General features: G+C 36.6%; 2 long non-coding RNA genes across 3 annotated transcripts; one reads left to right on the top strand and one right to left on the bottom strand.

Moving 5' to 3' along the window:
- Nucleotides 1–20241: 20241 nt before the first annotated feature.
- On the bottom strand, nucleotides 20242–50476 carry LOC103163391. 2 transcript variants are annotated; one of them, XR_003484496.2, is made up of 4 exons: nucleotides 50423–50476; nucleotides 34390–34509; nucleotides 32675–32826; nucleotides 20242–20383 (listed from the first exon to the last, which is right to left on the bottom strand). It is a non-coding gene; the product is annotated as an uncharacterized LOC103163391 (long non-coding RNA). The 2 variants fall into 2 exon arrangements; XR_004769711.1 differs by lacking the exon at nucleotides 50423–50476 and adding an exon at nucleotides 35627–35744.
- An 8816-nt stretch (nucleotides 50477–59292) lies between these two features.
- On the top strand, nucleotides 59293–64117 carry LOC107980130. The gene is made up of 2 exons (XR_003484494.2): nucleotides 59293–61596; nucleotides 62662–64117. It is a non-coding gene; the product is annotated as an uncharacterized LOC107980130 (long non-coding RNA).
- The last annotated feature ends 7972 nt before the right edge of the window (nucleotides 64118–72089 follow it).

Here is a 72089-nt window from a genome sequence, read left to right on the forward strand (position 1 = left end):
AGGTTATCTTCCAAAGCTTAGAGAGCTCCAGCCCAGAGAACTGATGTCTTTTCACTCAATATTCATAACCTTTGAAGGAGGCTTTTATTTTGATGTGATGGAGGAACGTAGGTAGATGGTAGCAATACTGATCTGTGGAGTAGGAAATTTGGATGCTAGTCTGAATGCTGCTAATGAGTTGTGAGCTTGGTGGAAACATTGGTACCTCTTTTGCTTTCACCTTCTTAATCTTTGAAATGATGTCTGTAACGATAAATCTGCCAGCTGCCCAAGCTCTGCGACCACGTGGGTGCCCAAAACAACACTCAGAGACTTATATTAGGTAAAATGCTGCTGGCCAAAAGCTAGGATTTCTTTTCTTTTTTTTTTTTATTTTTATTTGAATTAGAAACAAGGTTGTTTTACATGTCAATCCCAGTTCCCTCTCCCTCCCCTCCTCCCCTACCACCTCCCAACTAAAACTCTACCTATCACATATCCTTTCTGCTCCCCACAGAGGGTGAAGCCTTCCATAGGGGGTCTTCAGAGTCTGTCATGTCCTTTGGGATAGGGCATAGGCCCATCCCCATGTGTCTTGGCTCAGGGAGAATCCCTCTAAGTGGAATGGACTCCCAAACCATACCTATGCTAGGGATAAGTACTGATCTACTGCAGGAGGCCCCATGGATTTCGAAGACTTGGATTTCTTATCTACTAGCCCAGTCTTAATTATTAACCATAACTACTAATCTATATATTTTATAAGAACTTACTTTATTGGTGATGCTGGCTGTATGCTCCCTCTCTTGCCAGTGATCAAATGGCGACTACAGAGAAGAGAGGAGGATGCAGAGATCGATGCTCTGCTTGTCCCTGTTTATATTCTGAGTCTGCCTGCTATGCCACTTCCTGGCTAAATCACAAGACTTCTCTTTACTACATTTCCCAGAATCCTCCTCAACTCCTAGCCCTGCCTAACTTGCTTCCCTATTGGCCAACAGTACTTTATTCAACAACCAATAAGATAAACATATACACAGAAGGACCTCCACCATCAGATGTCCTTGGGATAAATCACTTAATAAGCTCCTCTGACTCCAAAATCCAAGATCTATAAAGAAAAATAATGGGTGAGCTGGCTTTACTCTATATCTTATTTTGCTCATTTGTAAATTGATGTTCAAAGTTCTTTTGCTGACTTTCCTATGTGCATTTTAATAACTATGAGAAGTGAGATAAGGCAAATTTGAGTTATGCTGAACATAAATATGTAGTCAATATTCTCATCGACTAGGAAAACTTCATTCTAGACAAAATGTTCACAGACCTAGATTAACAGGCTATATTAATAGAATTTTTACTACTACTGTTACAACCATGATTTGAAACTATAACATTAGAGCGGGTTTGTAATATTATTTGGCATAATGTAATCAAGCCCATACAAATAAGTATCTAACTCTGGCCAGCCTCTTTTCTCTGTACAATACTGGTCTTTAAAGCATCGGTTGTAGTACTTTCCTCTGTATATTACAGTACTAACTTAGAGCATACATCTGAGCAAATATTAAACAAATGCTACATTAAGCATAAACCACATGAAGTTATATCCTTACATGTTTTATGTAATCTTCCTTTTGTGAAGCCAGCCATGTTTTATAATTGAAAATAACAGAACATAAAGCCATAGTTCAACCTAAAAAGCAGACTTAAAATATCTTAAAGGTCTACTTGCATGAGGTTTCTTTTGCTATGTTTCACCATAATTTCATCCATGTATAAATCTTAATAAAGTTGGAGATTTCTCCAAAACAAGTACAGAAACCTATTTTGAACATACACACTAACTATCATTCTACTAAACACTTATAAAACCATGTTATTTTTAATGCCATGGTACTAGCTTTTCAGAAAATATCACACAACCAATAAAACAATTCTAAAGTTTTAAACCTTAACATCATCCCAGTTAGTTACTATTGAAATTTTAAGCTTTCACCTTCTATTCATGCCTTATCAATCCTCAACTATCCCTACTCCAGACACGTGGCTATGAAAGACAGTAATGTATTTCCAAGCAGAAATTTGTTATCAACATCAAGATTTAAACAAAAAAAGACTGAACCTCCAACTATGTGCAACTGATACTAGCAAAAATCATACTAACATACTTTTGAATGTATATAAATCTTTCTAGATAACCAGGCTTAGGGGAATACAAGTCAAATCAGGGGTTTAAAATTTGAGTTTAAAAATGACCTAGTTCTTTTCTTTAAAAAAAAAAAAGATTTATTTATTATGTATACAGTGTTCTGTCTGCATGTATGCCTTCATGCCAGAAGAGGGCACCACATCTCATTACAGAAGGTTGTGAGCCACCATATGGTTGCTGGGAATTGAACTCAGAACCTGTGGAAGAACAGTCAATGCTCTTAATCTCTGAGCCAGCTCTCCAGCCTTAGTTCTTTTCTCCTAATGGGAATGTAGGTTCAACACAATAAACTCTGCTTTTTCATGCCTGTAATTATAACCAAATGTATCAGAAAGTCATAGCCTCAGTTTCAAGTAAATGTATCCAGCTTAACTATGTGGAAGAATTTCTGAAATCAACTCCCTTCTGTAAAAAGCCAAATTTCAAATATTCTTTGTCTGCAATTGCAAAGCTTGCAATTAAAGTGGGAAAAAGAACTCATAAATTCTTGTTTTCTGGGTTTTCCAAGACATATTGAACACTATTATGTTATGTCAACATAGAAAATTATATTCATCATGTTAACTGATTAAAGCCTGTTAATATGAAACTACAGCCATCAGTTTTACCTTTGTGTCACAGAATTTTAACATGTATGAGAAACTTGGTCAAGTAATCAGTAAAACTACATCCATGCACCAGTATATTTAATAGAACAGAAATGATATCCTCTTACTGTGATGAGTCTAGAAATAATTTAAATAACTGGGCTGTATTCATGACAAACAAAACTACTTATACAGCAGGGGGTATTACTTCTGCAGTTTTTATATACACAAGTCATGGTCTGCATTCAATTTCCAATTCAAAAAGAAAAGTTGCAGATTTAGTATGCAAGGTTTTGTATGAGCACACAATTCTACATGAAAAATAATAAGTCTGTAGAGAACTTCTGCCTCTTAATAGTGAAAAAAATTCAGATTGTAGGCTGAACTCTAAGCAAACAAAAACAAAATAAATAATTATCCAATAAATTATTACCAAATTGTTCACAATGGCTGCACTGTCCCACTAAGGCAGCAGGGATATAAAAGTGACACAGGAAAAAAATGCCACAAGAAATATATTAAAATAGCCCCTTTGCTTGGTATGAAAACCTACATCCTCAGTTGACTCTCCTTTCCAGCCTTTTTATCTATATGATAAAATGGCAATTGTCCAAGTCACTAGACATGATTAACTGTCTAGTGATGTTGCTGCCAAACTTAAGAAAAACCTTCCACGATTAAAAAACAGCAATGCGTAAAGAAACTTATTTTCAAAATGTTCTGTTAAATCTTAACATATTAAATCAGAGGTTTTAAACTTAACAAATAGTTTTCAAATACTTTTGTACTCATTTAGTCTCCTTAACTCACCTTGGAAAGCATATCTTCTATGATGTATAGATGTATAAAGAAATTTATGAAACATTAAAAATAGTTTGGCGTTGCCATGAAATTTTACATGGAAACAAATTCATTTAACTCATTTTTAAAGTCAAGATTTTATATGTATATATAGTAATTTTAAATATTCAGACAATATCTGACATTAGTTTTAAACAACTATTCAGCAGAAATATGTATCTGCTAAGATGTTCTGTCTTTCAATACAAATGAAGTAGGTAATCAACTCTCTGGAAATTAATGCTGTTTTTATTTTAAACACACAAAAGAACTTTGAACTTTAGTGCTTTTTTTTTCTTCGAGATAGGGTGTCTCTGTAGCTTTGGAGGCTGTCCTGAAACTAGCTCTTGTAGACCAGATGGTCTTGAACTCACAGAGATCCACCTGCCTCTGCCTCTTGAGTGCTTGGATTAAAGATGTGTGCCACCACCGCTTGGCTTGAGCTTTAGTGCTTAAGACACACTTGTTAGTAACAATAAAGGTGTCAAACTGAATTTATTTTAGCGTAAATAAAAGATGAAACACAACTGTTTCTTATAGTCATAAAGAAATCTATATTTTTGCTTGTTCTTTATTTAAACTTGCAGCAAATCTCACCCAATGAAATTTTTTATCTTCAACTTTACTTGCCTCTGTTTTTATCATAGCTTTAAAACTACTGGACAATGAAACCCCGGGCATCCTAGTGAATTACATTAATCCTGCAAAGCCTAGTAAATATACAGTGGGCTCTCTGCTCACCTTCTCAACTTGGAACAGAAGTAGTGTTGTTACTATCTTAAATGTCTCTTCCTTTAAGCTGAAGGAGGAATCTATTTGTGTTTCAGACAGTTACCAAATTACCAAAACTAGCACAGCAACTCTTAATGAGCAAAACCATTAATGATCTTCCAACTGGAGCCCCTGTTCAAATACCTCACCTTGTTAGCACAGAATGAGGTGTTCAATCAAGAGACTGGGAATTGGAAGTACCAGGGCACAGTTTTGAGTGGTGATTACAAGGGCGAGAGGGCGAGTGCCAATGTAACAGTCTTCTACCCTGCAGGAAGCTGAGAAACCTTCAAGTCTACATTTGTAAATCAGGCCTGATGATTACAGCAGTCACCAGCAAAGAACATATGAAACAATCATTTGCACCATTCTTCCACTGTTTTAATTTGTTCTTAAAATGAACAAGACGATCCCCAGAGTCATTGGCATTTTGTCTATAGAAATTTAGTGCCTACTCTAGGAATTCTTTGGCATTGAAAGGCAAGCAAAAACCTCAGTGGATAATTTAAACATTATTTCCTTTTCCCAAGTGACTTGATTTTTCAGATTTGCTGACTTAAAATATATGAGCTATTCTGTGGGGATTGATTTGAGGTATTTAAAATTGTGGAGTTTTGAAACATAAAACATTTGTTGGTTTTTAATATTTTGTGTTATTGTTTTTCATTTAAAGTACTGTGACTTAGGCACTGAAGTTATGTTCACTTTTAAGAAACAAGTTATTTTAATCTGCTATTTGGCCACTGGAAATTTACAAATAATTTACTGAAATAGTTTAGCTTTAGGTTATCCTATTTAAGTTCCTTCAAAGAACAACAGTGGCATAGTATTAAACAGGTTTAAGAGAATATATTTAAGTAAAAAAATTATTTTCAAAATATACATAATTTATTTTTTAGTTAATTTTTATTTAAATTTAAAACAATCTTATTTTTGCATACCAATCCCAGTTCCCTCTCCCTTCTGTACTCCCATGTCCCCCACCAATCCCCCTTCCCACCCCTTATCTACTCCTCAGTGAGGGTGTGGCCTCCCATGGAGGATCATCAATGTCTGTCACAAATTTGTGGCATGACCTAGGCTCTTCTCCATATATCTAGGCTGAGAGAGTATCCCTCCACAGGGAATGGGCTCCCAAAGCCCATTCATGCACTAGGGATAAATACTGGTTCCACTGCCATGGACTGCCCAAGCCCTACAGCTGACATCCACATTCAGGGGTCATGGTTTGGTCTTATGCTGGTTGTCAGACTGGGGTCTGTAAGCTCCCACTTGCTCAGGTCAGCTGTTTCAATGGGTTTCAAGTAATTTATCTTAAAGGAAAGAGTTGCACCAGAAATAGAACACTAAGCCTTTCAATGCTGGTATTCTGTGTTGATTTTATTATTATTAAGCATATATTTTTAACTTTGAATTATTTGAATTAATTGAACTAATGAGCAATAAAGTATTTCTAGTTAGAAAAACAATACACAAATAGCTATTAAATTTTTCTTCTATGTTATAAAGATCTACCATAATTTGTAGATGTGCCTATGTATTTTTGTCTTGATTGTTTAAGGGTAATGTGCAAATCTGTTAAGGAGTGGTATGCAAATTAATAGCTGGCAGTAGTGTCAACGTATAAGATGACTGATTATATTTTATGTCTATATAATTTCATAAACTGTTTTATTTAATCTGAGAAGGGATTTTCAAAAAAAACGATAAATACCAGCTAATTTTATTTCAAGCAAATGCATTAAAAAAAACAGTATTTATAAGTCTATATTTTCTTCATTAGATGCTGAAACTAGAAAGCAGCTTATTTTTTTAAGACTTCGATCTGTTCCTGAAGTTGAAAATGTTGTAGGGTACTGTTTATCTAGGCCAGAAAAGATATATAATTGTAATTACTTGAAACTGACTTCTGAAAACCCACTTGGAAAATATGACTGCATTTACCTTGGAACAGATTTCCACATTTGCTGGAGAGCTTTGGATTTTTTCCTGACTGTTTCTCTTGTGATTTTATTTTCTGGATGGCGTGATATTGGGTTTCATGTACTCAGTTAACAGTTTAAATTACAGCAAACTCATATGAGAAACGCCCTGCAATGCTGTATATTACAATGGCATCCCTTATCCCAAACCTACAGTGATCACTGTCAGATGCTCCTTCTTGCAAACTGAAAACCTTGCTTCATCAGAAGCCATCCAAGTGTAGAGGGCGCTGCTGTTCATGGATTCTTCGAGTGTTCCAAAAGCAAACACAGTCACTTATTAATTTAGTTTTGTTTTTCAAAACCTGACTGTAAATTCTAACAACACTCTGAATGTGTAAAGTCTGGATTTAAACTGAAGGTAACCGAAAAATACTTATGCAGGACAATGTTAAATTTGTACATGCCTTTGTGCAAGCAAGCATTTTTTAATTATCCTTGATTTCTAATTATCTATAAATTATTTTAGACAGTCCAATAACTAGATTTTAATTTTCTGTCACTATAGTGATGCAAAAGGATAGCCCAGTGCAGCAGGATGCAGGCTGAAAGAATCATTATTTTCACAGAGACGAGAAAAAGGATGAAGTAAATGTAAAGGCAATTTCTTCTGGGTAGAAATTTTGTATTTTTAGTCCAATGTTACAATGTCTTGGGTGTTTGAAATTTTACAAAGAAAAGATTGAGGAAAATGTTACAACCAGTGGTTGCCTAGGTTAGCTATTTTTTTCAAAGCTAGCATACATTTTTTAAAGTTTTTTCGCTAAACATCCTAGTTTCTGCATGGTTTTTAATTAACTCCTAAAATATAGAAGTTTTCTCTTATCATGTAATAAGTATACCATTTTTCATTAATGGCTTGAAACTAAGCAGGAGAAAATAAGTCTAATGGTATATATATTCTACCCTAACAAAATGTTATAAAATAGTGTCTTTGATTTTCAAACATTTACACATGTATCAAAAACATATGAATTTACTTTTAGTTTTTCTGTGATTACTATATATCATTTTCATGCAACTAAAACTGAAGCAAATCATAGCCAATCTTATAAATAAAAATTTTGATAAGATATTGGTATAAAATCAAACTAGAAAATCGCGTGTTAGGTGCAGTGTTGCATCCAAACTGAATTTATGTGAAACAAAACTAACCAACACCTTGTTAGTGCTGGACAAAACTGTGTGACTTCTCCAGATTTAAAGTGCATCTGCTTAGAAGACAGATCGCAAACTAAAATGTGATTGTTTTTTAATGTAGGTTTCATTGTTGGCTCTTAACACTTAATTTCATACTCACAAGCCATTTAAAATTCCCTTTTTTTGTTACATGCACATTTGGTCCAACTAAATATAGACATGCTGGTATAGTAAAGGCTAGCGTTAACAAGACAGTATCCTTTACAGTTAAAGACACACAATCAGCCAGATTGTTTACATTTTTTCCATTCTTAAACACCATCAAAATAGCAGCAGCACTATATTCCCTCCCTGGTCTGCTGGTGCCAAAAGAGGCGACAAATGTGAGTGACTGGGGTCTGTAAATATGTATTCTATGCAGAGCCGTGAAACTAAGTATAAGAAAAACATAAACATCGCTTCAGGAAAAGTTTTTAATGTAGCTCAGGCATAACTTTTCAACTCTTCCAGTTATTTTAACATCAAAATATGCGTGGCAGAAAGTACAGGCGGAAAAGCAGCTGACGAAAACGGCTCCTAATTTGTCCTTTTGACTAGGACATCCAAAAAACTGCCTGTTCAGGCTGCATCTAATCTAGCACAAGTAGGCATTGTCTGAGTTTTATCCTATCCACCCACATTTAAGAAGTTCTCCACCTTAAAACAAGGAAAATGAGTCGAGGAGGAAAACTGGTTAACAGTTGCCTTTTATGATTGGCAAGTTCTTTGGAACCGAGATACCCCACAGACTGACCAACTAGGACGCGGGATGAAGCTTGGCCCTGTCTTTATGTCAGTTCACTGCCATCAAAACAAAGGCTCATATTACATGAAAATCTTGTGCAAATGAGCCATCATAGAGTGAATGACAATCTCCTAAGACCATGCAGCAGGACGCTTCTTTGATCTGAAATACTGTTAATCTTTCTCACACATAGCACATTTGGGAAATCCTCCATGAGAACCGCCCTATAGCCACTAAGCAAAAGTTGCATGTTGGCAGTTTCTTCATTTGAGTCTTTTTTTACTTTGTCTTTTGTGGATTTTCTTTTTTTGGGTTTCTTTTTTTTTTTTTTTTTTTTGGTTTTGGTTTTGGTTTTTGTGGGACTTTTTTGTTGTTGTTATGACGTTCACAGAAAATTTACAACTCACCTTTCTTAACTCAAAATCTTTGCTTAAAAAATACTTCCTCTAGTACAAATTTTACATAGATATTGCTAAAATTATGTATTAAAAGGCTTCCAAGGGTTATGAAAATCAGAGAATGTTTTAAATGTCTTATTTATATAGGTTTTGTCATTAATCATAATGGACCCAGACAAACAACAGCTACATATTATAATGCACCAAAACCTGTAAGAAAGAAGAAAGGCAGGAGCTGGGCAGGGTGGAGGGGTCAATAAGAGATGGGGAGGAGGGAGAAAGGAAGGGAGAAGGACCCGGAGAGAGAGAGATTTACAAAAGAATGATTTGGGTCTCCATTTCAAAGGTGGTTTAACACACCAAAATATCTCACAAAAAAATTACAGGTCAAATTTTGGATACCAGAAGGCCTTTTCTTTTGCTTTCTAATGTTAAAATAAACTGTTTGGTTGGAGAGCCAAATATGTAAGGCACATGTGCTCTCATGCAAGCTGAGTAAATCATGCCAACTCAAAGATAGTAGGAAATATGCCTCCTTAGTTGCACTCTGCTTTTGAAGTGTTGCCTAAAAATCAGGCCCAGTCTTCAAAGAGAAGGGGATTACAGTCTTTATCCAGCAATTAATATGGCTGGAACTCAGAGCATCAGCATCTAACCACAACCCTGGCTGGACAGAAATAGAACAGGAATTCATTCTCTTTCAAGACTTGAAGTAAATCATAAAAATGAATAAATAAGCCACAATATCTTGCTAATACTTGACAGGAAAGAAAGGGGTAGACCTAACCTTCCACATCTAATAACAAGCCTGTTTTTGACATCCAGACAAACACTTCCAAAAAGTCCCAGAATTTTATCATATCCCCGGAACTTTAACAAGGTTTCTACATCTGCATTATTTTACTCTCCCACCAGCTTTTTAAAAAGCAATGCTACTACTAGTGAGAAATCTCTTCCTTTCACCTTCTAGAATAGAATAGATGATAATTTGGATGTTCCTCTTCATGTCAGAGTTCAAGGGTTCAAAAATGGACAGAATGTAAAAGCAATCAAAACTCTGCAGGATTTTCAGGAAGAGCTAAGCACATTAAATCTAATGCAGACCAGTCATCACATAGGATGGAGGTGGGCTTCGGTTTTCTTTCTCAATTTCATCATAAGAATCTTCTGACAGGGAGTGCTAGGGGTGCAATCGGTTGGCGTCACAGTCCATACGCAGAATCTTCTGGCCAAAACCTGGAATAATGATTCTGTCCTGCTGCTGGTTGATTACAGAACTGAAGTCTGTAAAACAACATTGATCTCTACTCAGTACTTTGCTATGTTAGACCTTGAATCTTTTTTGTTTTAATTTTAATTTTGTGTTTTATTGAGATTGTTCTCAGATTTCCCAGGTTGGCCTCAGCCTTGCTACAGCCAAGGCGAACATTGAACTTCTGAGCCTTCTGACCCCTCTGCCTCAGTGCCCCCCCCCAAGGTAGATAAGGTAGAGCTTGAATATTAAAGAATAAAATATCAAGGAACCAGATTTCAGAGCAAGGGCCTAGTTGCAATTAATATAGCTATATGCAAGTGTGTTTGGGTCTGAGGACAAACGTGTGTGCACATTAGAAATGGGAACACTTTCACTACTAGAACTGATCTAAGAATGAGTAGGGCATCTTCACTCCCAGTCTGCCCTCTCAACTCACATGCAGTGGCTCTGCTTTTTTTATTTTCTTCCACTCTTTTTTCTGTCTTGAAGGAAAGTACCATGTGTAAAGTATTTACAGAAAAATATTAGGGCACCCTGACAGCCTAAGCGATGGATTTCATTAATAAACAATGTTTATTACTCAGTGCAGTTTTATGTGGAAGATGCTTGAGGAGCAATCACTGTAAACTCTAAACATTTTTAAAAATTAATATGTAATAGCCTCTTTGCTATCAGATATATAGTTACTCCCGAGATCTTACACATAAATATAGAAGTGAGATCACAAAGATATATCGTTTTCTATATTTTTGTTGCCTGCATTTTCTTTTGTACTGCCTTACCTTGGGTACTCATTGTAAAGATACTGACAAATGTCTTAGCTCTACAGAAAGTCGGGAGGAAGAACAAAGAACAGCTGACAGATTAACTGTCTCAAAGGAGGCAAAGTCATATTGATGATGAGGATGTTGGAAATAGGGGTGGAGTTTATTCAAACTTAAGAAGAATCCATCATCCCCTTTCATTTTTGCCATCGTTCTGTTGAAGCATCATGATTCCCAGATCCTAGTTCAAAAGCCAGGGAGCCTGCCAAGGCTATTTTGCCACTTAACAGCAGATTCCTTGGTGTTAGAGGCATTTGTGCAAGGGGAAATAAAGGATTCAAAAGGAAAGGAAACAAAATTTTTCAACCATCAAAAAAAAGAATAAGAAGGAACACTTCCTTTTTAATATTGCATCTGATATTTTTTTAAATAAAAATTCTCTGATAGTACACTATCATTACCCACCAAGCATGGGGTTTGGCTCTGTCTACTGAGGCATGTCTACCATAGTCTACCCTCCTATGTATTTAGTTGTCAGCAGGCGTATTTGTTAGGTACAAATTATTCAAACCCAGTTTCAAAAGACCCATAACCTATTTAGAGTTTAATGTTACTAGATCCACCCACAACTACTAGCCTATTCCCAACCCACTTATATAAATACATAGATTTGTACTTACAGGGTCATTGAAGGGCACTAATGAATATGTTATTTATACAAAAGTACAGGTTCATTAAATAGAACCTATTTAAATGCATTTTTTCCAAAATGTGTTGTCAGGTAAAGCTTTCCTTGGTTTTCTCTTTTAATAGGAAATCAGCATTTTCTATAGCACTATTACTAAGAATACTATTTTTAAAGCTATACAGGAAAAATGCATGGTTACTGAATTTTGTAAACCTAAAATATCTGTAATGCTCTCAACACTTACTGACCAATGTGCTGTTTTTATCTAGCAAATTTATTTATCAGTCTTTTCATTGGGCATTTTTAAATTTATTTTTAATTAATAATACACTTACATAGCATTACCAAACAAAATAAAGAGTAAAGATATAAATAAGCAAAACTGTTCCTATTTTTGCTCTCTGTTTAGAGTCCCAAGCTCTGCAAGTGAGCTAACCTTTTTCATGTTGATGCATTCTTTCATTGTGTTTTATGCATCAACAAGAGGCACAATCAGCAGCTACAGTCTATTATTGTTTTCATCTGAAATGTTCTATGACAATAGTTCTCAACCTTCCTAATGCTGCAACTCTTTAACATCATTTCTCAGGTTGTGGTGACACCCAACCATAAAATTATTTTGTTGTTACTTCTTAACTGTAATCTTTGCTACTGATATGAATCATAATGTAAATATATGATATACAGAACACCTGAAAAGCAACCTTCGAAGGGGTTGTGACCCACAGACTGAGAACCACTGTTCTATGAGGACCGTGTTGCTAAAGGCTTGACTTTGGGGTCAGGAAGATAGAAAGCAAACCAGATTGAGTTTTAGCTTTAGTATCTCCAAAAGGAGGTATGAGAAAGAAGTTGAATTGTCTCCTTACCCTACTTGTAGCTGTCTATAAGAAAGTCACATGACAAAACCAGACAATGTGTACTTTTAACTGTAAGACAGGCAAAATACATCTCTTTCTGGTTGACCGAGGAATGGGGTAGGAGAAGACCCAGTCAGATCTGACTGTCTTCAGAAAGTCTTTTATTATTTCAATTCCAGCATAGAAAAAATGGGTTCTAAAAAAACCTCTATTTTGTTAAAAATTAAAAATAATTGGATTTGTAGGTTTAAGATCCTGAACCAGTATTAGCCTGGTAACATATGTTATTATGTTATTTATTTACCTGCTTGTTTAGCTACATACTTATTTTTAAGGTTCATAGGAACATAAAATATTTCTTAATTGTTCCTGGGACTGGAGACCACTGGTTGAACTTCCATAGGACCCTGGTTCCATTCCAAGAACCCACAGAGCAGCTCACACCTGTCTGTAACCCTAGTTCCAGGAGATCTGATGCCTTCTGGATTTTGCAGGCACTGTATGCACACGATGCACAGACATACATGAAGGCAGAACACCCACAGACATGAAATTAAATAAATAAATAAATAAATAAATAAATAAATAAATAAATAAAATTTTTAAAATTCTTATGTGAAAAAGTTCTTATGTATACTGTATTTAAATCATTTCCCCTCCAGCATCTTCTATACTCCTCCGCTCATATTCATGGCTTTTAATTATTAATATTAGATGCATATATGTATGTATATGAATAAATATATAAATATAATCTTCTGAGTCCATTTAATGTGAGCCACCTAGTATGTTTAGGGATCCAAACTCTGGCTCGTAGGAGAGCAGTAATTGCCCATAGTTGCTGAGTCATGCATGTCTCCTGCTCCTTGACAGAGACTTTTTAATGGCCACGTGATAGTTACAATTAAGCTGGGCTGTCATATATGTGAGACATGCCTATATACCTGGCATTAAGTCTAATTTGGATCACTTTCAAAAACAGTGTATAAGTGCTTTCAAACTATAAATTAATCTAAAGGATCTTAAAGTAAAATTTTATTAAATATTTAATCTATGCAAGGATTCTCTTTTATACACTATGAGGCCTAGATTATCAACAGGTAAAATAAATTTTTTCCTTGAAAACTATATGATTTTTAAAGGGTGCCTTTCAGGTGAAAAGCTTTGCCATTTGGGCAATCCTGATAATTAAGGTTTACTGTACATTTACTTTATTGTATTAAATAAGTCTATTATAATATATACTAGATGTACTTGAATGTCAGGCAAAGAGTGTATTTGTAGCTACTATAATGTCCAAATTTGTAAGATGCACAGAATTTCCTCTTTTTTGTCGAGATTTTAATTTTGTTTCAGAAGTAAATTAATATATAAAGGATTTTTGTGTACTTATCCTAATTGTTGCAGGCTTCTTTGTATGCTACAGGCTTCTTTTATATACTACAAATATATAGCCTTTTAAAATGGATTCTCTTTTGTGATACAGACCTCAAATTCAACCAGAAAGTCATTGACTATCTCTCTAACAGTAATACCACTACTGCACAAGTGGTCATATTGTTCTAGCAGGTAGAGGTCACAGCCAGGTGTGGCCATTGGTACACAACAGCCTACATGACAGCTTCCAGGTCCATTTATAAACATTTTCTTTTGATCAATGTAATTACATATAAATCTTTTCCTATGTGACTCATCAGTGGCCAATAGCCTGGCCTATATGGTGCTGAACCACAAAAGTTCTTGCCTCAAGCTAGGTGTAAAACAAGCACTAAGTACACCTGAGGCTGTCCCCTGACATGAAATTTGCTGGTAAATAATTAACTCAGAAAAGATTATGTTGAGTGAGGTAACCCAGACCCAGAAATACAAATGCTGCATGTTCTCATTCATGTCGGTTCCTAGATCCAAATCCTCAAATGTGACTATACAACATAGACTTACTGCAGAACCCAGGTGTGTAAAGAGAAGGGAAATGCTAGAGTGGATTAACAGCTTATAAGTGATATAAAGGGAGAAACTTATGTGATGAAAATGGGGAGGTCCTTTAGCTGAGGAAGGAGGAGGGGGATCAACGGGGAAGGGAGGGAGAAAGCAGTAAGAAATCTAGTGTTTTTATTTGCCTAAAATTACACAGAGTACATGTAAGTGTGTGTGCAAATGAAAAATGCAGTGAATTATATTAAATAGGCTCTAAATTTTCTGTGAATTACACATTTAATTTTGACAGGCTGATAATTTTTTAAAACTGAAGAATAAAAATCTTGAGTGTTAATGTGCACCAGTAATACAGCTCACATCCCCGAAATTGGTCTATCCCTTCCCCTGAAATTACTGTGAAGCCCTGGAATTTAAAAGAACAGCAGTCAACACATGTTTTTGTATATCAAAATTGTAATTAGTACAATAAAAACTATGCAGTGTGAATAACTTGCATTTAAATAGTGATTAAATTGCTAAAATATTATTTGTTAGATGTTAGATACTCAGAAAATTCTTAAGATGATTTCTGCTATGCATATTTAGATTGTAAATTTCAAAGTTTTTCAAATTTTTTTAAAAAAAATTAAAATATTGATATATATATACATATATATGTATATATATTGATATATATATATATATATGGGCTAATACTCGGTTTCTGCATTCTCCCCAAAATTTCTTCTGTTGTTCTGCCATTCATGCACATGTCTTTATTTTCTGCTCCTCTTATTTCTGGGGATGGTTATTTAAATTTAAGCGGATTAAAATTAAGTTGTTTATTTAAGTTTTTCTGTTTGTTTGTTTATTCGTTCATTCATTCACTTTACTGCCAGAATGGGGACCTCAGGCATGCTAGTCAAGAGGGTTACCACTGAACTAAACTCAGCCAAATTTTAAAATTTTATTACTTCAATCCTGCTAGCCACATTTCAAATGCTCTGCAGTCGTATGTGCTAGTGGTTATCAAACTGAACTGCTCATCCATGAAGCATTTTTCTCATTACATGAAGCTATTGGCACTGTTGTCTAGAGAAGAGAAACATAATAAAATACTCTAACTATGTTACTCTGGGTATGTCATATGATCTTGTCAAATATTTTTCTGCCATGTTTCAGTTTCTGCATCTTCTAAAGTAATAGTATCAACTAAATAAGTTATTGGCTGTTGAGAGCATGTTTATATAAATTGACTTAAATGAATATAAATATGGGTAAGTAAAATAGGTCTAGGAATAGACACATAAGAATAAGATTAAATTTATTTTCTCCTTTTCATAATGAATATTGCACTCCTATGTTAACTAATATTTTTTTTTAATTTTACCTTGGCCAATTCTAATAGACCCTATTTGCCCCGAGTCCTCTTCAGTATTGACTCATATGTGTGCTCCCATCTCACCAGCAACCTACTTTATACTTTACAACAAGATATATTTGTAGCTAATACTTCTAAATGCAACAACTACGCCTTCAAATTTCAGGCTCCCAGCAAAGGTTTTGGGCTGAAAATGAATAACCCACTAAATTGTCAAGTCGTATTAAATTTGGTTATAAACATTGATAAATCGTGTGTGTGTGTGTGTGTGTGTGTGTGTGTGTGTGTGTGTGTCTGTGTGTGTGTGTCTGTGTGTCTGTGTGTCTGTGTGTGCACGTGTGCACTCACACATACACGCATGGGCATGTGCTTGTGTGTATAAGAGAATCCTCACATGCTTCAAGTTTTGTTCAAATTTATAGCCAGAAATATGTTTTATCATTACTGTCTGTTCTGAAATTTAGAAACATAAGTTTCACTGTTGCCTAAATGTTCAGATCATCTGAGCTCTTTAAACTCTCCTAATTTAATGGCCTTTCTTAAATAAACTACTTCAAGTCATAAGTTATCATTTCCTTTTGCTACAAACCAAAAAATTTATATTTTTAAAAAGTCACTGGGGAGATAAAAGAGAGGAATGAGGGATGATTATGACATTAACAAGGAATGAATAGAAAGATATTTTTAAAGCCATTGAGAAAGGGGCTCTGACTACAAAGTAAGGCTCTGGGTAAGAGTTCCAGCCTCAGAAAGAGAAATAAAATATCTGGGTGACATGATGCAGTACACTTGTAATCCTAACATTCAGGCACAGGGTAATTGTAAATTTGAAGCCGGCCTGGGCTACATAGTGAGATACTGTATCAAAATAACTAAATTTCTTTGCTTTTGCTTTTGGTCTGTTATCCAAAAACAAAACAATCAACAAGAAGAAACAAAGAATATAATCATGATATTTGTGGTGGAGTTGATGACACCAGAACATTCTACGCTGAGTGAGGTCATCCATACACAGAAAGACAAATGCCAAATATTTTCTCTTTTGGCCATTCTAATTCTGAATCTTTAGATGTAAGTTCATAACCAGGAATAACCACAGAAAACCAGTAAAATCAAAAGGGACCATGGTAGGGGGTGGAGGAGAAAATATTCTAGGGAGGGGGATTGTAGGACTCAGGTACTCACGAAGGGAAAAAATATGGGAGTACTAGGTATGGAGATGGGGAGACAGGGAAATATGGAAGGGGAAGGGAAAGAGGAAGGATATAGAATGTCAAAGATGACTGAAAATGCCATAGGAAAGCTTATTATCTAATGTTTATTTAAAACATATGTAATAAATATATAAGTACAATATATATAAAGTGTATATATATATATGTATATATATATTAAATTATTTCTACTTAGAGTGATAATGCTCACTGAAGAATCATAGACCATCTAACAAAAACCCCAGAGCCAAGCACGGAAAACCTCCCCTCAAGTTCTTAAACAAGGAAGTTCAAGAGACTCCCTAAAACAATGTAGACTACTTCCATGGCTGTTGATTGCTTCCTAAAACTTCATGTAAGACCAGACTTCTAAGGACACCACATACTTCAAACACAAGACTTGGAGGAATCAAGCTGCAATTGATCTGGTTCTTCCTCCCTGAGGAATGGCTTTCATATTATCAGAAGGTACAGTGAAAGCTGCCAAAGGAGATGGGAAATCAAGTCCTACACAGATGTGAATTCGATGAACCACAGCAATGACTAGACCAGCAATATACCCATAATGGTGCAATAGTGGCACTTTTGTCTTGGGAGACCAACATCTGTCAAATTGGACTTAAAGCCCTCTCAATAGGAAGGAATTTATGCCTGGTAGTGTAGACCTATCCAAATATTCAGAGGTGGAGAGATAAAAAATGCAGGAGGAGAATCTAAAGCATTTTCCTAAATATTGTTTCTAACTATATTGTAAATACTTTTCATTACAACCACGGGTAACTGTAGCCCTCACTTGCCATCAAAGATTATTTTGTCAACAGTTGAAGACTATTGCAGACATCTATAATTGGTTGAAATCCAGAGAATAAGTGACTGTGAGGTGCATAACCACAGCTAATACATATGCAGCACAACCCCTACACCTATGTCTGAGAGAACGTCTGAGAGAATACCACAGAAGAAGGAGCATAAAGACTGTAAGAGCCAAAATACAGGGTATCTGAAGTGAGATATGGTCTTCTATATATGACAGGGATGCTGTATCTGTGAACTCTCCTGCCTAAGGACTTAGCTTTCATAGTACCAGAAGGCACCAGGCAGTCTTCCAGAGAAGGAAAGCAATCAGCAGACCCACCTGTTTATGCCTTTTATGAACCACAATGACAAACTTACTCTTTAATTCGACTTAGAATCAGCTCAACGAGAAAGAAATTATGGCTGGTTCTACAATCATAGCCAACTACCTATGCATCTTGGAAGAGAACCTACACCATGTGGCTAAAACAATATAACCCCCAGCTACATCCTAAGTATTCACAGTTAGGTGTAGTCTTCACTCCTCATCAAGAAAATTTCTCTTTGCAACAGTCAGAAAACCACTACCAATCAAAATGTAGAGTTGTAGACTATAATGTAGACTCCAATCCCAATGTATACATCCACAAAACAACTCCCTCACATAAGGCTCAGGTCATATTTCAGAAGAGGAGGTCAAAAGGTTCTAAGAACCAAAGAACCAGAGAGTTGCTGAGAGATTACATCTCCTACAAATGTCAGAAGCTGCATTTATAAAGTTACACCTGTGTAGTTACCTAAACATGAGCTGAACAAGGGACAACAACAGATATACTAAAGTGAATGGTGGTGGAGGCCCAGGAGACCTGAACCCTACACAAAGAACTACAGGGAACTAAGGAATGCTGAAAGCAGGAAAAATAGACTTTCTCATTGAAAGAACACACCGGTTATCCCTGATAACTATACATACTGAGCAGGACATATACATATACATATACATATACATATACATATATGTAAACAACCAATTTTTAAAAGAATCCATGAATTTGAAAGAGCAAGGAAGCGTATATTTGAAAGAAGGAAAGGTAAGTGGGAAATGTTGCAATTATATTATAATCTCAAAAGGGGCAGGTATACTTTTTAAATGATAAAAAAAATAGCATGCTGTACTTGTTTTAGTGGGTTTGTATTATTTTAAAGAAGTATATAAGAGTCATGAAATTTTCCTCACCTGCAATACTGAAGTGCATAAATCTCACAGTCTGAAGATGATTACTGGGAACCTTCAGCACACAACGCCATTAGAAGCAGGAAAACTAAGCTGTGCCTGCTTCTTCAGGAGCATATTTTCTCCTGAAGAGAGAAAAGCCATTTGGTTCTGCATTCTCTTGAAAGAACATAAATCAGCCTGACATTTCCAAAGTGAAACTTGGAAGTGCATCTAAAGACTTGTATTTCAGTATCACCTTTAAAGTTTTTTTCTTATAGATTGTTCAATAAAAATTAATTGTATTTTAAAAGGGAATCTGCTGTTAAATTATAAATACATTTTTTCAAAACTAACTTGTCATTTTCTGTTTCCAAAAGTAAGTCATAAATCCAGATTTTAGTGTACTATTTCTGGATTTCTAAATGTTGACAATTTTCAGAAATTTAAAAACACTGTGTTGGCCAAAAAGTCCACAGCTGCTCATAGAATCATGTTTGCAAGAAGGTAGTTCATGAGCCTGCCCACAAGTACTTACACAGCTGTATGCAAATGAATATGGATTTTAATTAGTTCCCCTATATCAAAACCCAGGAATCAGGAATGATGAGTTAGCCTCGTGTACAAATTTTTCTCAAAATATGAATGTTAAAATAAAGAGTAATATTGGAGTTAAATTACAATTCCAATAACTTTAAAGATAAGATAACCTATCTAAAATGTTTAGAAAATGGATACATAAAAATGCCCTCTTCTGGTGTACAGATATACGTGGAAGCAGAATGTTATATACATAATATATTAATAAAATCTTAAAAAATCATTTTTGATAATATTTTTTCTTTGTGATATCTTAAATTCTATGGCATAATTTCTAGCTAGGTATCACATCTCCATAAGTATTATAGGTAATTCTTATTTTATTTTCAGGCCATAATTTATCAAGAAAAATCTTCAGTTAAATAACTTTCATAAAATAAACCAAAGTCATTTAATGTGCCATGGAGAAAGTTTTATATAACTAAAGCACATAATAATAGTGTGATTATTCTGGATGAAATAATATCGCCTTTAGTGTTTGTGAACTATTGGCAAGGGCCTCCAAGCGCTGACTCCACTTTATTCATAGAACTGGTAAAATGCAGTAATTATTTCAGGGTATATTTGTCCAAAGGATTTTCAAACTCTAACCATGGTTCTTGTGCCCAGATATTTTTAAGCTCTTTTGACTTCACACATTGAAATTTATGGTGCATTTTCCAGTACTCCCTGCTGTGTCCCTCATCAGGTCCTGGCTGCCAAGTCACTAGGAAACAAGAAATGAATGCTGGAAAACCCTGTGGCTGTTCTGAACTAAAGAACTGCAAACATGACCAGAGTTCTCCACAAACCCTCCTAGACTGTCAAAAGAAAAATGGCAACAAGCTGCAGCCACTCAATGAAGCAATATTTTCCTTATTACTTGCAAAGTCTTTTATTTGGCCTCATCAGTATCATGTTTGAAACAATTTTAAGACTGGGGCAATACTTGGGGTAGCCATCTGTTCTCTTGGATTAGCTGTCAGATGAATAGAGTGTTGAGAGTCAATATTTTCACATCGATCTAAAATATCAACAAATTTGATATTAGTTCATGACATTAGTAAGAAATATTTTCATATTTTTGCATCAAACAAAATGTTGAGGATTTTTTCAATAATTTATATCCCTGAAGTCACTGGTATATACAAATAGATTCTAACTGAATAACAAAGACAAAGGCGGTCAGTGCTAGATGAATTTAGTATATCAGGGTTCCCTCTGCACTTGGACTTTTATGAACACATCTTAAGTTTGGAGATTCCTGACCATCCACCATTACAAGTCCCTTCTGGGCAATGATCTATCAAGCTCTGACTGTCTCAAACTGTGTGCACCAGATTCTACATCAATCACACTCACACTTGCTGCACTTTTAACGAGAAAGCCAAGAAACAATAATTTTCAATTAAGAAACTACAAGAGTTGGGGTTTGATTTATGATTCAAGACTAATTATCAAATAGCTGGCCTAATGAAAATTAAGCTGCTGGTTACTGCGAAGATTTAACTTCATTTTCTTGAAGAGACACTGATACGATCCAGAAGGTAATTTATTGAAGTAGTATGATGTATTTTAAAAGTCATAGACATGTAAATGAGATAATTATCATTTTAAATGACAGGGATAATTATTTATATTATGATGAATTTTATATTCTGAGTGCATATACACCTGAAATAAAAGCTTATCTTTGCTTCTGATAATGATTTTCACTTCCTTCTTATGCTACTGGAAGATCTAAAAATATTTCCCATAGTTTAAGGAGCAGATAATCCTTACATAAAAGAGAATTATTTAACAGCTTTAAGTGTTGAGAATTATTTGATGTAATTTATTCAGAATTAATAAATGAAAACTTTAAAACCACCTAAAATATTATCAAGTGAATGTAACAGACCATATGTTATATTATATCAACTATGACATTTCTGGTGTTGTTAAATAGGTAGTTGTGAATTGCTAATGTCTAGGGTCATAAAAGCACAAGGATGCAGATTAAATTTACCTTACTCTATAAAAGAAATGATTTACTGTTGTGGTGTGTGTGTGGCTCTTTCTGCCAATTTACACCTTAGGTTGCTCTGCTCCAACTCTCTCATACTCCAGCAATCCTGATCTACTCCTCCGTTCCCTAACACTGCATTCTTTCTTAGCCATTTTGCTTGCTCCTCTACTCTGCTACTTCCAGAAAATGACAGCTCTTAGTGCTACTCCATTTTCTTCTGTCCCAACACTAGATGTTACATTCTCCCAGGGACCATCAGAAACTTCCCTTCTTACTTCCACCACCTTTGGAAAGGAAGCCTGCTTTCTAATGTCATGGGTTATCTGCTCAATGTTTCTCATCTTCCATATTACAATGAGATTTATAAATTTCAATTGTTTAACTTAATGATAACTAGTTTCTCTTCAGTTCACATATATTTGCATGTGCCTTTCTAAAATGCAATTATAATTTAATAAAAAGTTCTTAAAATCTCATTTATTTCCTAAGGAAAATAAATCAGAAATATGTGGGGATAGAATTTGGAACACTAGAACCTTTGAATGTTCCCAAGCTGGCTCTAATATTCAACTACCTGTTCAGAAACACAAACTTGATGTCTTGAAATTTTTTCCAGAGGGGTTATTACCACTGGGATAAAGCATTATGAACTAAGAACCCAAAAAGCAGAGCTAGTAGACCTGTGAACATTTCCAAGAAGTGTTATGCCTGCCCTTTATAAGTGACATGCTTGCAATTTAGAATTAATGCCCATTTGACTTGACAACATATTCATGAGAATTCTACTTCATACACGATAATCCCTTTGGTGTGAGCATTACTGTAGTATTTGTTTTATAAATCTGAGTGTAGCTTTCCAAAAGCAGTTTTATTTGCTCCTAACTGTATGCTTCTTGAGGCCCAAAAGCTGGTTCAGTTTTTCAATACATGTTCATCATAGTATGATTAAGATATGCTTGGTCAACTCTGAGGCTGCTGTTAAAAAGAACAGGGGAAAGAAAATTTAGAGTAGGATAGAAAGAATTATATTGTGATACTGTTTAAATACCAGCAAAAACTGCAAAGAAAATTAGTAAGAAAAAATCTGATACTTTTTAATCAGGATATATCAATAATCTAAAAAACAGTTCTAGAAACAGCTTGTTTTTTTGTAAAATTAGTTTTCATCTGTCTTCTATACTGCTACCAAATTTGTTTGCACAGACACTAATTAATAAGTTCCCACTCCCACAAAACAGCTTGCTTACACCTTTCAAACCTACCTGCACTGTACCCTCTGCCCAGGATTGCCTTTCAGAACCTGTCTGAATGCCTACCTTATTTTGGAAACTTTACCACATGCATACTTTCTAAATTATTTCTATTCAAGTTGATGCTTGCAGATGTGCTTGTCAGTTTTCCATCACTATAATGAAACACCTGAGGTAATTAACTTATAAACACATATTTTTAAGAAACTGAGTAGAACACTCAGTCAATACAAACTTTTCACATTTTTTTCTTTTATTACACTACTGAAGAACATCACAAGATAGAACTTTTATTGTTGTTGTTTCAGTTTTAATAATACAAGGAACTTTTGTAGGATGTTATTTAAAAATCTGTATGAGTTAAAGGGAAAAAAAGGAGTTAGGTTTTAAACCATAGGTCTAAATATCACCTATGAACCAAAATTTATCTTTCTAGAGCTTGGGTCATGCTCTTGCACACCTACTTGAGTCCTATAGGAAAATGGATAACAGGAAGTGATAGGTACTTAAGAAGCCAGCTAGATAGGATATTTACCAAAGCTATACTATTAGCATCAAAGAGGCACTCCAGAGCATTGAGTACACACAGATAGACAAGAACTTAAACAATTATCCATTTCATGCATTATTTAATAAAAACCTGTTATACTAGCTTCATTACCTAGGTTACCAAATGGTTTGTAAAGAGTGGTAGTGTTGTTATTTTTCCATTTTCTTTGTGTCCTAAGTCAATTTTTCTCTCTTTGTTAGTCTTACTTGAAATCACAAATTCGGGACACGTCTACATCAGTTTCTGATATGAGTGTGTTTGCTATGTTACTTAAGGTTCTTACTCTATGAAGTGATTTTAAAAAATGTATGTCCATGTACTCTGAGAACAGTGTTTGGGAAGCCAGTCGCTATGGCTTTCTAGTGTAACAACCACCGCTAGATGTTCATTTGGTTGTTTCCTACCTTGCTTATTGTTTAGGGTAGCTGTCCTTGGCCTACAATGCTACCAGTTTAACCAGCTCCACAATCAATTACCTTCCTTCCTCCATCCACTTCCTGTTCTTCATTAACCACTCTCAATGTCCTAAACTCATTCATTTGTCTCTTCACCCTCCTTCCTTCTCTTCTCATCAGAACTGTAACAAATAGCCAATTGACCTACCCACAGTAGAATAACTCTGTAACACAAAATATCATGATGCCATCCCAGCTTATACTATTTAGTGTCTATATATCGATCTCTGAATAAAATGTAAATCTAAAAGAGCTAAAGAAATCAATCATCACCTCCAGGTTTTTTTTTCCTAATTTTTTTTCTTTTTTAAAAAAGTTTAAATTAAAAACAAGCTGTTTTACAGTCAATCCCAGTTCCCTCTCCCTCCCCTCCTCCCCTGCAGCCACACCTACTCCCTATCCCATTCCCTTTCTGCTCCCCAGGGAGGGTGAGGCCTTCCATGGGGGATCTTTAAAGTCTGTCATATCATTTGGAGCAGGGCTTAGACCCTCCTCCACGTGTCTAGACTGAGAGAATATCCCTCTATGTGGAGTGGCTACCAAAGTCCATTCGTGTACTAGAGATAAATACTGATCCAGTACTAGAAGCCCCATAGATTGCCAGACCTCCAAACTAACATCCTCATTCAGGGGTCTGGAACAGTCCTATGCTGGTTTCCCAGCTATCATTCTGGGGTCCATGAGGTCCTCCTTGTTCAGGTCAGCTGTTTCTTCGGGTTTCTCCAGCCTGCTCTTAACCCCTTTGCTCGTGACTTCTCTCTCTCTGCAAATGGATTCCAGGAGTTGAGCTCAGTGTTTAGCTGTGGGTCTCTGCTTCTGCTTCCATCAGCTACTGAATGAAGGCTCTAGGATGGCATATAAGGTAGTCATCAATCTCATTATCAGAGAAGGGCATTTAAGGTAGCCTATTGCTTATATTGTTAGTTGGGCTAAGCCTTGTAGATCTCTGAACATTTCCCTAGTGTCTGATTCTCTTTAAACCTACAGTGACTCCTTGTATTATGGTATCTCTTTTCTTGCTCTCCTCTATTCTTCCCCTGACTCAGTCTTCCTGCTCCCTGATGTCCCCCTCCTCCTCCTTCCTCTTCTCCCCTTTTCATTCTCCTAGCTCCCTCTTCCCCTCCCCCATTCTCCCCATTAGCTCAGGAGATCTAGTCCCTTTCCCCTTCTCTGGGGGAACATGTATGTCTCTCTTAGGGTCCTCCTTGTTTCCTAGCTTCTCTGGTGGTGTGGATTGTAGGCTGGTAATCCTTTGCTCTATGTCTAAATTCCATATATGAGTGAGGACTATCATGTTTGTCTTTTTGTGACTGGGTTACCTCACTCAGGATGGTCTCTTCTAGTTCCATCCATTTTCCTGCAAATTTCAAGCTTCCATTGTTTTCTTCCGCTGAGTAGTACTCCATTGTGTAAATGTACCACATTTTCTCAATCCATTCTTCATTTGAAGGGCATCTAGGCTATTTCCAGTTTCTGGCTATTACAAATAGTGCTGCTATGAAAATTGCTGAACAGATGTCCTTGTTGTATGAATGTGCTTATTTTGGGTATATGCCTAAGAGTGGAATTGCTGGATCTTGTGGTAGAATGATTCCCACCGCCACACTGATTTCAAAAGTGGCTGTACACGTTGGCACTCCCACCAGCATTGGAGGAGTGATCCCCTTTCTCCACATCCTCTTCAACATAAACTGTCATTAGTGTTTTTGATTTTAGCCATTCTGACAGGAGCAAGATGGTATCTCAGAATTGTTTTGATTTGCATTTCCCTGATGGCTAAGGATGTTGAGCACTTTCTTGTGTGTCTTTCAGCCATTTTAGATTTCCTCCATTGAGCATTCTCTATTTAGTTCTGTACCCCATTTTTTAATTGGATTTTTTGGTGTTTTAGAGACTAGCTACTGGAGTTCTTTGTATATTTTGGAAATCAGCCCTCTGTCAGATGTGGGGTGGTGAAGATCTGTTGGCTGCTGTTTTGTCTTGTTGACTGTATCATTTGCCTTACAGAAACTTCTCAGTTTGAAGAGGTCCCATTTATTTATTGTCGATCTCAGTGTCTGTTCTACTGGTGTTATGTTCAGGAAGTGATCTTCTGTAGCATTTCTTTCAAGGGTACCACCTTTCTCTTCTTTTTTTTACAACAAAATAAATTTTATTTAAAAATATTTTTACAGACATGGGTGCTTGAAAAATCTCTTTAGTTAGCTATATGGAAATGAAAAATAATAAATAGCATTAGTATAACAGACTTCTAATTATTATAACAGACCTCTACACATAAGTACACTGGAAAAACAACATGGACTTGAGAGATGGAGTCTTAAAGCTCTGCTACTTTGGAGGGGTATTTACCTCTCTCCACTCTTTATAGGAGAGTGATTAAATACTGCTAATAGAAATCTTTTTATGTTAATGACATTTAAAAATAGTCCACGAGAATCTCACCTAAGTGTGTTTTGTTTTCTTAACACTGATATACAAATTGGGACTTTATTCTGGGGAAAATATCACATTCTCTCTTGACCCACCCAAGTCAAGAATTTTGAAATCTTGAATGAGGAGGGCTTTAAAATGAACTGTTTCTATCCCCAACTCTGTTAGCTACAGGCAGGGGAGAAACAGGGGGAAAGGGAGGGCAAGAAAACTTGGGGTTGAAACCTATGACAATATGAGTGACAGGTTTCTAGGATCCACTGCCCTTCCCTAAGTACAAGCAGACCCTGGGGAGGGCACCAGCCACTTAATGCTTGAAGGTTGAAGACTTCAAATGAAAGGAAAGTCAAGTCTGAGGAGAGGCAGGAGGTTGAAGCTGGCTCAAGATCCAGCAAAACAAAAAGATGGCAAATGAACCATCTCCCCTTCCCAGGAGAGTCACCCTACAGCCCCACTGGGCAGGGCACTGTTACTAGGAGGCTGTGTAAGCAGGACATCTAAAGCAGCGGACAGTAGCAGCTGCCTGGAACTAACTCTTCTAAGAGGTTCAGCGTGGCTGGATTTATGTTGAGGTATTTGATTCATTTAGAATTAAGTTTTATGCATGGCCATAGATATGATCTATCTGCAGTCTTCTACATGCCAGCATCCAGTTATGCCAGCACCATTTGTTGAAGATTTTTTCTTTTCTCCAATGTATAATTTTAGCTTTTTTGTCAAAAATCATGAGTTTGTAGGTGTGTGAATCCATATGGTTTTCAATTTGATTCTATTGGTCTACCTGTCTATTTTTATGCCAAAACCAAGCTGTTTTCAGGACCATAGCTCTATAATAGAGCTTGATGTCTGGGAGGGTGATGCCTTCGGATGTTCCTTTATTGTACAGAGTTGTTTTGGCTATCCTGAGTCTTTTGTTTTTTCCATATAAAGTTGAGTATTGTTCTTTCAAAGTCTGTGAAGAATTGTGCTGGGATTTTGATGGGGATTGCATTGAATCTGTAGATTGCTTTTGGCATTTTTACTATGTTTGCCCTACCTATCCAAGTGCATGAGTGGTCTTTCCATTTTCTGGTATCTTTAATTTCTTTCTTTAAATACTCGAAGTTCTTGCTATACAGTTCTTTCATTTGTTTGGTTAGTGTTACCTCAAAGTATTTTATGTTGTTTGTGGCAATTGTAAAGGGTGATGTTTCTCTGATTTCTTTCTCAGCCCATTTATCATCTGTGTATAGTAGGGCTACTGACATTTTTAGTTATTCTTGTATCCTGCCACTTTGCTGAAGATGTTTATCAGTTGTAGGAGGTCCCTGGTAGAATTTTTGGACCACTTATGTAGACTATCATATCATCTGCAAATAGTGAAAGTTTGACTTCCCCCTTTCCAATTTGTATCCCCTTGATCTCCTTTTGTTGTCTTATTGCTCTAGCTAGAACTTCAAGGACAATATTGAAGAGGTATGGAGAGAGTGTACAGCCTTGTCTCATTCCTGATTTTAGAGGAATAACGTTGAGTTTCTCTCCATTTAGTTTGATGTTGGCTTTTGGTGTATTGTATATTGCTTTTATTATGTCTAGGTATTTTCCTCTTATCCACGATCTCTCTGATACCTTTATCTTGAAGGGGTGTTGAATTCTGTCAAAGGTTTTTTCAGCATCTAGTTGGATGATTATGTGGTTTTTGTTTTGAAGTTTGTTTATATGGTGGATTACACTGATGAATTTTTCATGTATAGAACAATTCTTGCCTCCCTTGGATGAAGCCTACTTGATCAAGGTGGATGATTTTTCTGATGTGTTCTTGGATTCAATTTGCCAATATTTTATTAAGTATTTTTGCATCAATGTTCATGAGGGATATTGGTCTGTAGTTCTCTTTCTTAGTTGTGTCTGTGTGGCTTGTGTACCAAGGTTATTGAAGCCTTGTAAAAAGAGTTTGGCAGTGACCCTTCTGCTTCTATTGTGTGGAATACTTTGAGGAGAATTGGTATTATCTGTTCTTTAAATTTCTGGTAGAATTGTGCACTGAAACCATCCATCACCTCCAATTTTATCTTTTTACTGATGATTAGGCTCAATTGTCACCTCCAGTTTCATTTTTAGTTACTGTTTTGACCACAATTGTGTCACATCCCCAAATGCCACATGTTCTCTCAAAAAACTCAATGCTCTCCCCAAATGCAAGTGCTCTATTCACCCCTAATCTTACCTTTAACTTTGATAATATTAATTCATTGTTTACAAATAAGTCTTTCTTGTTCCCACATTGCAACAGGCCCTCTAATGTTTCATACTTGAAGAATAAATCACAATTTCTTTAGCATTTAGATATCAATATCTAACGTAACTAGAGACTGTAGGATCTTACTTATAAAGATCTGTTTGTCATTCACATTTTACATCCTGAATCTAGTACAGATGTTTGATAAATAATCATCAGTAGTTGGTAAATTTGACCTAATAGAGGGTGGCACTGACAATGACCATAGTAATTCTTGAGCTACTATGATGCCACATGAAATACATTTGTTCCAGTTTTTTTCAGATTCATGTAATTAGTTTCTGCATCATGTTAATAAATCAATAATATTTAGTTTTAATGCACTTGTTTTCTCTCAAATGTATCTTCTTACCTCCGCATGCTCCACTGATTCTATTATTCCCACCACTTACAAGAGTTTCAATTCATTCATTAACACTCAAGATAAGCTTTAGGATCTGCAGAACTACAGTAATACTATCAAAGAGGGAGTGTGGGTTCCACTCAGGCCAAACTCCCCCCATTCCCTCCTTGGAACTTCCTGTGTACACTCTGTGTGTAGTGGACCACCCCAGCAAAATGGACTACCCAGAGTCTGGCCACACCTCGGTCTTTCCCCTCCCCACACCCTCTACCCTCCACTTGAGTGAGGAGAACACCAGAGAGACCGAACTATCTAGAGTTCCCGACATTGAAGTCATGGCTCACTATGCCCACCAGGAGACAAGAGGAGAGGGAGAGACCCCACCTGCACCCACTGGAAGAAGAGATGTGAAGACAACAGTATAAGAACACACTCAACAACAGGAGGATCAATATGACACCCCCAGAATACAGGGACTCCACATGAGCAAGACCTGAACATCCCAACACAGATGAAGCAGAAGAGAAGGACCTCAAAAGCAACTTTATTAAGATTATAGAAACCTTCAAAGGTGGAAATAAGAAAATTCCTTAAAGAAATGGAGGAAAAGACAAACCAAAAAATTCAATAAATAAACAATTCTCTTAAAGAATGCAAAGAAGGCCAAGAAAACTCAACCAAACAAATAAAGGAAACAATTCAAACAGTTCAAGGTTAGAAATCTGAAATAGAAACAACAAAGAACACACAGAATGAGGAAATGCTGGAAATAGAAAAGCTGGGAAATGATCAGATCAGGGACTACAGATGCAAGTGTAACCAATAGAATACAAGAGATGGAAGAGAGAATCTCAGGTCTTGAAGACTCACTAGAGGAAATACAGTCATTGACCAAAGAAAATCTCAAGTTAAACAAATCTCTAACACAAAATATCCAGGAAATATGGACACCATGAAAAGGCCAAACCTAAGAATAATAGGTAAGCTTCTTGTACTTTCATTGGCATGTCTTTCTTTAGGTTGGGAAAGTTTTCTTCTATGATTTTTGTTGAATATGTTTTCTGTACTCTTGAGCTGTATTTCTTCTATACCAAAATCTCAGTATTTTTCACATACCCTGAATCTCAAAAACACCAGAGACAAAAGATAAGAAAGAAAACTTGGTTAAGTTACAGGTGATGTTGAGGTCTACAAATCAGCCATTTATATTAAATGTTAATTTATTTTGTTTACAATAAGACCTGTATTCAAATGTGTTTTGAATATCAACCACCGTCCTTTTAAACATGAAGATATAGTAGATACATAGGGACTACTACAACTAGGAGAAGCTGGCATGGGAAACTGATGACTCAGAACATCTGAAATGTGGTAAGAACTACAGGCATACTATAATTATACAAGACAACAATGGTTGACAGTACAAGCTGCAGTCTTAGAGTCAGAATGAGAACTGAACCAGGGTAAAGGACTATAGGCACTTGGGAGCCATGCAAGTGTGGAACTTAGTGTAGAGAGAGGCTATGATACAGAGTAAGACCCACAGGCAAGGAGAGAATTCCACAACTCCTATCATCAGAAGCTATGTACTTCAGAAGAAAGTATGAACTGCCTGGGATTAAAGCTCACATACACAGGGATTGCTACAACACTTAACACAAGCTTTAGACCCAGGCAAGAGGCCCAAGCTTACTCAGGATATTGCCTAACTCTCAGAAGATGACTGACTGTCATAAAGTTACTGGCTCTAAATACCAACACTACAGATGAAAATGACACCTGGAGTCTACTGTGACTTAGTTCTCTCCTGACCATTTTTTAAATATATCCACTAAAAGAAGAAGTAAGTGAATTTAAAATAGTAAGTAAAACCAGAAAAACTCAAGAAATTAATTTCAGACATCTCAAAGCAGAAACAATAAATTATGCACAATAATGCATAATTTATTCAATTAAAATTGTAGTTCAAGGCATATTTCCCTATCAACTAGTGGTAATAGAGGACCTGGAAGGTCACCAAAGCTATTGCCATTGCCCTTGGTCACCTACCATAACTACATAATAAGAGCCCGCTACTAAAATCACTTTGGCTACAAAGAAGTCAGTCTGAAGCCATCCAGGAAACTTCATCCCTGCTGGCTAGCTTTCACAGTACAGAAAAGCACTTTGAAGGCAGCTGGAGAAGAAAAGAAACCAATGGTCTGCACTCTTCCTGCTTCAGCACTGATCTACCAGGCACCATTTGCCCACCAGTGCATCACTGCTGATGACTATTGTGGGCTAACTAACCACATTGTGCCTGAATTTAAGGTCTGCTCCACTGGAGAACATTTCATGCCAGGATCTGCAGTCTTGGCTAAAATCCCAAGACTAGTGAAGTCATAGGACATAAGATACAACCTTCTATTTTTATTTTGATAAATGATCATGTTGCCAAATTGTCTTCTAGATATTTATTTTTATGGCCATAGACTTACACTGCTGTCTTCATCACAGAAACTTATTTTTGCAGTGAGCAGCAGGCAATGCAAACATGTATAAATGATTAAAGCACTGGTAATAAGAAACTGAATGTACAGCCTTAAAGCAGACATCTTCAATATCAACCTTCTCCCTGAAGTCTCGGGGAACATTTCAGAAGAAAAGACAGAAAGACTGGGGAAGAGGCTGTGAAATGCTGTTTTCTGGATAACATGGCTATCTTACTGAAGAATACAGAGCACCTGTTCTTACCTACACAGTGCAAGGCAGCAAAAATTCTAGCAGAGATGGGGAGATGCTCTCCAGGTCCCACGTCTTACTTAGGAGATATGGCAGGTAATGGGTGCTGAGAGAGGGAGAATTATTCTCCTTAATATGTACCAGCTAGTAGGGGTCCCATGCTCCAGTGGACAGCCTTACACTTTGCACCTATGGACAACTCTTACTGGGTGTTTTGCTGGTTGGTATTGGCAACTCAACACTAAACTAGACATATCTAGGAAGAGTAATTTCAAGAAAATGCCCCTCAGATTACCTGAAGGCAAGACTTTAGGGGATATTCTTGATTGATGATTGATGTGAGAGCATCCAGCCCACGGAGGGTTGTGCCACCCTTGGGAAGGAGGTTCTGGGTGGTGTAAGAAAGCTGACTGAGCAAGCCATGAGGAGAAAGTCAATAAGCTGCCTTCACCCACGGCTTCTGCTTCAGTCCTACCTTGAATTCTTGCCCTGACTACCCTCAGTGATGGACAGTAAGCTAAACGATGAGATAAATCCTCTTCTCCCCATGGAGTTTTATCACAGTAATAGATCCTTTAACCAAGATATAGTGGATGACAGACAGGAAGGAAGGAGGGAGGGAGGGAGGGAGGAGGGAGGGAGGGAGGGAGGAGGGAGGGGGGAGGGAGGGAGGGAGGGAAAGAAGGAAGATGAGGGAACTAGGAAGAAAAGGAAAGGGGAGGGGAGGGGAGAGGATAATGACAGCAAAAAACACAAAACTTTCAATTAGCTATCTGCTTAGGTTTCACTCATCTTGATGGCTCCCAGAATATCATACCATGGCTTCTAAAAATCCTAAGAAATATTGTAGCCATAGTAGGTTTAAATTAGCTGTCAGTCAGAGATACTCAACAGACTAAATGCTCCCTGGTGTTTGTTTTTACCAATAATGCCATACAAAGCTTTATTCTTAATTGATGAGTCTTTCATACTGCATAAACAAAATTGAGTTAGCTATGAGATAAACCTGCTGACCCACAAAACCAGCAATCTCTCCCATTCTATCATTTATGGGAAGTTTTCTGGCTCCGAGTTTAGGCAGCTTTGGTGTTTGGTCTACTGTGCACTATCAAGTAGCATTCTCTGTTTATTGGTCCAGCTGGGAGAAGAATGAGGAAGAGCAGGAGGGAGGGGAGAAGGAGGAAAGAAGAGGAAGATGAGAAATGGAAGAGGAGAATTCTTTCACAAAGCTGAATTTGATACATAGAAATACATGTAAAATACTTTGTGATACCTACCACAGAGCAAAGACTGATGAAGATCAGATAGCAACACTTGTATTTAGAGCGCTTCCAAATCATCCTTTCACTGACAGACACCTGAACTCATTTGCCTTTATCAGCAATTGAAAGTCACTTTCACATAGGAGTGGGTCCAACAGTAACATGAACTTGAAAGCAAATCCAGATGGGAACATAGCAATTAGTTAAACTTCTAACACATAGAATCAATTTAGACACGTTTATCCAGTATTATCTACCATCAAATACAAAAGATTCCCATAAACTTCCCATGCTGTGATAGGCACATTACTGGAAATTTTCTTGAAAGAAAGGTGGTGTTTTTGTGAGACATCTCCCTGTCATAATGATATTTTCCAACACAATTTTCACCAGACCTCAGACAAATATCTTAGCAAGTCACCATAGCTTTTAGAGCAGTAGTTCTCAACCTTCCTAATGCTGTAACACTTTAATACAGTTCCTCATGTTATAAGGACACCGCCAACCATAAAACTATATCATTGCTACTTTATAACTATAATTTGGCTACTGTTATGAGTTGTAATATAAATATCTGATATGCATCATGACTCATGGGTTGAGAACCACTGCTTTAGAGTCATCATTTGGTTCATGAGACCAAAAGGCTGCTACATGATTTCTCTTCATTTGCATGCATTTCTCATTCCTCACAGTCAAGGAGCACATATTTTTGAAACGTTACTTTTCTTATGAAATAAATGAAACACAGGAAAAAATTAATCAGTAAGCATATTCACCAAAATGCTGAAATTTTCTAATGTATTTTACTATGGAATATTGTTTATTATTTAAAATACACAGAGGTCTACTTTTGCACTCTCTTTGAAACATAAAAATGGCATGCTGAGCAATGAAATTGAATTTATTTTTAAGTCTTGAAGGAAACATGACAATGTCATTCAGGTCTTCCATATTTTTAGCTTTAAAAATAGAAATATGGAAGTATTTTGTAAAAAAAAAAAATTCAGTGGAACTCTGTGGGGGTCCAGGACCTGGAATGACTGTACATCCTTCTGGCATTCAATGAGTAACTCCTGGCCAGGTTATTATCCCCACTTATACTGAGTGACATAGTGATATGGAGGTTGATATAAAATTAATCCACAACCATCTCTGAAGCTTGTTTTAACTTCATTAATCAATCTTCAGAGGTACTGAACATAAAATAAATGGTTTGAAGCTTTGGCTGCCTTTATGCTATGGGCAGACACCATTATGACCAGGGAGGTAGTCATAAGCAGTCTTACTTATCACGTATTGACCACTAACTTGAACATTAAAACTATAATCAACATTGTCAGATAAAATTGAGTGTTGTCCTTAGAAACTTAATTCACTACACAGATGCCAAAGTTAACTTACTGGAATATTTTCCCCATTGTGCATCAACAGAAATCCTTAGAAATTCAAACATGAAAATAAAACTTAAAATTACACCAACATAGCCCTTTACATTGCAACATTCTGCACTCTGTCTAATATGGCCCAAGAGCTCCTTCTTCACAATACTGCACTAAGCAAATGGATTGCCTTCACCTGGGTGAATTTTATTGTTACCACAAGACTAACAGAGCCCATTGTTTGATTCCAAAACTGTAATCTTTTGGTAAGTGTATATGTAAGCAATGTAATCCTTATACTTGTAATCCATATTCCTTTGCAAGTGATTAGAGCATAACATTTATCACCAATGTTCTTGAGTCTTTCCTCCACACAATTCCTGAGTCTTCCTCAAGATTTCCAGTGTCTTTTTCCTCTCCCAAAGGCTCCACATCCTTTCTGTTTCTCAGTAGAAAACAAACAGGCATCTAAGGAATGGTAATAAAATAAAATAAAAACAAATCAGAATAGGACAAAACAAAACAGACAAACAAACAAACAAAAACAGAAGAAAAAGAGCCAAAGAAAAAGAATGAGTAACACATATAGATGCACATAGGAATCCCATAAAGACATAAAATCAGAAGCTATAAGAACATATAAATTTTTTTAAATGTCATGACATAACATTAAGAGACAAAGAATCTTGAAAGATGCTGTTGAGTTCATTTTCTGTTGTTCGCCCGCTACTGGGTATGAGGACTACCTTTAAGAGTGGTTTGTTTCCTCAGTAAGTCTCCCTTGGAGACAGCTAATTTTTCATTTACAATTGGCTATCTGTTGGAGATCACACCTGTGTTAGGGATAGGGACAAATGTCCACTTCTCTCCTTGCTGAGACCCAATCTGGTGCAAACCTGTGCAGGCCCTGGGTAGCTACTTAGTCTCTGAGTTCATATGTGCATCAATCCTGTTGATTTAGAAGGACTTGTTTCCTCGGTGTCTTCAATCCCCTCTAGCTCTTGCATTCTTTCCACCCCTTCTTCCACAGAATTTCCTAAACCTTGTGAAATTGGATTTTATGAAGACATCCACTTAAGAGTGAAGGTTCCAAGCTCTCTCACTGTCTGCACCTTGTCTGACTGTGAGTCTCTGCATTTTTCCCATCTACTGCAGGAGGAAGCTTCTCCAATGACGCCTGAGCAAGGCCCTGGTCTATGAGTATAGCAGAATGTCATTAGAAGTCATTTTATTGCTACATTATTTTAGCATTTTGTTTTATCCTAGTTCCCTGGTCTATCAATCAGCATCAGGTATGGATTTCCCCTCATGCAGTCGGCCTTAAATCAAATCATATATATGTTGCTACTCTCACAAGCTTTGTGACACTGCTATAGTAGCATGTCTGCAAGCAAGTCACCATTGTAGATTGACGTGTTTGTAGCTCAGTTGGTGTTTACCTTTCTCCTTTGGTATCGTGAATAGTATCTTTCAGTATCATGAACACTAATTAGTCTGTTAGAATAATGGTTCTATGCAGGCAGCGCCTCAACTTCTCCATATTCAGTGAGTTCTATAGGTGTTGTCTTCAGCCATATGACCTTACCTGCAGTTTGTAGAGAGCAAACAGTATCCTTGGAAATATCCTGGCTTGATTGAGGGTTCCAATGGGACTGTTTTGTAGAACAACTGGATTAGATGTAACCCATTCTATGTACAAAAACTTCATCTGGTGGTGAGAGATATACAGCTGGGACTCTGTTTCTATGGTTATTTGACAATTTTCTGTAGATAGCTTTCATATATGAATATATTTCAGGAATCTTCTACACTATTAGGTTTCTCTATGACCCCTCAAATGGTCCTTAGTTTTGGCTGATCCTTACTGTATTACTCTATCACCCTCTCTTCTCTCCCCCAACTTTGTTTTCCCATTCCAGTCTTCCTCTTCATCCATCCTTAACTCTCTTCTATTTCCCCTTCCTAAGGAGATCCATCCCTCCTCCCTAATCCCTTACTCTATATCCAACCTTTATGATTTGTGGATTTAGCTTGCTTATCAAAGACATAACAGCTAACATCTACACTTCAGTGAGTACATACATATTTGTCTTTCTGCCTCTTGGTTACCTGATTTAGGATGATTTTTTCTAACTCCATACATTTACCTATGAATTTCATTATTTTTATTTTTAAAATAATCTTATTTTACATACCAATCTCAGTTCCTCTCCCTCCTGTCCTCTCACTCTTCACACCTTCTCTCCACTCTACCCTCCATCCACTCCTCAGAGAGGGTGATCATTTTTAACAGATGAATAATATCCAATTATACCACTTTCTTTATCCCTTTATATGTTGATATACTTCTAAGTTGTCTCCAATTTCTGTCAATTATGAATAGAGCTGCAATGATCATGGCTGAGCAAGGGTTCAGCCATGTTGTATGAAGAAGGATCCTTTGGTTACATGCCCAGGATCTTGAGGTAGATTGATTCCCATCTTTCTCAGTGCTGCCACACTGGTTTCCATAGTAGCTGTACAAATCTGAGGTCTAACCAGGAATTGCTGAGTGTTCCCCTTACTTTACATCTCACCATCTTGAACTGTCACTTACATTATTGATCTTGGCCATCCTGACTGGTGTAAGATGAAATATCAGAGTTGTTTTGATTTTTATTCACCAGATGTCTAAGACTATTAAACATTTAAGTGTTTTTCAGCCATTTGAGTTTCCCTTTTTTGAGAATTATGTTTAGATCTGTATCTTGATTTTAATTGGGTTATTTATTTGTTGATGTTCAGTTTTTTGAGTTCTTAAGTCTTATAGATCTAGAATATTCAAGGGAAGATTGATTTTTAAGCTGAGGCTGTTTTCACGGCAGTACAAGGAAACTGTTATCTAGCAAAACTTCCAAAGAACACTCCTACTTCAAAAATTGTAGTAATTTCAAAAGCACAATTTGGGAAGAAATGTCTTCAGATTCTTACACTTTTGACACAGATTCAAAATGTGAAAAGCATAAAACAGTATTTCAGTGCAACTGTGCAGACAAGCTCCATGACATCAGCTTAATTCTGAGATGGATAACGCCAGATCTCATAATGAGTATACGGCTTGGTGATTATTCTCCATTTTAAGAAAATACAATTTTGAAACTTACCTTTATCAATTAAGACATTTTATCATGTTTTTCACTCATTTGTATTGAATTAAAGAATTTTTACTTTCTTGTCATCAAAGTAAATTAAACTCTACTAAAATATTTAAACATTTCAATGAAGCAATAAACATTTAAAGCTTAATTTGTAACTTGGAAAAAGAAGAAAAAGTGTTTTGATCAAGCAAGCATGACTGCTATAATAAATTTTTCTTGCCCTCCAAAATAGTATAGACCATTGAATTGCCATATGAACTTCACAATACTGCCAGCCCACTTAAAACAGGCCATCACCTTTTTACCCCCAGCATCCAAGTTGGCAGAGTGTTATTTTACGTGACCCACAGTGCTCATGTGCATTGAAAACACAAATTTTCTGCAGGATATTTGGAATATTTAAGGCTGAATGTAACATTTAATAAATAGTGAAATGCTAACTATCCAGCAACAGAAAATTTTTACTCATACACACTGTGAACTAAAAGAATTAATATGACATGTAGATAGAGTGCTTTCTGTAAGACATTCTTTCTGTTATTTGCATCCCTTATGATGCTGCAATTGCTATAGTAACTGTGTTTTTCTTCAGCAGGAACATACTGAAATACAGAATGCTTGCATTCATCCTCCAAATTTTCATCAAAAATGATACCAAACAGAAGTGATAAACTTAATTTCTCAAAGACATTGTAGCCAGAATATTTCAACATACAATTTCATCATAAATTTCATCTTATTAGTAAAAATGCCTGAATTCAAAGAATTACTTTCTCATGATTTAGTCCTTTGTATGAAGTCAAAGAGTAATCATTTCAAAACACAGTGAACAATTAACTAAAATTTTGCAAACATTTTTAAATTTGTTATAACAAATAATGGGCTGGTATCTACCCTCCTCCATAACAAGTCTTACAAAACCTCCTCAAGGCTAAGTAAGCTGAACAAATTCCTCCACACATTCTATTTACCAACAAGGTTCTAAAATCAACTTTGCAAATGCCACAATCCTTAATTCTATTGTGGTATAAATGGAGATCATTCCTTGAGAGCATTTGGCCAAGATTGTGGGCATGCTTTGTTTCCCAAAAAGAAGAAAAAAAAAAGAGTAGTCACCCATTTTTTTACAAGATGCCATTCTCCCACAAGAGTTTATTAAAGAAACATCTGTGTCGAGGCTCTCCAACAATCTTCTTAAAGATGCAGCTGACATCGAAAGCACATTGCTGGAAGTGGCGGGGAGTCAATCTCATCCCATCCGCTCAGAATGAGGCACATAATTTGCTGTGTACCACACGCACTTTCCTCACATGTGCTGAGACACTGTGACATTGATGTGGCTTCCATCCAAACCTCAGCTGAATAATTACTTGGCCATTCAGTGGGCAAACTGGCATCCTTCTAAAAGGTATTCTGTCCCAAGAAAGTTAGCTCAATCTCAAGGAAGCATTTTAGTTAGCTTGAGTTTGAAAGCTTGCACACATAAACTAGAATCTCCAGACACTGGGAGTCTCCAATCATCCAGAACAAAGCACTTCTCCACATTTTTTATTTCTTAAGAATTTATCTAATAGATATATAGTAAAATCAACACATTGCAGAATAGGCCCATCTCTCTAGTGTTTGCTGAACATTTATACAGACTGGTCAGATATAAGAACACAAAAACAAAATAATCAATAAAATCAGAAGCCACATTCTGCACTTTTAAAATCAGTTTCTTGGTGTCACTTAATTTTCCTTAGGCTTCCTGAGAATGCATGCAAATTCAAGTGGTGAAAATTAACAATAGTGTACAGGATCTCTAATCACATTACTTAGTTGCAGAATTTTTTTTTAGTTGTTGTTTTGTTTGTTTGTTTTGTTTTTGACCTTTTATAGATTTTATTTAAATTAGAAACAATCTTATTTTACATATCAATCCCAGTTCTCTCTCCCTCCCATCTTCCCATGCCCCTCAACTCCCCATCTCATCCCCCATCCACTCCCCAGGGAGAGTGGGGCCTTCCATGAGGGATCATCAAAATCTGTTAAGTCATCTGTTTGTTAGTCCTGTGTATCTGGGCTAAGTGAGTATCCCTCTGTGGGAAATGGACTCCTGAAGTCCATTCACAGAATTCTTTTCCAGAGAATCACAATACAGGTGTAATGTGAGTCAGAAACCTGTACAATTGATTTTTAAATAAGCATTTAATTGATCTATAAAATATATAACCTTACTACCATATATTTTAAAAGGATAATGTGATTAATTTTACAAACTGAATTAATATACTTTTGATCAAATAGTTGAATGTTATTGCATCACAGAAGTCTTGATTATACCTCTCTGAACATTACACAATATGTGTATATGTGTGTATGTGTCTATATATCAATAGATACAACCAGCTGAGTTGACTTAGAGTTGAGTTGGTGTATTTGTATTGTAATGGTTGACTGCTGCTTGATATATACAATTCAATGATGAGGCTCACCCCTGGGGAAGACTAATTGTATCTGTCAGCAATCATTAATTGCCTATAGCTCTTTCTGGGAGAGTGGAACCCATGGTACTTTCCCCCTTTCACAGTAGTATATCTATTGCTGCTGTACTTGTCCATGTCTTGTTCAGGCAGCCGTGTTGTTAAGGTAACATGGGTGAAACTTCTTTGTCATCTCTAGGAGACACAATATCCCAGCAGATTTTTAATTCCTCCGATTCTTACAGTCTTTCCACCCTCTCTTCCATGATGTTCGCTAAGCCCTAGGTGTAGGGATTGTGTTTTAGATTTATCATTAGGGATTTGGCATCTCATGGTCAATTGGTATCTGCATTTTCAACCAATTGTTGTCTGTATCCTCTACAAATTGAAAGTTCCTTGATGAGGGATGAGAGCTACACTTCTTGTGGATATAGTGATTTCATAAATTTGCTATGAGGAAAAACAGAAATAAAGCACCAACTCTACATCTGACAGAGGAATGATCTCCAAAATATACAAAGAACTCAAGAAACTAGTCAGAAAAAACACCAATCATCCAATTAAAAAGTGGGGGTACAGAATTAAATAGACAATTCTCAACAGAGGAATCTCAAATGGCCAAAAGAGACTTAAGAAATTGCTCAACATCCTTAGCCATCAGGGAAATGGAAATCAAAATAACTCTGAGATACCATCTTACTCCTGTCAGAACGGCTAAAATCAAAAACACTGATGACAGTTTATACTGGAGAGGATGTGGAGAAAGGGGAACACTCATCCATTGCTGGTGGGAATGCAAACTTGTATGGCCACTTTGGAAGTCAGTATAGTGGTTTCTCAGGAAAATGACAATCAGGCTACCACAAGATCCAGCAATTTCACTCTTAGACATATACCCAAAGGATACACATTCATACCACAATGGCATCTGTTCAACTACATTCATAGCAGCATTGTTTGTAATAGCCAGAACCTGGAAGCAACCTAGATGCCCCTCAACTGAAGAATGAACAAAGAAAATGTGGTGCCTTTACACAATGGAGTACTACTTGGCAGAAAACAAACAAACAAATCTTGAAATTCGGAGGCAAATGAATGAAACTAGAAGAAACCATCCTGAGTGAGGTAACCCAGAGGGAGAAATAAAGCCATTTGGATTTGCTTCTGTTGAGTGTAAAAGCCTAAAGGTATCTATATCTCTGGCTTATCCCTGAAACCTAGGATGATGTTATTTACACTTCAAGTGACTTTGAAGAACAGACATTGAGAATGGAAGATTGTCTTGTATGATTTATGTGGACCAAATATAATTGAAGAAGTCCTTAAGAGAAGAAGTCCTTTCTCTGATATGGTCAGATTTGAATGTGATGAGAGAAGCAGTTTAGAGTGATGCTGTTTTGGATGTTCAGAACATTCATTTGGGACCTTGCTAACAGTTTTATGGGGTTAGTCCTTGGTAATCATGGGTAAAAGCAGATAGGCATGGTGCTGGAATATAACCAAGATCTTTATATCCTGCTTTAAAAGCAGTAGGCAGAGACAGACACACTGGGCCTAGCATAGGCTTGTGAAGTTCAAATCCACCCACAGTGACACATCTCCAACAAGGCCACACCCACTCCAACAAAGACACCTTGCTAATCTTCCCCAGCAGTTTCTCTAACTGTGGACAGAGCATTCAAACCTATGAACCTCTGGGGCCATGCCCAGGCAAACCACAACAGCATTTATGTATTCATACTATTTTTAATGATGGAGAAAAACATCATCAAAATACTATATTTTCTTGAACACGTTTCTCAAGGGAAAGCAAAGGCTTACCTTTTCATGAGTTTGTTTTTCTTTCCTAAATTAAGTAAGCAGTAGATGTTTAATAGGTATGTGTGGTTACTATTGCTTTAAATCTCTACTCTTTTAAAACTGTGTAAGTCAGAGTTGAGTTTTCCACCTTCTTTTTATGCAGAGACAAATCCTCATGGAGCAAGCCACAGACACAATTGAGTATTCCAAACAAGTAATTACTTGTGCACTCAGACACATGGAATTTTCTTTTAAAAATAGGAGAAATCCTAGTTTCTATGATTGGTTTTGAATATTTCATAGCTAAATATTACATTATTTTAACAATTCTCAAAATAAGAACCCCATGGGTCCTGCAGGGCCTTGCAAAGGTTCAATGAGTTTCCTCTTTCCAAGTGTGCATCAGTGTGAGATCAGATTTCTTTCTTTATGTTCAGTGTAATATATCTCAAAAGACTGGAGGCAGACACAAGTACGTAAGCTAGGATATTCAGAATGACATTAATACATTGCAATGCCATTCTTCTCACTAGTGTCCTAATTTTGGAAAACGTAGATACAGATATTAATCTCCATATATAGTATCTTGCTGGTGTTTTTTTTTTTTGAGTGAGTTGCATATAAACATACTTCAAACTTTTTTAACCTAAAAGCCCTTCCCCTAAAATGAGATTGATGACTACTGTTTATGCCATCCTAGAGCCCTCATCCAGTGGCTGATGGAAGCAGAGACAGACATCCACAGATATACACTGAGCTGAAATCTGGAATTTAGTTGAAGAGAAGGAGGAATGAAGAGCGAAGGGGTCTGTACCAGGTTGGAGAAACCCACAGGAACAGTTGGCCTGAACAAGGGAGAGCACATCTACCCCAGATGCTGTCTGGGAAGCCAGCACAAGATTGATCCAGCCCCCTGAACATGGATGTCAATAAGGAGGCCTCTGAACTCCAGGGAGCCTCTGGTAGTAGATTAGTATTTTTCCCTGGTATAAGAAGGGTCTTTGAGAGCCCATCCCACATGAAGGGTTACACTCTGGCCCTGGACACATGGGGAAGGGCCCAGACCCAGCAAAGGAAGATTTGGTGGACTCTGCAGAGCCCCTGTTGAGGGCCCTACCCTGCCTGGGGAGTGGTGGGTGGATGGGGTGGGGGTAGGCTGGGGGTGGGGGAGGAGGGATGGGGTGAGGGAGGGAGAGGGAGAAGGGACTTACATGTGAAACAAACTTGTTCCCTAAATTGAACTAATAAATAAATAAATAAATAAATAAATAAATAAATAAATAAATCATACTTCAAACTTTTTATTTAAATATACATATAAGACCAATATAAACAAAAGATTTTTGGAAGCCATGTTTGAGAAAGTGGGGAGTATCTGAGAGGATTTGGGGGGAGGAAAAAGAATATGATCAAAATATAGTATATAAAAATTTTTAAAGGATCAAAAAATAAAACAATGTAAAAGAGTCTTATCCCCAAATGTGGAAGACTGGGAAAGAAGTTGGAACAGAAGAGATGAGTAAGGCTTGTCCCCCACATGTCAGGATGTAAATGAAGGTAACACAATACATGGGTAAGAAGGAAATAATGCAGGCTGGTGAGTCCCTAGCATGAGTGTGACCCTAGATTGAACCTCCGCTGGTGTTAAAAACATTTCTTTGGTTTTTTTGAGACGGGGTTTTTCTATGGAAAAAAAATTAAAGAAAAAGTAGGAACAAGAAAATAGTGGATTTCAGTGATACACAAATGTATATATCATCTTTAATTTCTAGAGTTGTACAGCTTTATAATCTATATATTAGTAATAAGTGAGCATAAATAGAATAGGGCGAGTTAGAAATTTTTTATTCATATTACCTAAAGTATCTAGGAGGAGTTGGGAGAAGATAAAAATGTGGCTGAAATATATTGTCTGAAAAAACTGTTCAGTAAAACATAACTTATGGGTTTAATTGAAGAAAGTAAGCTATTCTGTACATGAATAAAACCATGAATAAAACCTTTTAAGTGCGGGAAATCTGATGTAAAACATACATACACACACACACACACACACACACACACATAAGTTGTATTAAAAGAAGCAAAAATCAAAGCAGATCTCTATGTATGTGTGTGCAAGAGAGAGAGGATTGTGTCCCATTTATCTCTTTGAGGAAGACATTCCTGTAGAAGGGCCATTGCTCTGTGCAGAATGCCTAATAATCATATTTTAGAACATCCAATTTATCTTATCTTCCTGCCTAAGTTTTCATAGTTCATTGTCACATCCACTTACTCATCTTGGAAGAAATGAGGCAGTGTCACAAAATTCAAATGAAATTAACAGATAATTTCTAAATACATTATTTTGAACTAGAAATCAAACTCACTGTAACCCTATTTAAAATATTTTTATTAATATCCTGAGACTTTCATAGAATGTGTTTTGATTTGAGAATTTTGTAAAATTAATCTCCTATTCACCCCAATTCTTCCTCTTTTTATTCCCAGATGTAACCCCAATTCCCATCACTCTCCTCAGATTCTTGTCCTTTTTTTTAAATATTCCATCAACTCCAATTTGTGTTGTCCATATACAAGTTACCAGGGTCACACCATTAAAGAAAACTGACTGTTTATACCCCAGAAGCCATCACTTGTCTATAGCTCCTCAGTTAGGGAGGAGTAAGGGCTCTGTTTCCTTTTCTATTCTAAAATGTTGACTGGCTTGATATTGGATAAGTCTCATTGGGCAGCTACAGCTGCTATAAATTCATGAGTTTGATGGTTTTGTCATGTATAGAAGACACTGTTTTACTCTGGGCCTCCCCTACCTCTGGATGTTTTAGAACCACCCTGTTTCCTCTTCCAAGATGATGCTGGGGCCTTGGAGAAGAGTGTGATACAGATGTCCCATTTGTGGTTGAATATCCCACAATCTCTTGATCTCTGTATTTTGACTAGTTGTGAGATTCTGCATTTACCATCTCCCACTGCAAAAACAAAAGCTTTCTCTGGGTAGACCAGAGAGCAGCACTAGTCTACGAATAGTGATTAATAACATTTTAATTTATTCCTTATATTCATGATCTAGTCCTGGTCTATATTGGCTTTCTTGTTTTTTCAGCACAGTCTCCTTTTTTCTGACCAGTGCTTTGTTCTTCCTTCCTTAGCATTTTCCTTTTAAACATTTGTAGTCTTTGGACCCCTGTCATTAAATTAATATCTAGTAAGAGAAATAGCAGGAAATGAAAATAATGGATGTCCTACAAAACATGCAAAGGAGTGATGTGTTGGAGACTGGCAGCTCCCCATGCCTGGCCTGTGCTTCTTTTTTTAATGGCATCTGCCTGCTTCATTGGTTCAATGTTCTCAACCACTTAGCAGTAGAAAAGGCTTCGCAGCTAATATGCTTGTGCGATGCTGCTGATGAAATGGGAGTAAAAGCTGTTAGGATAAATTCTTAAGAAAGCTCTTCTTCCCTTTTGTCCTTCCTCTTAACTTCTGGAACTTGAGCAAAATGGTCAGGATTACACAAAACTATTTTGGATGAAATATCAATCAAAACCAAGAGCTTAAAATACAAATAAAATAAAATAAGAAGTCCAATTGACTTAGGGTCATACTGTTTGAAAAATAAATAGTGACATTGCATAACTAGACTATTAGCACAGGGTAACAAGGAGGCATGATTCTGTCATAGGACTCTGACCTGACCCTAAATGATATGCTGCTATTAAAATTCAGAGAGAAGAAATAAACACTTTTATAGGGTAGTTTAGTAGCATCTGAGCTAAATCGAAAAGATTAAATAGTATTTTATAATAGGGCAAATGCTACAGAACTCCATGAAGAAGATTTTAAAGATCAAGTTGTATTTGCAGTATATCAAATTTAATGGAAACTGCACAGCAGCTTCCTGCTGAGTTTGGCACACATAGCCTCCATTAAAAGGCCCTGAGCCTCCATGCATAAATCTTCCTATCAGAGACATAGGACAAAACCAGTATCTTCATTATGGCCTTCCCTACATTTGGTTCACTTTAATAACTTTAGTATCGTCAAGTACCCAATCATTCATAGGCAAACCTACATCATGTACTATTCAAAGATTTTGGTTTTATACATCTTATATCTTGCTATAGATGATAAACTTCCTGAGATCAGAGATAGTCTTTAAGCCCCTAGAGATCTTTATGGGTTTTGACAGCATACAGGCTTACTCATGAAATTTCTGAAGAGGATGGATAAACGTGATGACTTCCAAATCTGAGGACATAAATTTGATCCCTGGGACCCACATGCTGAAAGTACAGAATGGATTCGTGCAAGTTGTCCGCTGACCTCCATGCTATACCATGCACACACCATAGCAACACACACACAAATGTAATGATTTTTTTGGAAAATAGATAATTTGTTGCATTTCTCAGAAAGGCTTTTATAAAAGGTCTAACCTGGCTTGCTTACTGGTAGGTATTAGAATAGAAAATAGATTACTGAGTTGTTAGCAATTGCATAGTGTTTATAAGTTTATAGTAGACTTCGTATCCATGACCTTAAAGACTTTTGAAAAACTTAATGTTTTTATCACTATGCTGTTTTTAACTAGTTAATATTTTTTGCAAATCCCACTGAAGAAGTATACAAGGCATGCAAATAATGATAATACATACAAGTGAGAACTGCTAGAGCAAGAGCCAGAGGAGGTTCCAGCAGGCCTAGTGATGCCAAAATACAGCCACATTTTACAGGGATATGTCTGCTGAGCGCCCCAAAGAGGAAGTGTTCATTGAATAGAGTTGGAAATGATGAAAGTTGCTGGAATTCAGGAAGAAAAGGCATTACGAACAGACAAAACAGCATGTGTAAGGCATATAGAGCTAACAGAGCATGATGGCTCCAAATATAACTGGTGTAGGTGCAGGGCATAGGAAATTTGAAGCCTGGAAAACATGGAACTGGAGAATTTCCTACAAGCTAAAAGCATAAATTTCCTGGTAGCAACAGCATTTCTATGTGTTCTGCTCTGTGGATAAAGAAAAGTTACTAAGTGATTCTAAACATAGGGTTTCCATGTTCAGAATTACAAACTGACAATAATTCTGAATGCAGTGTCACAAATTTTCCAGGAAAAAAACAAACAAAGCAAGTTATAAGACGCAGAGCAGAGTTGAACTGCTAACTGCAGAGGTCTATAATTCTGTAGTTCATTTTTCCCTTTTATTAAACACAGACACTTTTCTCATACAATATAATCTGAACACAGTTTCCCCTCCCGCTATTCCTCCCCATCTCCTCTGCCATCCAGATCCATTCCCTTTCTGTTTTGCATTAGAAAAGAGCAGGCTTCTAGAAGATAGCAACAAAACATAACAAAATAAAATATAACATAATATGAAAGCATTTAACTATTTAGAATACAGTTAGGAATTGTTCTGGTTTAGAAAAATGGAAGTAGCAGGTTATACTCTGGGTTCCATAATCTTAACCTGCCACAGGCAGTTAAAATTGACATGAATGAATGAATCCTTTCCTGTCTTAAGTCCAATTAGGTGTATGTTGGTTATCTCAAAGGTATAAATGTCACTACTGAACCTGTCAGAACAGTTTGCCTTACTAGTCACTGTTGTGGCATTGCAACAGCATAGGACTATTGGTTGTTTTATTCCATTGGCATATTGCATGGTACCGTGCAAGATGATGAGAGCTTCTTGTCAGTGAGGAGGCTTCCAGGTCAAGGTCCAAATCAATTCTTTCATTTCCTGAGTCCAGAAATGTGTGGTGTCTTCAGCAAAAGGTTATTACATTAGTTTTTTTGGAAGTCACAAAGAGCAATAACAGTAGCCTATATTATTTAGGAGGTCTCCTAGACTCCCCTTAACAAAAATTTGAAAGGAGGTTTTCCATACCTGGACTGGTGTTTTTGTTAAACAATAGTCTATAGCTTGGGGAAGGGAGCATTGTCACTGTAACTGAATAACTTCAAATGTATATGTGTTTGTGTGTGAGAAATATATTATGTACAATGTTAAGTAGCCATAAAATCATTCCCTATGGCTCTTTCAAACACTGGGGATTTTGTTAGATAGTCTATAGCTTTGGGAAGGAGGCATTGTTAGTTCAGCTGGAATAATTTCAAATATCTACTGATGGGGGAAATACTTCTGTGTATGTTTATAAATAAAGTACTTGCTTGGCCAATGAGACAGTAGGTTAGGCTGGACTAGGAGTCAAAGAGGATTCTGAGAAATGTAGTAGAGAAGTGGTGTTCCAGACAAGAAGTGACATAACAAGGAGACTCATATTTAAGAAGAGGAAAAAGGAAGTGTCGCTCTCTTTTCCCCTCGGCTCCTGCTCCAGCAGCACGATGTGATCCACCAGCTAGGAGGGACGCCAAGAAGGCTTCCGATAAGATAAGTCTTATAAAATATATAGATGTATGATAACTGAGACTGAGCTAACAGATGAGAATCCTAGTCATTGGCCTAGCAACATTGTAACTAATACAAGTCTCTCTGTGTATTCTTTTGGGCCTAACTCGGGCAGGCGGCTGGTGTAAAGCTCACACGTGGCGGTGGGGCTCAGGCGGCTTTTGGCAAAAAGATTTATCGTAACAGAATGGTGGATGACTCCATGCCCCAAGGTTTCCAGAGAAAGAGGTAAACCTGCCGCCACAGCCTGCCCTGTCGGGCTGCTGAGAGGCATTGGAACAGCTACCATATGCTTGCGCCGCCCCTGTGCTCTTGGACTTTGTACTCGGCACTTCTGAGATGATAAAGACAGATCCAGATAAAGAAAAACTTCTAAAGGTTTACACTACATTTAAAAATATATGTAGGCTTGTGAGAGAAAAAGTAACAGGAGGAAATAGAGTAGCCGGTTATGGTGGCGCACGCCGGTAAGATTTGCTGAAGGAAGCAGAGGCAGGCGGATTTCCACAGAGAAACCCTGTCTCAAAAAAAAAAAACAAAAAAAAAAAAAGAAAAGAAACAAAAAAAAGTAAAAATAATGAAAAAAAAACACATAAAGATAAAAAATAACAGAGAATCTAGATACTATATGCCATATTGTTGTCTTTAAATTGTTTGATTGCCAAGGAAAAAATTACTACTGCTAAAATACATTTGATTATAAATACTGCTAAATTAATCCAACGTATACATTTTAAAAATGCTCTAACTTCAGGATTTGAGTTTAAGGACAGGCTACTTAGAAATAAAAGTTTTACTTATATTTCCACAGAAAATCAAAAGCTGTGGATTCCTTCCAGACTAATATGGTTTGATCAAGCAAGACCCCCTAAAGCTGAGACGATACAGCCTTACAGACTAAACAAGGACTTGGTCAGGTTTCTATATTTTATCATGATCCTAATGGTATGAACATCGTCCCCAATCAGCAAGAAGCAGTTTAGAAAGAATGACGCTCAAATTCCCAAGTATTGTTTATAAATATTTGTTTTCATTTAAATGAGGTTGATTATAAATGATAATGACCATAGTTAATCTCTTTTTAAAGAAAGAAAAGGGAAATAGGATATAGGAATGAATACTTTAAATTGGTAAAGATTTTCATTTATTGATACAACTTTAAGGTCAATTTTGTGATATGTATATGTCTTCTCTTGTTTAGGTACTGTGTTTATACAGATCTTTACCTGTATAAACCTCTATAATAGTCAGAACTTATAATTAGGTTAGTTAGGTTTTCTAGATATATAGAGATATATTTGAGATGGATAGTTATTCTTCAAACCTTTCAAAGACCTACAGAAATATGGCATTTAAATGGTTTAGGGTTTTTCTTGGCAGTAAGACACAACTGCTCCTGGCACACCAATTACCTCAGAAAGGAGGATGGGCATCGAAGAAACTCGTTATGGAGTTTGCTTTCAACATGGCAAGATTAGCCATTTGGGCAAGAAACTGCTCTTGCCTGGACTGTTTGTTGCTGTATAAACTGAACATGAAGGACCCACAAGAAAGTGACTGCTAAACTTACAAAACAAGACAGTACTGAAGGGTTCCTGTTGAAATGGAGAAGTGTGCCAGACACACTGTGGCCTATGGGCTGAAGATGGATGCCCCAACGTTACAGAGGAACTTTGGGTGACTGTCCAGGTAGCAAGATGTCCTGTCAATTTTAGAATTTATATATTATCCTTCTGTGGTCTTTGATCGAGTTAAAGACAGATAGTTATGGTTATAGTTTTCTTCAGTTATTATAAAAGATAAGTTACCCTTCCTTTTATTTAGACAGAAAAGAGGAGATGATGGGGGAAATACTTCTGTGTATGTTTATAAATAAAGTACTTGCTTGGCCAATGAGACAGCAGGTTAGGCTGGACTAGGAGTCAAAGAGGATTCTGGGAAATGTAGTAGAGAAGTGGTGTTCCAGACAAGAAGTGACATAACAAGGAGACTCATATTTAAGAAAAGGAAAAAGGAAGTGTTGCTCTCTTTTCCCCTCAGCTCCTGCTCCAGCAGCATGATGTGATCCACCAACTAGGAGGGACGCCAATAAGGAATCCCATAAGATAAGTCTTATAAAATATATAGATGTATGATAACTGAGACTGAGCTAACAGATGAGAATCCTAGACATTGGCCAAGCAACATTGTAACTAATACAAGTCTCTCTGTGTATTCTTTGGGGCCTAACTTGGGCAGGCGGCTGGTGTAAAGCTCACATGTGGCGGTGGGGCTCAGGCGGCTTTTGGCAAAAAGATTTATAGTAACAATCTACACACACACACACACACACACACACACACACACACACACACACACACTGTGGGAAAATACCAATACAGAGCCAGGTAAAGATACAAGGGAATTTAATAGGGAAAAGCCTTACTTACAGAGCCAGCCAGTGGGACAGCAGTAAGTACAGCAAGCTGAAGATGAAAGCTAAAAAGGGGCCTATAGTGGGAAATTACCAATACAGAGTCAGGTAGAAATATAAGGGTATTTAATAGGGAAAAGCCTTACTTACAGAGCGACCTAGCCAGCCGGCGTGGCAGCAGTCTGTACAGCAAGTACCAAAGTGAAACTGAAAGCGCAAAGGCAGTCACACTACGTCACTCTGACCATGCCCTCACAAGCGTGGTAAGGCACACCTGTAGCCAGCCCCTAAGTAGGCGTGGCTACAGCTTCCCTTACAATTCCCCTTTTAGTCTAAAAGAGGATTAAAACTTAACAGTGTAAAGTATCCAAAATTAACAATCATAAAGGTAAAATATAAGAAGATAACAACAATCTGTTTATGTCACATCCTAACCTTGTCTATTTTAACTAAACCCTAAAGTCATCTGAAAGAGGTGTCCAAGCCTGAACACCTCCTTCCAATCCCAACCATAAACAATAGGAAGCTATCCCTAACTAGGTATATACACTAACCTAAGTGATAACAATGGGGGAAATCCTCCAAGTTACTTCCTGTTGAAATGGGACAGCGATAGCCTCGTAGGATCCTGTAGAAAGAAAATGTTAGTATAGGGAAAGTCTCGAGTGGAGTGTAGTTGGGATTTTCTTGATTGAAGAGCTCGCTTGAAATCCTTAATTGAAGTCAGGACCCAAAGCTCTGACTGGAGTGTCATTTGAAATGGAGCAGGTTGGATACAGTGCAGAAGAGGTGTGGCCCATTTTCTTTCCGGGGCATCCAGGGATTGCTGTCAGGCAGGTCTTCACTGGCTGTGTGGGACTCAAACATAAATGTTAGCAGAGAAATGTTTGCTTGTGTATGTAAGCATGATTGGAAAGGCAACCACGGGAGAATAACAATTATGACAGGGTGTATACCTTGAAAGAAAGAGCCAAGGAAGACAAAGACAGTCCCCAAATTCTTCTCTCATTCTGTATTACATCAATTGGCTTCTTGATACAATACAGAATTAACTAAAGTCCAAAGTTTAGTTAAACAATGTGCTTGCATTTTAGAGGAGGAAAGCCAAATCAAAAGCCAGCATTGGTTTAATTGAATAGGGGCTAGGAAATAAAGAGAAATAGAGTTCTCTGAGAGACAGCTGTAAAGTTTACCATATGGCACATTCCTTTTGTTTTATGGTTATAGCTACCTTATATTCTTAAGTATCTACCCATGAAGTGTCCTTTGACTTCTGGAGATGAGTTTTCCTGTGAAGATAAAAGCAAAACACTTCCCTTTCCTTTGGGAGGTATCTATTTAGTTTATGAGATATACCTTAGTAGAATACCTGTCATTTCTCCTCATCAAGAAGTTTTTCCTTTTCAGCTCTAATCTTCATCAACTTAGATGGTATCCAAAGTTTTTCTTCTCTGGAAAAAAAAGTTTTTCTTCTTCTGTGGAAACCAATGCAAAACCCCTACCCAATCAAAACACATGCCCTGGTTTCCATACAGAGTACATCTTTGAAGTATATGGCTGATTCAGTTCAGCAGTTTTTTCCGTAGTCCAGTGACTTTTTGGGGCTGTTTGTCCTTTCTCATTGGCATTAAGAAAGTTTAGTGTTAATAAAGCATTATGCAACCTGTGTTTGGGGGGTTAGTCTTCCAAGCCTGTTTATGGATCATCTCCTTAAGTGTTCTATTAGATCTCTCAACCACTGCTTGTCCTGTAGGATTGTGTGGTATGCTGGTGACATGCTTTATGTTATAATATTTGAAAAACTGTTACAATTTAGTGGAGACATATTTTGGAGCATTGTCAGTTTGTATTTGTGCAGGTATACCCATAACTACCATCACCTCTAGCAGGTGAGTAATAACAGAATCAGCCTTTTCAGAGTTAAGAGCAGTAGACCATTGGAACCCTGAGAATGAGTCTATAGTATAATGCACATATTTCAAATTTCCAAATTCTTCAAAGTGAAAGACATCCATCTGTCAAACCTCATTTCTCCGAATGCCCTTAGGATTACATCTTGCTGGCAATGGAGTTTGACTATAAAAGGAACAAGTAGGACAGTTTCTCACTATCTCCTTGGCTTGTTACCAAGTGATGGAGAAGTCCTTTTTCAAACCTTTGCTATTTACATGATGCTTCTTATGAAATTCTGAGGCTTCTAGCACACTTGCAATTAATAAACAATCAATCTCGTCATTGCCTTCAGAAAGGCTTTATTTGTACAAGCAAGATATCACACATGTATGACATGAAAGTAAAAGCAAACTGTCTAGAGGAGCAACAAGACAGAAAGGAAAAAGAGGGTATAAAATACATAGAGAGAATATGATCAATGGTGTGTGTGTGTGTGAGTGTGTGTGTGTGTGTGTGTGTGTGTGTGTTATCTGTATGTGTATTATATCTGATGTATATTGGGGTAGACATGTCTGAATATATATAATGAAAATTTATATTAGTTTTTAAAAATAACAAATACAAAACTCCCAATTTAAACCTCTATTATGAAATTTTTCCTGTTGTGTTAGGAATACAACTAAGTACAATAGCAATGATATAAACATTTTTATTATTTTAAAACAATGTATCTCTACCACATAGTGAAAAAAGAAGGGAAAAACAAAGTTCACAAATTACCAGTACCTGTTAAGAAAAAGTAGGTTTAATCTTCTCATTGGCTTAATTATTCTCATCCTCTTACAGTAAAACAGAGAATTAACTATAAAATTTTTAAATACAAGTTTTGACTGTTCTCTTCTTCTTTGAAAAAAAGTAGTATTTAGACCCATTCCAAAGGCCATACAAAACCTGAATAATAATCACATAAAGAAGGCCTCTTGTGTTTTTTTTTTTTAAATACAGTAACATTTGAGCATATATTATGACCTTTTCCCTATAAAAATTTACTCCACCATAATAGTATATTCATAACTAAGGGATATGATTAAGACATCCTGGCAAGCTTGAGCTTTGCTGTTTCCTTTCCAACAACAGTCTCTATAGTGTAGTGCTAATGTACTTTTTGGGAAAATGCCAGTGAGGATACTATGATGTTTTCTCCACGTTTCTTAAAAATATACTAGGAATATATCTTTTCCCTTTATAAAAGTAGGTATATATCAGTCTTAGAGTGAAATAATGAAGTCTTTGTGAAATCTAAGTAAACACTTCAGCTCTTCTTTTAGGAGACTACGATGACAGGTTGCTTAACCTTATAGCCTGTTTCTTTAATAGCAAAATGTATGGGCTAGTAAACGCCTGTATTAATTTCATTAAATGATATATTATTCATTGAGTACATAACAGTACTTGGCACAAACTAAGTGCACACTACACACAATGACTCCTTTTATAAATGTGGATGTTATTAGAAAAATCTTTTTCAAATGTGATCTCTCTGTTGCAAAGAGATATATATTTCCACAAAGCTCTTGTCAGTTTTAGTTTTATAAGTTAATTTTTGGAGAAGTAATATGTCGTATGCACTAAGAAATCTGCTATTCCCAAACCTCTGCCTTGAATTTTGTGCAGATTTGTAACTTTAAACTTCAAAACTTGCTTAAAATTCTCCTAGTTACAGCCCAAAATTATCTTATTTATAGCATAATGAGGTATAAACAAATTATTTCACAAGAAAAGGTATCCTAGGTTACATGATTTTTTAAGGTTCATAAGAACATAAAACCACAAGATATGAAATCAGAGAGAGAAAAACATTAGTAACAACCTGCAGAAAAGAAAACATTGGCATTGTAATGAAAAGACTACAAATGCTGTGTTTACAAGGCATGAAGAAATATACAACAATCTCAAATGCTGCCTGTAGGATGTGGGATGCTGGATAAAGTGACACTGGTTTTCAAAAATACTGTTAAAAGAAATTAAAAGTGTACAGTTGTAGAAGACTGTTTTCAAGCATAGTTAGGACATTTAGAAAATTAATATACATTACTGAAAAGTATTTGTCAACAACCCTCAAAGATTGGAATCACATAAGAAACAGAAAAAAAAGCAGAAGATTGCTCTGGAGCTTGGCCATTGCTTTGTAGCTTTCACTAGACAAGAAACATGAACACTGTACAACATAATATTAAGGTAAATTGTTTTGTTGTGTGAGGATTTTGTGTGGTTTATAGAAGCTATTTAATAGACACAAAGCTAATGAAGACAGTTCTCTGAGTAAGATCCACCTATTCTGGTGACTACTCAGAAACTGAAACCTAGAAAACACTTTTGTCCTGAGAAATTGACAAAGAGCCCCAAGTGTTCATGGAAAGTGACTGGATAAGATAAGAATCCCCTTCATAAGACAAGAAAGCTATTCATATTCTATTGCTGCTATTAAATTAACCTTCTGCTAATTCAGCTCATTCAAATTATATATCAATTAATATACTGATATTTTACAAATATTTGATGCTTTCTTACTAGTTAGCTAACCACTGTCAATCAATTGCTCTTGTCAGTGATATAACTCAGGGTAGAACACCCACTCTGCAAAACTGAGCCCTAAATTCAATTCTTATTATTGCAGCAAGTGACAGGAAGAGGCAGGAGGATTACTGACACACAGAAACAGAGACCTTAACTATTTTTATAGCATTCCAACCACCTGGCAATTTCTTTTCAACTAAAACACTATTAATAATATTTAGAAAGAAGTGACTATAGTGTAAATGGAATAAGGAATAATATCAATCCAGATATTATTAATAAGAACCTTTACATATAAAGAATTTGGAGGAAAAGAGTCATCCACAAAAATATAAGAAATTTCCAAGAAACATTAAAATATAAATTACCTCATTAATATTCATTACCTCATGAATAGTTTTTGTTTGTTTGTTTGTTTTGTTTTGTTGAACTCAAATTGCTTCTTTTTCATTTGGGAGTCCATTTCTCTTTAAAGAGTTGCTATAAAAGAGATGAAATATAATTGGAAGGATACTAAGGGTTTGCTTTTATTTTCTTTCTTTAAAATTGAACTGTCTAGGAAAGGTAGTGAAATGCTATGTGTGTTCATGATGTTTTCATCATTTGACTTTCATTCATAGTAAGTAGTATGTACTGCTGGCTGAATGCTATATTTCCTGTGTTGATAGTGTAAATCACTAAGGCTAAATTACCCTACTCTATTGGTTTTAGGAGTTCCATGTTTCCTATAAGGATTGCTTAATTTTGAAGCCCAGAACACACCAGCTCTTGGCTCCTGAGTTCAAATACAGGGAAACCCACCAAATCTTCTGTTTGCGCATGTGCACTTTTCTTGAAATTTCCTAAGAGATTTTTTTCCTGTTTAGGGGACAGACTGTCTGGCTTCTTTTGTTTGATTAAACCCAGAGGCTTGTGCCCCCGTGACCTATCATTGCTAGTGGCTCCTCTGATGAAGTTTAAAATAAGTATTCTGGTTAATATTTTTCCTGAGCAATTATGAAATCTAATTTTTTGAAGTCTACCCACATGATGTACAAATACACTTACCAGTAGCGCTCACATGTGAAACATGACAAGACCTTAGTTGCATCGGGCTGCCCTGTATGCTGTTTTGAATGAGTTACTTACAAATTAGCTTATTTTATTCACACTTCTTCACCACTAAGGTGACAGGCAATTTTTAAAGACAGGAAATGTGTGACTCTATTTTCAACTTTTTAAAGTATTTCACAATTGAAAGCATTCATCCTTTGTGTCTCGGCAGCTGTTTTGACTAAATTTTTCTTCACAGTCCCATGTACTTGTCTCTTGCCTATGACTTTCATGAATAACACTGATGGCCAAATTGGCCCTTGTAGTGTCCCTGAGAACAGAGTGACATCTTTGATCCATCTTACAGGCAAGTCAGGAGACAGCAAGAAGAAGCAGATGCCCCTTCAACCTGGGTGAACCCCCTAGCTCTGGCTTCCCTGACCTCTGGGTAGGCACCTACAGATACTTCTTACCTTCCTTCTTCCTTTGTATTCTCTCCTACAGGCTGAACTCACCAGAAGTAAACACTGGGATCTAACACTCCTGGGATTTTTTTCTTTATACAATACCCAGGATTTTAAAATACTTTAAAGGTCAGCAACAGTGTAGAATTCAGTTTTGTACTAGGACCTGTGCTTACTCTGCCCTTGACTTTTATCTGATCCTACATCTGAGAATGGGAACCAGCATGGATCCTGGCAAGAGCTCTGCACGGGTTGTGGTCTGTGTTCCTCTTCCTACACCACACAGCAGCAACGAAACTGCAAGCTTCTCTTCCTAGTTTCCAGAAATACTCTTTCTGGAAAGCTCTGAGAAAAATCAGAATTCACAGAGGAAACCCCCGTGTGTCTGCCATTGTTGATGGTTACCTTCAGACTCTAAAGTGGCTTCATCATCATGTCCTGGAGCTGTGCTGTGATGAGAACAACCACCTTGAATGATTCCTCCTTCTCTTTCTCAGCTTCTTTAACTAGACACATCATTCACCTTGGCTAGGAAAAGGAGATGCAAATACTCACCATGAAGTATACCTCTGATTAGTTTGGTAAATGTTACACCTCTCATTACTTTGGCAGGTAAAACACATTTTTTACTCCCCCTCATTTTTTTGTCTTTCTCTTACATCTTTATGTTAAACTAATTGTCAGTCCTTGTGGAATTTGCTTTATTCTCAAACTGAAAAATTGCAGAATGGTTAAGGAATTATGCTTTGTTTCATTGTCAAGGGACAGACTTTTTTTTCATTTTATCTTCCAAATTTCTTAGTTTTATTTGAGGTTTTGTGAGTACTTTATAGACTCTCCAGATAATAACAGATGGGCAAATGATGACCCATTTTTCTTCTGTAGCTGAAGACAGGGCCAGAACTAAAACATGGGCATTGCCTTAGGTGGAGTTTCTATTGCTGTGATAAAACACTGTGACTAAAACCTTGGGGAGGAAAGGGTTTATTTCATCTTATAGCTAATACTCCATTATGCAGGGAAGTCAGGGCACAGGAACTCAATAGGACTTGGTGTAACATAATAAATCAAAGACCCAGAGACTGATATTGAGGTTCAAGCTTCCAGCTGAAGATCAGAAAAGCAAAACAGCTTGGTCACTAGCTCTTACTCTACCTCAGACTGGAAGGTGATCCTGGTTCCACCAAACCTCATACTGTAACCTCTCCTCATCATGGCTGGAGCATCCTGAATCTTCAATGTCTTCATGTCCTCAATGTGGCTGGAGAATGAATGCCTGATATTGACTACTGAAGACCCTGCTCCTATCTTTTATACCCCTCTAGTGCTGGGATGAAAGATGGTGTGATCCCAGGTGCTGAGATCCTCTTTGTGTGAGCTATTTCTCTTTAGGACTGGATCAATCTTGGGTAGATCTGGGTGGCCATGTACTCACAGAGATCAGGACAGAAGTTTTATATTGAAAAATACATTGGGTAATAAAATTCTGAGTAACTATGACCTCTCCAATCATTAATAAAATTACAAAATGATTTACTTAACTAAAACTATCTTAAATATAAAGAACTCACTAACTTGTTTGTATCAATGACTGTTTCCTAAGAACTGACACTCTTGAGAAGGGAGATGGGTGAGGCTTCTTTCATTTGAAAAAGAAGCCTAGTTTGTGAGTTCTGCCTTCAACAAACATGAAGGTTCCTTTAAAGTGCATGTTTATTGATGGGGCTTGGTTTAATTGCTAATTCTGTGTTGTTTTGGGGGGTCCTTAAAACACACTAATGATTTATGTAATGAAGTATTATATAGGTTAATTAAGGAATATCTAATACACATAAAGTTATTACAAATGTTGTTATTTGTCTGATTGTTTTTGTTTCTGAATCCAGTGAACCTCATTCTACATTCACTACTTCATTTGGCTTATGGGAATGGGAGTCATTTTTTCCAGCTCCTTGGTAACTTTGTCTTTAACAAGAAAAAAAAACAAATACATAATTTAAATGATAGTTCTGTCATTTTTCAAGCCCTGTGATTCTGCCTCATACACTTAAAACTCAATACTATAAATTTTAAAATAAAAATTCAAATTGACTGTCCCTCACTTCCCAAGTATCTGCTGTGCTCCACTCTCTACTCTAAGAGGAAAGAGGTGTGGTGAAGCCAACATTGTCCCTGCCTGGAGGACTCTGGTAGGAGGGACAGCACACAGTGCCATGATGAAGATACATAGTAGTGACCATGGAAGCTTAGCCAAGGGTTAACTTCTGGAATTTGGAAAGGTATCAAATCAAATACTCATTATAGACCAAATGACTATCTCAGAACAGACTGAAAAATACTAACTTGACATTCTAAATAATAATAATAATATTGTCTCTCTGGGTCTGGGTTATCTCATTCAGGATGACTTTTCCTAGATCCATTCATTTGCCTGCAAATTTCATGATGTCATTATTTTTTTTTTACCACTGAATAATACCCCATTGTGTAAATGTACCACTCTTTCTTTATCATTTGGCATCTAGGTTTTTTCCAGGTTCTGGCTATTACAAAACATGCTGCTAGGAACATAGTTGAGCAGATGTGCTTGTGGTATGAATGTGCATCATTTGGATATATGCCTACGAGTGGTATTGCTGGGTCTTGAGATACATTGGTTCAAATTCCTGAGAAACCACCATACTGATTTACACATGGCCTTACAAGTTTGCACTCCCACCAGCAATGAAGGAGTGTTCCCCTTACTCCACATCCTCTCCAGTATAAGCTGCCACCAGTGTTTCTGATCTTAGTCTTTCTGACAGGTGTAAGATGGCATCTCAGAGTCACTTTGATTTGCATTTCTCTGATGGCTAAGGATGTTCAGCAATTCCTTGAATGTTTTTCAGCATTTGATTTTCTTCTGTTGAGAATTCTTTGTTTAGATCTGAACCCCATATTTTAATTGGATTCTTTGGTATTTTGATATCTATTTTCTTAAGTTCTTTATATATTTTGGATATGAGCCCTCTGTCAGATGTGGGGTTGGTGAATATCTTTTCCCATTCTGTAGGCTGCCATTTTGTCTTATTGACAGTGACCTTTGCCTTACAGAGCTCTTCCATTTCAGAAGTTCCCTTTTATTAATTGTTGATTTCAGTGTCTATGCTAATGGTGTTATATTCAGAAAGTTGTCTCTTGTGCCAGTGTGTTCGAGGCTAATTGTCATCAGAGAGCCTTCATCCAGTAACTGATAGAAGCAGACACAGAGATCCACAGCCAAGCACTGGGCTGAGCTCTGGGAGTCCATTTGAAGAGAGGAGGAGGAATTGTACAAGCAAGATGGGACAAGATCATGATGGGGAAACCCACAGAAACAGCTGACCTGAGTTCATAGGAGTTCACAGAGTCTTGACCAACAGCTAGTGAGCCTACATGGGACTGATGTAGGCCCTCTGCATATGGATGACAGTTGTGTAGCTTGGTCTGGTTGAAGGACTCCTAGCCGTGGGCTCAGAACCTGACGCTGGTGCATGAGCTGGCTTTTTAGAACTTATTCCTCATTCTGGTATACCTTGCCCAACTTTGATGCAGGGGAGGAGTTTGGTTCTGCCTCAACTTGATATGCCATGTTTTGTTGACTCTTATGAGAAGCCTGCCCTTTTCTGAGGATTGGATTGTGTGGGACAACTGTAGTTGGTATGTAAAATAAATTAAAACATTTAATAAAAATAATAATGATGCCTAGAAAAAAATGACATTGTATATGATAGTTATGTCAGTGTACAGAAGATTTTGTAGAAATGACAACCAGCTTTTCATTCTTGATGAGATTTGCCTCCTGCAAATAACATAGGTAATCTTTCATGATTCATTCACATAAAAGAAACTCTTTGGACTGTATTTTTTATTTCTATCTTTCAGGAGAAGAAGCAGGAAAGAAATTAACTTCATTTTTCCATGATTTATGACCACTCTTTGTAAAATATTAGTGTATGGTTTTTTAACTATTCAACACAAACTTGCAAGTGTACATAACAAAAAGATCACCAAAATATTTTGAGGTTCAGAAGTATTAACCTTACACTGTTGTGTAAAAAAACATCTAGAATGTCTTCGTTTCGAAAATCTGAAATTTGTACCCATTTAGGTCACTCTAGTGAAATGTCTAGTCAAGTTTCTTGTCCACATTTTAGACAATGTGTTTACTAAGTACTTGGAGTTATAATTCCTTATATTCTGGATATTAAACCTTTATCGTACAGATGGTTTCCAAATACTTTGTCTTGCTGTGCAGTGACCTCTTACTCATGTTTGTCCTTTGAAGCACAGAAGCTGCTCCTGTAATCCAATTTATCTATTTTATCTTTTGTTCCCTGTGCATTTGGTATTGTACCTAAGAAATCATTTCTAAAGTACTTTTATATGTTTAAATCAAAAGAAAAATGAGGTACAGGGGTATGTAAGAATTTCATAACAATTGTGATAGGTAAGAAATACCAGATGCCCATATTTAAAAGACAAAAAGAGCTTTTGTCACAAGTCTATTCAGTGTCCTATAATAAAATGAAAAGGAAAAACATAAGCTTAACTTTATCATTACCTTGATGGGCAAGGTTTTGACACAAGAAATGAAAATACTAAAACAAGGATGTTTTTCCCTATAGTTTTTGGTGTTCCTGTCCAAGAACTTTGCCTGAAGAAATAATGCAAGATATTGGAACATGGAAGAAAATAGCTTTTGAAACATTATTTCGCTGATTCTGAAGTGGGTTTTTGAGGAACATAGAATATGGGGACTGAATACTGATTTTACTGAGGTAGCAGACAGAGCAGAAAAGGGGTTCCAAAACTGAGAGGCTTTCATTTCATGCTCCTCAATACTAAACCCTGAACTTCAGTGAGTCAGCATAAAAACTGTGCTGGGCAAAGGTCAGTAGAGCCCTTTCATCAATAGGGCAATGAAGATAGGTTGAGCTCATGTAAAATTATCTTATGAAAAGTGTGTAGGTATGCAGCTCAACTGAATTTAAGAGATAGAGCATTCACAGACTCTCACCCCAATTACTTCTAAGGAGCAAACTGACACCATTGTAGAACCATCTTAAAACTGAAATGCCCAGCATATACATAGGAAATGCATCTTCACACATAGAAATCTCTTCCTAGAAAGAAATATTAACCTTACCATAAAGCTGTAATATCATTAACCATCTATGAATGCACAGTCATTTAAATACTACTTGGTAGTTATCACTATGCTTTACTTTCTGATTTTTTTAGTGGAAAAGTTACTTACATATGAGTTATTTAAGTGATTAAGAAGAAACCAGCATAATATATAACACATTAATTCTTCAAATAATTTCCTGCTGTGTGGTAAGCATTCTTCTCTTTCCCTTACTGTTGATTTTCAAGGGTATTTTACTTATAAAAAGTTAAATGTATGTTATTATCTGAAGAGCAGTTGCATCTCTTTTTAAATATTAAAACGAAAAATCCAACTCAAACATGGTGACACATACATATAATCCTAGCCCTTGGGTTGCTGAGACAGGAAGATTTGCACTTAAGTTCACCTAGACTATATTGTAAAACAATGTCTCAAAAAAAGTTATTCATAGTAGTTTTATACAAAATAGCAAAAGCTAAAAGTCCATGTGCTCAATAAAAGAAGGCTATTAAAAATATACATTCATACAATCACAAAAATATAAACTGAAAACTGTGAACTATTTATATATGGATTAATAAGGCTGAGTTTCACATACATCATGAGATTATGAGGAACCAGGATACAAAACAATGGTACTCTGGTACATTTATGTGAAGTTCTAGAAAACACAAAGAAACTAAGCCACTGTGGGGACCATCTGAAAAGCACTTGCCTCAAGTGGTTTACGGCAGTTTTAAGAGGGAAATTTCTGCACTACCTAAGTTGTTCTATATCCTATTAGGATCATGCAACCCCAACACAAAACCTTCACTTCAGGGCTGGAGAGATGACTCATAAGTGAAGAGCACTGGTTGCTCTTCCAGGGGTCCTGAGTTCAATTCCCAGCAACCACATGGTGGCTCACAACCATCTGTAATGAGATCTTGTGCCCTTTTCTGCCGTGCAGGCAGACATGCAGTCAGAACACTGTATACATAATATATAAATAAATCTTAAAAAAAAAACCTTCCCTTCAACCCACATAACCTGTCAGGCCTGCAAGATGGGCTGAGGCAATAGTGGCTCAGAGCTTGTGCATGTGGTTAACCAAGAACTGATCTAAATTGAGGCCCAAGTCACAAGAAGGAGCCCATGCCTGACACTACCTGAATAGCCAGGATCTGGAAGCTATAAGGCTCAGAGATCTAGGATAGAACCAAACATGACTGCCCCCCCACCCGAAGAAAAACTAATGAAATGATTCCTAACTGTATTCTTCGTGCTCTTAGATAGCTACCTAGCCCAATCGTCTTCAGAGAGGCTTCCTCCGGCAGTTGATGGGACAGATACAGAGACCTTCAGCCAAACACAAACATTATGGAACCCTGGAGAAGAGTGGAAGGAAGGATTTTAGGAGCCAGAGGGGTTGAAGACACCAGGAGAACACTGCCTACAGAATCAACTAAGCAGAGCTCATAGGTGCTCACAGAGACTGAAGTGACAATCATGAGCCAGCATGGGTCTGTGCTAGGCCCTCTGCATACACGCTACAGTTGCTTAGCTTGGGTTTTTTCTGGGACTCCTAACAGTGGGAATGGGGGTATCTCTGACTCTTTTTCTGCTCGTGGGAACCTTTTCCTCCTACTAGTTTGCTACGTTCAGCTTTGATATGTGGGTTTATGCCTAGTCTCATTGCATCTTGTTATACCCTGTTCAGTTTATATCACCGGGATGCCTGATCCTTTCTGAAGGGAAATGGAGGAGCAGTGGAGAGTGGGGGGGAGTAGGACTGGAAGGAGGGGATAGAAGGGGGCTGTGGTTGGGATGTTTTGTATGAAAGAAGAATAAAGACAGACAGACAGAGAGAGAGAGAGAGACAGAGACAGAGAGAGAGAGAGAGAGAGAGAGAGAGAGAGAGAGAGAGAGAGATTGTAAGAGCCAGAGGAGATGGGATGGCTAAATGAAACAGTGCTTTCTGGACACTACAGAGCAGTTGCAAAAACTCATAGGGGTTATGAAGCATGCACCAGACCTGTGTGGGACAAAATTCCAGCATGCAGGTAAGAGACAAGCATGAGGCTCCACCCATAATTGAGGAACTGTTGGGAATACCTTCCACAGAGGCAGAGTGAGTGTTCTTTAAGGGTGGGACCCCTGATGGGTCAACCATGTTCCAGTGGATGGCCGCACACCAAAGAGTACGTTACATAAGCAGCCCTAACTGAACTTGTTGAGTTTGGGTGTGTGGCAGAGGGATGAGAACACAAAGTTGGATGGATATTGAATGGTAGTGAGTGACTGTGGGAGGAGTTGGAGGAGACGTGAATATGACCAATATACAATGTATAAAATTCTCAAATGATATCTTTTAAACATCACAACAGATCAAGAAGAGTTACTAGTGTATTGTTTGAAATCTTAAATCCAATAAAAGCATTAAAAAAAATAAGATAACTAACAAGATTGGCACAGAGAGAAATGGAATGTAGGACTATTGACAGCCAACTCACCTCTCTTATAATGAAAGACATTTAACATTGTCCCTGGTTGGTAAATCAGAAAATTTAGGTACTTCATAATATTTACCTGTCATTGAGTTAAACTGGAAAACAATTTAAATACACTTAAAAGAAATCTCTCAGGGAGGAGACTGAATTAGGGAAGAGGATTGCATGCATGTGTGCTGTTTCACTATTTGATAACTGTTACCTTGCTAATACATTAATTAAAAGTGATAAAATCCTTGGTGTTTCTCAGATGTTATAGTAAAGAGAATGTTTTATTCTAAATTAAATATTAATCACTAAAACTATTTCCAGGTATATTTTGAAAATGATAAGTAAAAATTCCCACCAATTCCCAACAAATATAGCTGCATTTGTAATGCAAACTGGTATCTTTATTACCAATGTATGTCTCTGTGTGTTCCTGGGCAAGAGACCTTACTGTGGAGGGATCACGCTGGTAACCACTTCAAGAAGCACATTTTCTGAAGAAAATATTGTAGGCAAATGCAAGAATGTTTGTGGAGCAACATCCAAACCACTGTACTGATGGCAAACACCACTGTACTGATGGCAAGGAAAAACAAACTTCCTTCTCAGCTAGAAGGATGAGTAAGGTGAATTTCTTCTCCATCAAAACAAGCCAGGACCAGAAGAGATAGAAAAATAGGTTCCAGGTGAGAATTCTCTCAGGGAGTTTTATATGACACAAAAGAAGGCAAAACACATTCATTTTCCTTTCCTCCCAGCTGTTCTAATGGCATAAAGTGCTGCTGTCCTGCTCATATGCATCTGCTTACAGACTGGCATCTGCAGACGATTGCCTCCAGGTGTTTGATGAAAGAAGATCCTGAAAGTCAATGCAAGCTGGAAGCCTTGCTTCCAGGAACAGGTGCTAGGCTGTAGAAACCTGCAGATCTATGCAAGTATATTTTGAGAAATAAAGTTTAAATCAAGTTTCTAAAACAAAAATGGTGTGATTTAAAAATGGGAAATATCTATAGGACACTTTATGCTTAGAACATGTTTAATAAAGCTTCTATGTGTTTCAAGAATAAAACTGTGTGTTCTATTTCTTCTCAAGGAAGAAATGATCTGTCATTTATGCCAGACATTTTGTAGTTGCTATGACAACTGGACTAGATGCTGAGAACTTAGAGATCCCCAGGGGACAAATCCATTTAGGATGAAGCAGCTATGGAACACTCAAAGACTGAATGATGCTAGGAATGACTAAGACATATTTTCCATATGGGAATTTTTCCACCTAGATTTTTTTAATGTTATAAAATTGATGTAATAAAAAAGTTACATTACAAATGCCTGAGTGGCCTTATTTATTGAATAATAGTTCTCCAAAGAACATTCCTAAAATGTAAGCAGAGAGAATTAAACTAGATACCTGGTTTTTCTATTAAATAGAATATCATTTCCATGTGTGACCTGGTTGTCCCACTGAAGGAGCTCTTTCATTATCTCTCTACTCTATCACAAGTCCTATTATGGCTAATTAATCAAAAAAGACAATAATATTTAAATTCATATTTTGTTGCATATGTTAATTATTTACATATATACTCATGGTTACTTAAATTGTTTTAAGAGTGAAATCAGACTGACAAAAACAAAAACAATATCTTCAGGTTTTTATCTGTCTTTCATAATAAATGTTAGGTATTTGACAATACCAGATGGTACTTTTCATGTTTTTTCATAAATATTATTATTCATATATAATATATTTTATATATTTATTTTTCATATCTTTCATTTATTTATTTATTCTACTAGCTTAGAGCAGGACAAAATATTCAAAGCAAGAAGATTCTGACCCTAATTTCAAAAATCCTCAGATATGATAAGGGTGATAGGACATATGCAAACCCATAATGTAAGTTGGCACACAAGTAAGATGTGATAAGGGGTGAGAAATCAGAAGAATTATGTCAATGCATGAGAACCTACAAGCTCATGAAGAAGATAGCATTTAAGATAAAATAGTGTTATAGAAAGTCTGAAATTATCGGCTCATGGTTCTTACTTTTTTATAAAGAAGCTAAATTAAGCAAGCAAATAACAACTTCCTTGCAATTAACCATTGGCAAAAGAGGAATGTGTCCTTACCAACATGATAAATCAGGAAGTAGGCCATGAAAGAATTGTCACTATTCACTCAAGAGATACTTTTTGTATCAACACAAACAAAAAGAATCTATGGATAAATTAGAAATAAATATTATATTTTATAAGAGTAAAACATTTATTTGTATTGCTAACAGCATCTTGAATGTGTTAAGTATTGTATTTTAGGTATGTATCATCTCAACTACTTACCACAACAATCATATTGAATAAATGCTGCTATTCTTCCCAGTTTAGAGTTAGGTAAATTGAGACACATCAACAAAGTGGTAAAGTTAGAATTTGAATGTAAGCACTTGGATCAAGAACCTGGAAGTCATTGAGCTCCATTATTCTGCAGTGGAAAAAAATAACAGGGTGGTCAGTGAGATTGTTTGGAACGAACCCAACAAGTATGGATCTTAAAGAAAAACTTACCAAATTAATAAAAGACATGCTAAAAGCTTTAGGAACTAAATAAGTATAAAATGTTCAGAGGTATAAAATTTTAACAGCATGAAGACATCATTGATTCACAATTTGTGTGTGCTTCCAATACAAATCTAATGAAAACATCAACTTTTAGTTTACTAGGCTTATTCTTAAGTGTGTGTCTGGAGTGCACTAAGTCTACACTAACAGAGATACTTACACATCTATGTTTAGGTAGCTAAAAATGGAAACAGTGTTGATGTTCCTCAACACATGAACACGTGTAGAAAATCTGACATAAACAAAGGGATATTTTAGGAAGCCATAAAGAAATATGAAATCATGAAGTGTGCAAAAAAATGGATATAACTAGAATTCTTATGACAAGTAAACTGACAGACTGAGAAACACAAATACCACTTATTTTCTTTCATAGGCAGAACCTAAATTTAAAATGATTATACTTATGCATTTATATGTGTGTGCATATATATATATATATATATGTGTGTGTGTGTGTGTGTGTGTGTGTGTGTGTGTGTGTGAGTGTGTGTGTGTGTGTGTTCTGAAACTAGAAAAGGTATCATGAGAAGAGACTCAGAAATATCAAGGGTGGGAAAATAGACAGTGGACACATGTAAGCACTTGAATCAATAAATCAATAAGAAAGCAAAATAAAGAATACCTGGAGAAAGAAAAAGAACTAGTTAGAGGTGATCACATAGAATGAGAGTGAGGAGGGGAGTGGTATAGGAGAATGAATGAGAACAAAGTATGCCATGATGAAACACATCACTTTGTGAGCTAAATTAATATATAGATGTAGATAATTTTTCAGCTTATCTATTCATCTAAAGGAAAGAGCAAAAAGTCAAGAATGGCAGGTACAAAATGATTAAAGTGACATTCATACACAAAAATACACATATGGAGTAGCAAAACAAAATTGAGGGCCTCAAAAATAACCACAAAAAGAATTAACATGTGGCATTGCAATGCAATAAATGAAGAAAATTGTACTCAGGGAAGCCATGTGTATGATTATACCTCCACCTATATGGTGACTGAGGCAGAAAGATTCCAAGTGCAAGACCAGCTTGGTAATATCTTATCTCAAAAAATAATGCATATCAGGTTTAAAATATGATGCAAATACCAACTGTCAGCATCTGATATATTCATGCATTGGTGTTGGTTGCATACACATTTATCACATTTGTTACATCCATATTGTTCTGTAGCTTTAAGAAAATTTAACAGTTCTAGAAGTTCAGTGACTGTTTTTCAAAGCTATTATATTTCCATAGATTGATCATGTCTTCCTGTTATTTAAATGAACATACTTCCTACCTCAGGTCATTCACTCAGGGAAGGTGAACAATGGAATTTAATTCCCATGCTCAGGAATTCACAATGTGATATGACAGCCCTAGGTATAAAGCAGGAATTTTCTCCAAGTGAATTCAACTAAGAAACTACTTCAGGGTTAACTTCATACAAGTTACTTATAGCATTATTGTTGTGGAATATTAATTGCATTTGTTTATTCTGTGGAATATTTGTTTGATGATGCAAAGATGTGTTACATTCTTTTATGTTGCATGTGTTTATTTCTATGAAGTTGTGTTACTTTGCTGATTGGTCTAATAAAGAGCTGAATGGCCAATAGCTAGGCAGAAGAGAAAGAAAGGTGGTGCTGGCAGGCAAAGAGAATAGAGAAAAACAGAAGGAGGAGGAGAGGAGGACACCAGCCAACCAGTCACCCAGACACAAAGTCATCCACAGAGTAAGAAGGAAAGCAACATATAGAGAATAGAAATAAAATGGCCCTAAAGCAAAAGGTAGATGGTAATTCAAGTTAAGAAGAGCTGGCTAAAAACAAGCCAAGCTAAGGCCAGGCATTCATAAGTAAGAATAAGACTTCTCTGTGTATTTATTTGGGAGCTGGGTGGCAAGCCCCCAAACAGCAAAGAGGAAAAAAAAGCCTATGTATTGCCTCTTCATATTTAAATTTCTTGGAGAGATAATATCTAACTATTAATTACCATTTCTCTCTTCCTGGCTTCAAAATTTTTGGCAATCTACTTCTTTTGTCATCTATTCTCAAAAGGCTAAATCCTTTTGAGGGTCTGATATCTTTGTGCATTAAATATGTCCACACTATTTTTCACATTGACATTTTCTTGACTGGGTCAAATAAGACTCACCAGGAGCAGCAATTTTCAAATGGCACATCATCCCCATGAATACAAGAAATAAGGTATTCCTTTTATAATTTAACTGTAGTCACCATTCTCCATCAAGAATAAGTTATAGCCTCTATACTTCTAAGAGTCTGTACACTTATTCATTCAATTGTCATTCCCATTTGAGTAAGTTAAAAATTAAGCTAAATGTCTTTCAAATAACTTAGCATGCATTTATAACAAACTAGATAAAAAGAAGTAATAAGTTATTGCAAAGTCTTCTGCAAAAAAGATTTCTAAGTATTACAGGATGTTTCTCAGGAACAAAGACAAAGGCAAAAAGAAGAGAAAATGAATGACAGAACATCTAACAGTACACGGGCCTGGGGATGTAATTCAGCCATAAAATGCCTGTCCAGCAAGTATGAAACCCTGAAATAAGAATGATGAACCGGACAGAATTTTGCAAATAAATGTAGACATTTATCATAAAAGTTTGAAATCTCAACAAATGCAACTCTCATCATTTGAAATCGCCTAGCAGAGAAAGATTAAATGATACATGAAAAATGTTTTTGAGCATTTATGTGCATGTGTTCCTATGTGTACAAGTGCATGTTGGGTCATGTTAATGTGTGTAAGTTCATGTATGGAGGTGACAGGTAGACAATGGATGTTTTTCTCAATTGCTGCCAACCTTATTTTCTGAGAGATAGTCTCTCATTAAACATGAAGCTTGTGGGTTCAGTTAGACTGGCTGGCTGTCAAGACCCAGGGTATCTTCCTGAATTGCCTCCCAGGCACATGGTTTATAGGTTCTTGCTTCACACTCAGCATGTAAAGAGTACCAGGGATCAGAGCTCAGGTCCTTATGCATCATAGCAAAGCAATTTCTTTATGAACTGAACTATCTCCTCTGCTCTGAAAAGGGGTTTTGTATTTGTTTTTGACATTGTGTTAAGTATCAATAGCTATCTAGAGTATGTTGAAATGCATTGCTATTGTTACTATTATTATTGTCTGTATTTTGAAATTTAAAATATGTGTTTAACAGAGCGGCTTCCAGTAAAAGAACATAATAATGTTCTAGAGTGAAATACAAACCTTAGAATTTAAAATTACTGCATAATACAAATTACATACTTAGCCTACTAAACTATAAGTTTCATGATTTTATTCTAAGAAAAAATATGAGGATGTTTTAAAACATGTGAACACCAAATTTTTGCCTGGTCTTTGATAAAAATTACTAGTAATAAAATTTATCTTAGTGCTTTATAGAGTGTAAAAGATATTGTAAAAATACTTTAAGAATAATGTTCAGTGTTTATTTCCAATATTTACACTTTTATAAAATTACATATTGTATTTTATGTGTATGTTTTATCTGAATATGTGTCTATACATGACTATCTGCAGAGTCCAAAAGAGAGCATCAGATCCCCTGAAACAATTGCAGTTATGAGGTGCAATGTGCTGGGAATAAAACCCAACTTCTCTGGAAGAACAACCAGAGATCTTAAATGCTGAGGCATCTATCTCTCTCATATACATCTATGTTTTAAATTAGAAAGGTTCTTTAAATATTATAAAGAAACATATAATCTACCAATGCTCAAAAAATGTAAATGTTTTGGAGGCTCCTTTTCTCACCCTGCTTCATGCTGGGTGATACAAAGAAAAATGGGACAACCAAGGTTGTCAGGTACTCTCCCCCAGACCTCTGACACAAATGGGGAACAAGGGCCAGAGGAAAAGCTTTATGCTGTGTCCAAAACCACACCCTGCAATCTTAGCCTACCACTGTCCTTAGATGGATTAACATGTCCCTTCCCATGAGATGTTAAATCCTACAGGGAAGAAAAAAATCCAAATGGAAGAGCCTGGAATTTATAGCTGGCACAAATCCATTCCAAATGATTGGAGCTTCTAATACACATTTATAAGGCAGACAACACAAGAACACTTGTCTAAGTACTCAGCTCAGATCATGAGCAAGAAGAGAATAGACAAAATATCATATGTACATAAAATGTGAAAAAATAATCATGTCTCTAAACTGTGTGAACTTAAGCAATGACTCACTTTCTATTTTCTTTCTGACTGGTGAATATACATGGTTTTTTGACTCTTCTATTTGATTGTTCTTCCTAGGTTTCTTCTTTCAAATGAGAAGAGATGCTGCTTGGCAGATTAATAAACTTTACATAATAAAAAGTGAGCTCATTGAAATATGCATGTAAAAGAGTAGTACGACTAAGAAGGCAAAGTATGCTAACAGTTGACACTCTGCAAGAAATGTGCCTCTTTGCAAATGTGTGTGTGTGTGTGTGTGTGTGAGAGAGAGAGAGAGAGAGAGAGAGAGAGAGAGAGAGAGAGAGAGAGAGAGAGAGAGAGAACCAATGGGATGTTTCAGTGCATAAAAGCACTTACTACACAAACCCGATAACCTGAATTATATCCCCAGAACCCATGTGGAAAGAGAGAACCAACTCATGAAAGTTGTATTCTGAACTCCTCATGTGTGCCATAACATAGGTGTATGAACAGTCTCTCTCTCTCTCTCTCTCTCTCTCTCTCTCTCTCTCTCTCTCTCTCTCTCTCTCCTTCTCTCTCTCTCCTTCTCTCTCTCTCTCTCTGTGTGTCTCTCCCTCTCCCTCTCCCTCTCTCTCTCACACACACACATGCACACATACACACTACACACAAAAAAATAAATAAAACATTTTCATGTTTTAATTAAAAATAATTCATTTTCTCCCTTTGTCTCCCTCAAGACTCTGCCAACACTCCCCTCACAATCCCTTCCATCCATATATGTTTGGATGGGAGAGACTAACTCTCCATCTCTAAGTAGTCACCAGTTCCTCAGAGTTCTTGTCCAGTGTTATGACACTGTAGGATTTTTCCTATTCCTCATTAGCATATCTATTTCTATTGCCTTTGTTCAGACATCTCTGTGAGAGACTTTTCACCGAAGACTTCAGGTATTCCAGCTCTTACAATCTATCATTCCATCATCCATGATATTTCCTAAGCAGTGGACGCAAGAGTTCTGATGTAGATCTATCCACTGAGACTGGGCTACCCACGATCCCGTTGTGGTTTCTGTGATGCTATCCATTTGCTGTCAGGAGAAGCTTCTCTGATCAGCGGTGGTAACTACACGTGTCTGTGGGTGTAAAGCAAAGATGTAGAATCTAGCCGGAAAGGGGGTATAAAAGGGGGTATTAAAGGTGTATACACCTTTAATCCAAGCACTCAGGAGGCAGAGGCAAGTGGATCTCTGTGAGTCTGAGGCCAGCCTAATCTACAAAGTGAATTCCAAGACAGCTAGGGTTGTTACATAGAGAAACCTTGTCTCAGAAAAAAAAATCAAGTTAGGAATTATGCTGTCTAGCAAAGTGATGATAGTAGATTCTCTTCTAAGATCCACGACCTCACTGGCCCTGAGTTTCTAGCACCATACATGGT

This window comes from Cricetulus griseus, chromosome 4, assembly GCF_003668045.3.
Source record: "Cricetulus griseus strain 17A/GY chromosome 4, alternate assembly CriGri-PICRH-1.0, whole genome shotgun sequence".
Lineage (NCBI taxonomy): Eukaryota > Metazoa > Chordata > Mammalia > Rodentia > Cricetidae > Cricetulus > Cricetulus griseus.